Below are 72,089 nucleotides of genomic sequence, written 5' to 3'. Positions count from 1 at the left end.
GTTCCACATTAATACGACAATTTTGGAAAAAGGGGCCATTAACATAAAGCGCATACTTAACTTTTGAACAGTTGAGTCTGTCCGGGCGGTCTGGTTCCTGTCTTGGGTCAGCATCTGCAAGTAAAAAAAAAAGTGCACATTAGTTCCACATTAATACGACAATTTTGGAAAAAGGGGCCATTAACATAAAGCGCATACTTAACTTTTGAACTGTTGAGTCTGTCCGGGCGGTCTGGTTCCTGTCTTGGGTCAGCATCTGCAAGTAAAAAAAAAAGTGCACATTAGTTCCACATTAATACAACAATTTTGGAAAAAGGGGCCATTAACATAAAGCGCATACTTAACTTTTGAACTGTTGAGTCTGTCCGGGTGGTCTGGTTCCTGTCTTGGGTCAGCATCTGCAAGTAAAAAAAAAAGTGCACATTAGTTCCACATTAATACGACAATTTTGGAAAAAGGGGCCATTAACATAAAGCGCATACTTAACTTTTGAACTGTTGAGTCTGGTTCCTGTCTTGGGTCAGCATCTGCAAGTAAAAAAAAAAGTGCACATTAGTTCCACATTAATACGACAATTTTGGAAAAAGGGGCCATTAACATAAAGCGCATACTTAACTTTTGAACTGTTGAGTCTGTCCGGGCGGTCTGGTTCCTGTCTTAGGTCAGCATCTGCAAGTAAAAAAAAAGTGCACATTAGTTCCACATTAATACGACAATTTTGGAAAAAGGGGCCATTAACATAAAGCGCATACTTAACTTTTGAACTGTTGAGTCTGTCCGGGCGGTCTGGTTCCTGTCTTGGGTCAGCATCTGCAAGTAAAAAAAAAAGTGCACATTAGTTCCACATTAATACAACAATTTTGGAAAAAGGGGCCATTAACATAAAGCGCATACTTAACTTTTGAACTGTTGAGTCTGTCTGGGCGGTCTGGTTCCTGTCTTGGGTCAGCATCTGCAAGTAAAAAAAAAAGTGCACATTAGTTCCACATTAATACGACAATTTTGGAAAAAGGGGCCATTAACATAAAGCGCATACTTAACTTTTGAACTGTTGAGTCTGTCCGGGCGGTCTGTTTCCTGTCTTGGGTCAGCATCTGCAAGTAAAAAAAAAAGTGCACATTAGTTCCACATTAATACGACAATTTTGGAAAAAAGGGGCCATTAACATAAAGCGCATACTTAACTTTTGAACTGTTGAGTCTGTCCGGGCGGTCTGTTTCCTGTCTTGGGTCAGCATCTGCAAGTAAAAAAAAAGTGCACATTAGTTCCACATTAATACGACAATTTTGGAAAAAAGGGGCCATTAACATAAAGCGCACACTTAACTTTTGAACTGTTGAGTCTGTCCGGGCGGTCTGGTTCCTGTCTTGGGTCAGCATCTGCAAGTAAAAAAAAAGTGCACATTAGTTCCACATTAATACGACAATTTTGGAAAAAGGGGCCATTAACATAAAGCGCATACTTATCTTTTGAACTGTTGAGTCTGTCCGGGGTGGTCTGGTTCCTGTCTTGGGTCAGCATCTGCAAGTAAAAAAAAAAGTGCACATTAGTTCCACATTAATACGACAATTTTGGAAAAAGGGGCCATTAATATAAAGCGCATACTTAACTTTTGAACTGTTGAGTCTGTCCGGGCGGTCTGGTTCCTGTCTTTGGTCAGCATCTGCAAGTAAAAAAAAAAGTGCACATTAGTTCCACATTAATACGACAATTTTGGAAAAAGGGGCCATTAACATAAAGCGCATACTTAACTTTTGAACTGTTGAGTCTGTCCGGGCGGTCTGGTTCCTGTCTTGGGTCAGCATCTGCAAGTAAAAAAAAAAGTGCACATTAGTTCCACATTAATACGACAATTTTGGAAAAAGGGGCCATTAACATAAAGCGCATACTTAACTTTTGAACTGTTGAGTCTGGTTCCTGTCTTGGGTCAGCATCTGCAAGTAAAAAAAAAAGTGCACATTAGTTCCACATTAATACGACAATTTTGGAAAAAGGGGCCATTAACATAAAGCGCATACTTATCTTTTGAACTGTTGAGTCTGTCTGGGCGGTCTGGTTCCTGTCTTGGGTCAGCATCTGCAAGTAAAAAAAAAAGTGCACATTAGTTCCACATTAATACGACAATTTTGGAAAAAGGGGCCATTAACATAAAGCGCATACTTAACTTTTGAACTGTTGAGTCTGCCCGGGCGGTCTGTTTCCTGTCTTGGGTCAGCATCTGCAAGTAAAAAAAAAAGTGCACATTAGTTCCACATTAATACGACAATTTTGGAAAAAGGGGCCATTAACATAAAGCGCATACTTAACTTTTGAACTGTTGAGTCTGGTTCCTGTCTTGGGTCAGCATCTGCAAGTAAAAAAAAAAGTGCACATTAGTTCCACATTAATACGACAATTTTGGAAAAAGGGGCCATTAACATAAAGCGCATACTTAACTTTTGAACTGTTGAGTCTGTCCGGGCGGTCTGGTTCCTGTCTTGGGTCAGCATCTGCAAGTAAAAAAAAAGTGCACATTAGTTCCACATTAATACGACAATTTTGGAAAAAAGGGGCCATTAACATAAAGCGCATACTTAACTTTTGAACTGTTGAGTCTGTCCGGGCGCTCTGGTTCCTGTCTTGGGTCAGCATCTGCAAGTAAAAAAAAAAGTGCACATTAGTTCCACATTAATACGACAATTTTGGAAAAAAGGGGCCATTAACATAAAGCGCATACTTAACTTTTGAACTGTTGAGTCTGTCCGGGCGGTCTGTTTCCTGTCTTGGGTCAGCATCTGCAAGTAAAAAAAAAAGTGCACATTAGTTCCACATTAATACGACAATTTTGGAAAAAGGGGCCATTAACATAAAGCGCATACTTAACTTTTGAACTGTTGAGTCTGTCCGGGCGGTCTGGTTCCTGTCTTAGTTCCACATTAAAAATCTAAAAATGTTTAGATTCAGCATATCAAAGAACTCCAAGAATTCAACTTTTATTGAACTCAAACTAAGTTTAGTTTTGGACACTTAAGACCTTAATGTAGACCAAATTGAAAACAGCCCAAAATTAAGAATCTAAGTAAAAGCTTCGACTCGAATAATTTAATTTTTAATGAAATCAAACAAAATTTAATTTTGGACCAACTTGAAAACTGGGTCCATAATAAAAAATCTAAAAAATGTTCCAAGAATTCAACTTTTATTGAAATCAAACTAAGTTTAGTTTTGGACACTTAAGACCTTAATGTAGACCAAATTGAAAACGGGACCCAAAATTAAAAATTTAAGTAAAAGCTTTGACTCAAATAATTTATTTTTTGATGAAATCAAACATAGTTTAATTTTGACCCTTTGAACCTCATGTGGACCAATTTAAAACGGGGCCCAAATTCCAAAAAATTTAATATACAATTAGATTCAGCATATTAAAGAACCCAAAGAATTCAAGAATAAAACCCCATTGAAATTAGTCAAGAACCAAGAAATTTATACAAAATATTAGAAAAATATTGTTTTTTGGCCCCTATAATTCCTAAACAGTTTGGGCCCTAACACCAATATTTAATCCCAACCTTCCATTTTTGGTATGGAACCTTGTGGTTCAATTTCAGAAAGATCTGTACACTTACACACAAGTTATTGTCTGGAAACTTAAGTGTCTTTGGAAAACACAGACGGCTACAATGTTATAGCAAAATTTGTTTGCTGTCATATATAACAATCTGTCAAAAACAATTACTGTAAGAGCGCTAACGCAGCCATTTTCCATAAATTTGTAATTTTCAAGGGGTATAACTCTCTTCAAAAAAATTTGAGATCTCTGATGATTTGTGATTAGGATATTTTGACAAATCACCATCAAATTTTAACCAACTTGACACTTACTCATTAGTATGTAGTAGCAGAAAATGAATGCTTGACAACTGAGTTAAAGAACATTTCTACCCTCTATATAAGGGAACAGCAAGTCTCATAAACTACATAAAATTCAAAAACTGAAGTGAGATGAAAATTATCATGAAAGTCAGTGAAGTTGAAAATTAAGTAAAAATGATGTTTAAGAATGAAACATATTACTGAGGCCAAATTAAAATCTGTGTGGTTCCAGTTACCCTACCTATTTTACATTTTAGTCTTAATAAGAGCCTATCCTAAAGATTTAATGGGGGGATTTTTTATTAAGTCAAAATAAGTTGCTCCCATAGACTCAATATAAAATTTAAAAAAACATCCCTACCTATCTACAACAGTCAGGGGTGTTACTTAAACAAGTAACTTTTTTTAGTTACTTATATCTATAGGTAATTTTTGTTTTTAAAAAATATAAAATTACTTAATAGAAAAAAATTTAGGACTAAATGTAGTTTTCATGAATTTTTACATCATTTTATATCATAAATTTAAGAATTTGTAAGATTTGAGAGGAGAATAGACATAAAGGGTTACTTTAAAAATAATGACAAAAATGTTACTTGAATAAGTGATTTTGTACATCTTTAAAAGAATTAGTAATAACACTTATTTAAGGAACATATATGTAATTGTTTTGGGCTACAAATTATAAATAACTTCAAGTCTTAATCAAATCATAAGTTTCTATCTATTTATATCTGTTTACCTTCAAGATTTTGAAGGAAAACGATTTTAATAGTCCCAATTAATAAGAGCTCCCAAGAGACCAATTTTTGACCAAGAAGCGTAGATATCAAAGATAAGTGCGTCAGAAAAGCAATTAGTGTTTCAGAAGGATTAGATTTTATATTTCATGGGAAAAATAACCAGATAACTGTAAAAATTTGTTAAAACTAGTAAAATTTGTATAATTTGTCACCTATAAAAATAATATTTAGAAAAGTTACTTATATAAGTAATTTTTAAAATAGCCTCGTTTTCAACATTACTTATATAGGTAATTTTAAAAGTTACTTGTCTAAGTAATGCACCTGACTGTACAATGTACCCTGCCTTTTGTTTAGATGTAACAAGTTGGGCTGAAGTCAGAATAAATAGCTGTGCCATGAGTGCATGATATGCCCTTCGTCTTGTGTAAAAAAGTTTTATGCAATAAGCAGGAATAGTTTCTGAGATACAGCACGACATGTGAAAAAAAGAAACTCGAACTCTAAAATAAAATTTTGAATCATCACCAAAAAGTATACAGATCTTTGGATTAGAATAATTAAGAAGTGTGTGAAACAATAATCAGAAATCATTTTTAGATACAGCGCAACATGTGAAAAAAACACACCCCTCTTTTAGTTCTAGAGTTCCGTTACTCAAAAAGTTTGAATCCTATTTTCACCAAACAGTATACAGATTGTTTGACCATCATAAGAAACAACTGTCTTCAGTTTCATGAAATTTGGACAAGCGATTCTCAAGTTACAGTGCGACATGTGGATGCTGGACAGACAAAAAATTCATACGTAATGGACAGACGGACAGAGGGAAGCCAGACATTTGTATTCCATTATATGTCACGTCGAAATTTTGACGTGCCTATAAAAAGTGGGGTATTCCTTGTTTAAGAGTGTACCAGTGTTTAGAAGAGGTATACAGGGACTTCCTTTTCCTATTAAAATTTATGGTATAAATTTACCTATGAGCATTTAAATACTTGAAGCATTTCAGGAACAACAACGCATGATTAAGGGACGACATCAAAAGTTCAATGAAGGATAAAAAACTTAATTCACATAGTTTTTTCACTGACCCCCACACACTCCCCCAACCCCCACTCTTAAGGCAGCAACCATTTGATTTTCTGGGGGGGGGGGGGGGGAGGCTATGGTTTTTTTTTGGAAAAAAAAGTTTGTTTCCAGTTTTAGGAGAAAAAAATAATTTGTTTTTGATTCTGAGAAAAAAAAATTGTTTGTTTCACCCTCAGCTGCCACTATATGTAATGCTAAAATTGAAAGAAAAAAATTGTTTTCGACTTGTCGCGAAAAAAATAGATTGTTTTTCGCCGCAGGCGAAAAAAAAAGTTTGTACAGAAAAAAAACCATAGCCCCCCCCCCCCCCCCCCCCCCCGAAAATCAAATGGTTGCTGCCTAACTTAATTTGGGAAAAATTGATTGACCAATAGGGATATATGTAAAATCGATTTTTAGATTGACATTACAAAACTTGAAGCCATGTTGACCCCCACCCCCAAACTATTTGATCATTGATCTTTTGATGTCCCTAACTGAAGCATTGCGTAAGTGACCATTTCTTGGAAATAGAGAGGGGTAGATATAAAAGAATTCAAAGAGAAAATAGAATATGTAAACATTGTAATTTAAATGCGGTTGAAGATGAAACCCACTTTTTCTGAAAATGTAAAATTAATAAATCTTTACGTAATCAGCTTGAAAAAGATATAAATAATATATGTCCAGAATACTTTAATTTGTCTGAAACAGATAAATTACAATTAATTCTATCTTCATTTGATATTATGCAGCTTACTGTTCCGTTCATTAAAAAGTCATTTGCACTGAGGGGAGTGGACACAACGCCTGCATAAATATTACTGTTTTACCACTTTATATATGATGTTTGATATGTTAATTTTTATATTGTGTATATTGTATTGTATTGTTTGTATATGCCTTCAACCCCCAGGGGTATAAATGTGCATTTCATTAATAAAAAAAAAAAAAAAATAAATAAAAAATAAATTGTTTTTTCTAGAACTAAAAAAAGCAAATATTTTATTTAGAAATCAATTGATCAAGCTACATGCTCCAGGTGTAACTGACCAGAACTGAATTATGTTCACTTCTATTGAAAAAAAATCTATTGGTTGAATTTAAATGTCTAAGTGATTAACTATCTTTTTGTCGTTTCATAATTGATGAAAGATCAACCTTCTTTCGAATATATAAAATTGTGCAACATCTTAAACTGTCTTTTAAAAATGTAAATAATTTAAAAAAAATTGACAACAGAGTGGTTGGGGGTACTGTGTTTAATATTAATCGGTTAACTTTCATCCTAGCAATTACCGGTCTACTCTACTCATTTGAATTTGTCAACTTTTATTGACATGAGAAATTTGGACTTGAAATGAATATGGTGGATCGAAGGTAACAATAAAAGACATTAATCTAACCATAAACAGAAGGGATATGAAAAGCCTGCTTAGCAAAATACAGGTTAAAGTCCCTAAATATACTTAAACTTCGTTCTTCTTCTTTTTGTGGTATCCAGTTATTCATCAGATTGTTTGGTGTTTACTAACTACTGCGCATGCGTATTAGGATAAAAAAAATATTTCTAAAAGAATAGTACCAGCAAAAAATAAATAAATCCTACTGTAACATGACATGTGGTTAAAACTATTTACATACCTACTAAGGTTTACTGTTCTATATTGTAGATAATTGTAGGTGTCAACTGTTCTCTAAAATATTTAGTGTAGCGGAAAATTAACGTGGGAGGGGGAGGAGGAGGCGGTCACATTTGGAAGCAGATAATTCCATTGGGTAATTGTTAAAGGAAAAAAGGAATAATTCTAACAGTAATTTTATGGCACTGCGACAATATGGTGACGTGCATATTTCAAACTAGAAAACTAAAGGCCTTATTCATGTCTGAGACTACTATAACACATTATAGTCATCTCAGTTTATTAGTACATTATGAATTTAGTTTTTTTTTTTAAGTCTGCGTTGTTGTAATAAAGGATGGCCATTTAAGAGTTTTTAGCATACCTGTCGCACTCCGGGTCATCTCAAGTTTATTGTATTGTTCACAAGTATGAGGGTCCAAACCAAGCCACATACTCTAGTTTTGGTCGAACATGATGTACAAGTGTCGTAAGTAGGTATTCCTGAGACTTAATGACGTCCTTTCTGTTTGGGATAGATGTTTTGGTATTTCTTTTAACAAAGTCTATGCTTTTGTTTGCATTTGCAATAACATTTTTAGTGTGTTGATCAAGTCCATTTTAAATCAGGTTGAAGAGTAATATCAAGATATTATGATGAAGAGATGATTTTATACAGTATGACTGCGACGAATGTAATTATGTTTGACGGTAGCTTTCTTGTTTGAGGCAGAGAGAACAGTATATTGTCAGGATGAAAAGCCATCAGCCAGTCTTCTGCTATCAATGGTTGAATCATATACAGTATAGTCTTCGTGTGTTTTAGAGCTTTTTCCTAAAGCATGTAGTTTAAATGTTTGATTGGCTTGTTTGCTTTGTTTGAATAAACTTTTTTCTCAAGCATCAAATAACATGAAACAAGCTGCAGCCCCACCTATATATTGAGTGCAATGTAAATCTTAATTATAATGCTTGATCAAACAGTTATACAAACAAATTAAGCAAGTTCATATTAAAACTTTTAAACTACCTGTTTAAACTAAACCTATATATATATATACATATATAAACGTTCGCGTGTAAAAATCAAATTACGCCGTTAGTTACAGCTAGGTCATTTTTATGGTACCGGCGAAGAAAAAATAAGACGATTGAAAATATAAGGAAGTTCCAATCATGACTTATAGTAAATTAAATAACCATTTACCCACGTGCATTTACCCGACAAATACAATGCTACTACCAATAAATAGATAGCCGGCCTTTATTAACAACGAATCGGGAAATTAAGGACGAACTATAAAACAGGACTTAACTAAAACTTTAAACTGGGACTAAATATTGAGCCATAGGCTATAACTTATGTCAAAATTAGTTTGTCAATAGTCTAGGTCGACTCGTGTATTCAAATAAGAGGGGGGAAATTACACACGGCTTCCGTAAGACAGGTAACGGTCAAGGATTTGGAAAACGGTCCTCGGACAATCCAATTTTGAGATTGAAGTGTACATGTGATACAGATACTTGTTAAAAGAGTTTGCAGATGCGGACTAAAAAGTGGAGTCATATTGCCCGTCCCGTTTTTATTGTTGGGAAAAATGGTTGATTATTCAGAGAATCACTGTCAAAGCATGACTGGACCGGGCCTCCTTTTAAGCAGTCAGTAGGCTGTCAACGTATATTTGTTCCACCTAACAGAAGTTCCACTGGAAACTTTGTTATAAACGATGTTATAATACCTATTCCTCTTGGAAAAAAATATTCTATACCATTTATTCCATTAGGAACATATACTGTAATATGTATTCCTGTGGAAATAATATTTCAGAACTTTTTTTCCTTTTGGAACTTTTATTATTAAGGAACTTCTATTCCGTGACAGTCGTCGTCTCTTCGTCTGAAGACACATTTAGTTTCCAGACAATAACTTTAGTTTTAGTGAATGGATTTTTATAAATTTTAAACAGAAGGTTCAATACCACTAAAGGAAGGTTGGGATTGATTTTGGGGTCGTATAAAGCTGTACCCTGCGGAGCATTTGGTTGTAATATGTGCAACAATCAAATATCAACCCACACCAAACTGAATGTAATTGAAAGACATCTAGAGGTCAATATACAGTCTCCAACAGAAGACAAAAAAAATTATATTCAAGTATATGTAAATATTTAAGTTTTATTTTTTAGTTTTAGGTTCCACCTAGCTACCATTTTAGAAAACAGGGATTTCATTGCTAGTCTATTAGAGGGATATTTGATTTTCATTGGTTGTACATGTAAATATGGAATCTAATTTTATCATGAAGTCGGATTTGAATATTACTTGGGGAATGAAGTTGTCAGTAAAGACCGAATGTCAGTTTTTGTCTTATATATGTACTTTAAAATTTTAGTCTTACATGTATATAATTATGTGTAAAATTTATATCACTGATTCAGTGGCAATGGTAAATAGACACTGACAAGTCTTAGAATTTTTTTTATAGTTCTGAATGTTTGTTCATCAGTTGACTAAAATTAGGTGGAGGTGTGTTCTTATTTTCAACACTGAGAGGGGCACTCCACCTATATCAATTTTTGCATGAAGCAAATTGATAGTTGCTAGATACTGAATGATTATACCACAAGAAAGTTTTAACCTGAGCATATATACTTAAAATACGATAAAAAAAAATCATGTCTTTTTCAGGACTTCTGATCCAACCATGTAGTATGGCATGTTATTGAGATATGGTTTGGGTCGATGGATGTTCGTGAGGGACCTGTAGTACAAAGTATATCACTGGATTTAGCTCTCTGTCTAAGTGTATTATTAAAGTACTTTGCTTTGAGCTCAGTTCATTGTTATACAATTCATTCTTTGTGAAACAAAGATTTGACAGACAACACTCATTTACAAGGATTTGTCAAAGAAGTATCACCTCTATGTACAATGTAGGTAATAGGGAGATAAAAGCATTCTATTTCGATTGTTCATTGATCAAAGTTAAATTTTTTTTTACTAATGATACTGATGATCCACCACAAAATAATAGAACCATACAAATAGTAAGCAAATACATATAAAAAAGATGTGGTATGATTGCCAATGAGACAATTCTCCACAAGAGACCAAAATGACACAGAAATTAACAACTACAGATCACCATATGGCCATTAGCAATGAACAAAGACAATACCCCATTATCAGCTATAAAAGGCCCCGAAATGACAATGTAAAACAATTCAAACGAGAAAACTAACGGCCTTATTTATGTACAAAAAAATAAACAAAAAAGCGAATATGTAACACACAAGCAAATAACAACTGAATTACAGGCTCCTTATATCATGTTATCAAATCTATTTATCATCTCCCATTTAGAAAAAATACCACATGAAAAAATGAACCTATTATGTGTTGCTCTTCTAGCTCCAAAATGAATCCAAAATCAAAGATGTGGAATATATTCGATCATAATCATTTGGTAACTAATGTAGTTACTGTCTCTTCCATGCCCGTCTTGAACATAAAAACTAAATATTAAATAAACAATATTCCTAATGTTCAGGTTGGTTGTCATCGTGCAACGCCGTTAATAACACGATATAGGAAAACATAGAACTCCCTTTTGTCATAGTTAAGACACTGTCAAACATCCAAACATACTATCCACATTCATCTGTGTCCACACTTGTTTAGAATATTAAAATTCTATTTAGGTATTTGCCAAACCTCAGGTAAACAGAGTGAACGTCTTCTGTTATACATGCCTCATCCGACAAGCTAATCCATTTTGACTGAGTTAGTTTTGAATTATATGACAGTGAATAGTACACCAAGTTTTAAGATCAGACGTTTTCTTTTTAAATACAAATGTAGAAGACAATACAATCTTATCATATCAATACAGTTACATAGCTATGTTGAGGGAACAACATGGGAACGAGATAACTATCTTGCGGAAACGACAAAACATCTTGAGGGAACAACATATTTGTTCTTTCAATCATAGCTGCATTTTGCCGCCGTAGTTTATATAGCTCGATTGCAGTCAATCAAAATCTCTGCTTTAGCTTTTCAGACCTTTGTTGAATTTGAAAATGTCAATAAATAATAAATAGACGGAACATATCTTATTGAAAGCAAACGATATGTCTACTCTATGCAGGACTGAATTTGTGCTGAAGCTTAACTTAAACGGTACCACTAATAGTCGATAACCACTCTGACTGATTTACTACAATTGATGATTCTGAAAACTGAACATGATTTGTTTAATAAATGATCAGTCTTTTAAGATATACGCACGTCGGGAGACGTATTGTAATGCTTCTTTTCCGTCGCTTTAAAAACAACCGAGGACATATCATCAAGCAATCTTGTTGTGAATCTGTGCCAAAAATTGCACCAGTAACAGGATTAAGAGGACGACCATTTGATATTTCCCGGGGGAGGATTGTATTCTTTATTTTAACTTCTTCCTTTTTTCGCAGCGCAATCTAATTTTCGACATCTTTTTACATCTAGCATAGATACGGCGTTGTTCTGTAATGTCCCCTGTAATATTGAGAACAGACGCTTTTCTTTGAAATGGACCCTGGTTATAGCTAGCCCACTACCTACAAAGCTGAAAGGGACTGTAGATTTGCACTCCGTCCGTCTGTCTGTCCGTCCGTTATCAGTCCTCTTAATCAGTTTCACGATTTCCACCCATTATTTTTTAATGTATAGATTTGATATTTGGTACATAGTTTTATCCTGACCAATTATTACAGATCAAGTAATTTAGTTTGTTAATATAATGTTAAAAGATTTGTTTAAATCGAAAACTTAAAATCTTACTCAAAAACGCAAATGGAATTGAATATGCATGAAGAAACATATAAATGTAAAAAAAATCTGCTGTTCCTTGCGGGCTAGAGTGCTCAAAAAGGATTCAGAATAAGATGAACAATTGAATAAATATTCCGTTGTAACAAAACATGTGTTCCGGTGTGACATTTGTTCCGCCGGAGCTAATAGTAAATATGTTCCACCGGAATCTATTTCACAAAATCTGCTGTTCCTTGCGGGCTAGAGTGCTCAAAAAGAATTCAGAATAAGATGAACAATTGAATAAATTTTCCGTTGTAACAAAAAATGTGTTCCGGTGTGACATTTGTTCCGCCGGAGCTAATAGGAAATATGTTCCACCGGAATTTATTTCACAGAAAATATGTTCCAGCACTAAAATTTGTTCCGGACCTAATTTTATGATTTAAAAAAATGAGAAATAAGTTCCGAAATAAAAATCATAGCTCTGTGAATTTTGTTCCGATTAATATTAATAGTTTTTAAAAAGTAAAATGAATTCCTGTGATATTATTTTTAAACAAACATATACTTATTTTAAAAAATCCATGAACAAGTTCCACTCAAACCTATTTTCACAGAAATTTTGAGAATCGGAAAATTAGTACCTTTGCTTACTTCCAACAAAATTGAACCATACTGGTGCTAGAAGCGAATTATTTCATTTTTCAACTTTCATCAATGTTTGGGTAAAAATCATACTTTTTGTTTTGTTTTTATCTTGTAAAGCTAGTGACCTTTAAATGCATTTCCCAAAATCTTAAAAATGTTGATTACGCGGACGTCGGAGAAGACATCACATGAACATGTATATTTATACAGTTCTTCTCCGTTATAGATTTATTTGTATCCGCAAAGTACCAAAGTATGGTAGCCAGAAAAAGAAAACAAGTTTTTCTATTTCATACTTTGTATAACTTAAATTTGCAATAAAAAATTACATTACTTTGTGAGAAACTATATAATTCCAGCTGGACCCCTATAATGGTTTACTTTTACATACATGTATTGTTACTTGGATGGAGAGTTGTCTCATTTGCATTTGACTCATACCACATCTTTTGATATCTACATGTATGGGCGTTTTTCAATAAAAACGTGATTTCTTGTCCCAGACACTTTTAAAAAAATGTGTTTGATCTTTACAAGTAATCTTTTGTGCAGTCAGTACATTGAATTAGATTTAACATTGTTATGCAAAGAAACATTATACTATTTTTAGCGGGATTAATAAGATATTGATTCCTGAATGGTTCAAAATAACCAAAATGGCATGTCCCTAGACCACCTGTTCAACATTCATACTCTAAAATATTGTAAAATAAAAGTAGAAATAAATGTTATTTTTACTTAGTATAAGTTCTTTAATTATTCAAAGGTATGTTTAGAGCCAACATATCTTAACAAACAGCTTTTGACAAAGGATTCTTTTTTTTTATTTTAGAAGGTGTGTCCCTGACAAAATGTCCACTACGAAACGAAGTCATTAAATTTTGCTAATAAACAGTTTTATAAAATCAATCATTGTCAATGCTTGCAAGAGATATAAACATTAGGGTCTTACAAAAGAAGTGGTGCTTATAACGGCAGTTTAATTGTTGGCAAACAAAATTCAGCACATCAAATGGACCAGAGTGATATCGTATTTTTGTTAATGTCCACTACAAAACGGGTCAAATCTCCTTCGGTATCTGGTTTTAAAATTATGATAAAAAATATGAGTGTACAGCTTAGTACGCGCTTTGATTAAAAGAATCATTCTTGTTACTATTGCAATATAGGGATTGTGGGGGAAAATAAAACATGTGAATATGTCCACTAGAGAAGTTGGTTTTCCATTTTTTTAAGTCTGAAAGTTACACTTTTATTGAAAAACGCCTGTATACCGCGTTTAGAGGGCTATTTTCACGGGGTGTAAATTTTTGCTTATTTTCGAGGATAGAACAAAATCGCCAAATTAAATTTCGACTATATAAAAGTGCACATGAAAAGGTATAGATACAAGTTTTGAATCCGCCAAAATAATACCCGCCAAAATATATTGTATACCTTATTCAATGAAAGTCGCAAATTTTTACACCCACGAAAATAACCCGCTATACGGTAAACTACCGTTGCACATATACATTATATAACCATTGAAATATGTTACATGTATGAATTATACCCTTATTTCATCAATCAGATTTTTATGATACAAAATATATCTATATCCCTGCTGGTATTTTTTTTAGTAATGAAAATATTAATTCGTTGATTTGAAACTTGAAATGAGATAGGTTTTGCAATAACAAAAGCTCAAATTTTAAATTTTGATACCATTATTTTTTCACACTCTTGAAACAGGAATGATTAATCAATCGTTTTGTTCAAGACCTGCGAAAATATATATTTATAAATGCCTGTTAAAATTTATTGATTTGATCTTTTACAATACATTTTGAAGAAATCTTATTCTTTTACAATACATTTTGAAGAAATCTAGAAATAAGATTTCTTCAAAATGTATTGTAAAAGATCAAATCAATAAATTTTAACAGGCATTTATAAATATATATTTTAGCATATTTAATGATATAATCCATATTCCAATAATTATAATCTTGTAATGGGTTTTGTTCATTGTTGAAGCCTATATGATGACATGTGCACATGTATGTTTATTTCTACGTCATTTGGTCTGTTGTGGAGAGTGGTCTCAATTGGTAATCATAATCATATATTTTATATCTTCAAGAATGACGATGGTGTATGTTCAGGAGCAAGTAACCAATTGATCAATAACTGTTTCAAGATTTTCTCATGAACTTTGATTTGATTTAGAAATAATATTATATTTACAAAGTTTAAATTCTCTTTAAACTGTCAGCACAATATTCTTTTAAAAATTATCAATATATGCAAAGTTTGCAGCAGAGTGGTACTTGCTCCTTGAACACTAAAAGTTGTAATTTTCCATATTTTTAGGAAACACATTTTTCACTAGTCCTGGTGACAAACGACTTCAATCCTGAAAAATATGAAGTACTCTGTAAGATTTTATGCAGGAAATCCAGCATCTATGTTAGAGCTATACTTACATGGTTTAACAAGGGGATCATGTGCAACTAATGAAAATGGTCGATTTTCTGTTAGAGATTTTGATGTAAAAAGAGCCTATTTCAATTCAAAAATAAAAGGTATAGTGCATATATATACATTTTTATAGTTCATTTGTATTTTAATTTTTAAACAGGATGATCTTGCAAATAATTATTATTTTAGATCAGTGTGCCTTACAATTTTACGGACGCCTTCACGAGTTGGTTGACCGTTTTGGAATAACCGTTTCACCGATGATATCGGATATGTTCCTTACGTCGTAACTTCAATTCCCTTCCCTTGAATGTAACCTACCGAATTAGACTATTTACTGGAAATGTTATAACATGAGCAACACAACGGGTGCCACATGTGGAGCAGAATCTGCTTACCCTTCCGGAGCAGCTGAGATTGGTGGGGTTCGTGTTGCTTATTCTTTAGTTTTCTATGCTGTGTCATGTGTACTATTGTTTGTCTGTTTGTCTTTTTCATTTTTAGCCATGGCGTTGTCAGTTTGTTTTCGATTTATGAGTTTGAATGTCCGTCTGGTATCTTTCGTCCCTCTTCTTTAACAAAGAAGAGTGGAAATTGGAATATTTTATGAAGCAGATAGATATAAGTTTATAATATTATTACACAGGTTAGTAGTTAAAATGTATTTTGGAAATACTTTAATTTTTTTTAATTGAGTAAATATTATTTTTGCAATAATTGAGATGCAATTGTTTTGTTTTGTCATCTGAAAAACTATCATACAATTTTAGTGTATGATAAATTTGGAAGGGTAGATTTTAAGTTTTTGTATGCATCTTTTATTAAATTTCTCATACATAGAACGACTAATGCACCTTGAACATCCACCTGAAACTTGAAAAATGCTTGTTTTGGGCCCCTAATTCCTAAACAGTTGGGACCATCATCCCCAAAATCGATCTCAAACTTCCTTTTGTACACAGCTACTTTTGCATAGGTACTATTTCTGTACCAACAATCTGTAGTACGGAAAATTTACTTTTAATATTCAGTACAGTTTTGTTACCTTAAAATTATTGTAATATTTAGGTACATGTATTTTACAGTACTTGATTTGTACTTGAAATCGTAATACTACAGAATTTTGGTTACACCGTTACATTTTCAGCAGTTTGTCTATTTCAAATCTCTAAATATTTGATTTTCAAACATGGAATATTGCGATCACTGTTGGTATTATTTCTGTACCAAAATTTTTAGTACAAATCAAATACTATAGTGTTATTTACTGGCTGTTTCTGTATTGGCACTGGTATAGATTCAAGGTTTGCTGTATTGGCCTCGAGACCCGTAGGGTCGAGGGCCAATACAGCTGACCGAGAATCTATACCAGTGCCAATACAGAAACAGCCAGTTCATAACACTTTTATTAAATGATTATAAGAGAATTAAAAACCGATAGTGAACGTCCCGTATTAGCCCATGGGCCAATACAGCTTTTTTCCCGCTTTTTTCCGTATTGGCCCTCGTTTTTTCCGTTTCAAAACTTTAAGACATTACAAAACATTGCACATCATTTAACCTGTTTATTTTATGACTTTAATTTAAAAATATTATACAAATGTTTTTATGCATAACGATACTTCCAGAGTTAAGTAATGGCGTAATAAAATTGAAAACCGGAAGTGAACGTCCTGTATTAGCCCTAGGGCTAATACGGCTTTTTTCCCGCTTTTTTCTGTATTGGCCCTGTTCGAAGAGCAATATTAAATCTTGATTTATATCGACAGTGAAACGTTTTTAGTATTGCACATGCTGATTTATCTGTATTAGGGCTTATTTGCTCATATCATTTAATAATTTAAAATACAGGTACCTAAATCACCACGTATAACCTAACTCGAATAATTCAGCGCCCTCTATCGGTCAGTGTCCTCTCATGTAGCGATCGATAGTGAGTCGGAATATAACGACTGGATTATTCGGGTTACGTAGTATGAAATTCAAAACAGTGTAGCTATGGCCATTGATTGACACATTAAAATCATCCATTGACTGGGACAATTTACGTGAACGTTTGTCTGTAACGACCACTGTTCACGACGTACCTACGATAGACATTTAAACTGTGGGGTCACCAAAGGTTTCTTAACGCCTTTAATTATAAAATAATTCGAAAAATTAATCAGGAATAACCTTTGTGTTTTGATTTATATAATTGATATAAATCAAAATATCGTGTTATTTCTGATTAATTTTTCGAATTACTTTATTAAGGTGTTGAGAACCTTTGGTGACCCCATAGTTTAAGTATCTTTAAAAAGTACATAGTGAGCATTGGTCGTTACATACAAACGTTCACCTAAATTGTCCCAGTCAATGGATGATTTTAATGTGTCAATCAATGGCCACAGCTACACTGTTTTGAATTTCATACTATAACCCCGATACAGATGAAACCGGACGTTAACGCGTTCGAATCGAACACACCATGTAACACTGAGTTCAGACAGTAAGGAATTATTACTTTTAAAAAGAATCCCATATCTACTCTTCGGATATTTTGCTCCAATATATTCTTTGCCATAATACTTATTCGTTACTAAAAGGTTTTTAAATTTAAATATGTGACATTTTTATATACAAACATAAAAAAACGCACGACGATATCGATGATAAAACGTGCTTTGTATTTTTAAATATTCAAAACTTAATGTTTCTCGTACCTCATAGTTTTTAAAACATACATTTTTGAAAATTTCATGGTTTAAAATTAACAAACTTATAAAGTGCGTATGTTTATTTTGTATCTAGAAACAAAAAAAAAACACGTTTTTCAAGTGTGTATTTTCATGTTGTGTACGCTTCGTTGTCATTGCACCTTTTTATACTGTACGCTTCGTTGACACAATATAGCGTTTGTCAGTGAACTTTGCATGTTTTAAATCATGCTTTGACATCATTATAACCAATATCCATGTTTGAAAAAAAATATTTACCACTATAACATGCAGACAGCAACCCATAATATCCGTTGAATTGTCGAAACACTCTTGGAGATATTTTGTACATGCAAAACAATCCTTAGGTATACGAAAGTGTCAATAAATAGGTAGGGAAATACAATAACTCGACAGGTGCAACTATGGCTAAGCATATATATACACGTTCACGTCCAATTTCTAATTTGATAGTATTTTTGAACGTGCTTACCATACGACAGCCAATGTACGGTTAGGGGGTGGGTTGGCTGCCCACTAACATGTTTAATCCCGCCATATTCTGTGTGTGCCTGTCCGAAACCAGTAGCGTGTAATTCAGTGGTTATACATATATTTTTGTTCACTATTTTGTTCTTAAATTAGGCCGTTATTTTTCTCGTATAAATTGTTTAACATTTGTCATTTCAGTGACTATGTGGTATGGGCTTTGTTCATTGCCGAAGGCCGTACGGTGATCTATAGCTGTTTATTTTTTGTGTCGTTTGGTCTTTTGCGGAAAGTTTTTTCAAAACAACATCTTCTTTTTGATATAGACAGTAATCATGTCTGCCGGTTAGAACAGGTTGGCCTTTTCATGCCCTGCTGCTGAGAACAGGTTTTTTGTTTAAATAAAGTATGTGTCTAGTACATGATCGCTTATTTAACTGTTAAAGATACAGTCTAGAACCCGTGTCTATAATTTTTCAATTCAATTCAAAGTTTTATTGCCGTATAAACTATACAGTTTGTGACATATATAAACAACAACAAAAACAAATAAAGACAATAACTAAGTAACTCAATATATATACACAAATTCAGGTAAATATTAAAGGGTCCCCTGTCCTCAGTTCCATTGACTTTTTTATAAAGGATCCTAGTTTATTCACTTGTGTTGGTGTTGATGGGTTAAGTATATATATAACTTTGTCATTGTCAGTGAGATTAGCAAATGAATTACTTTCTCTGGTAATGCAATTAAAATATGTTAATCTAATATTTGAATTATGAGAACAATTTATTAAGAAATGTTTCTCATCATCTAGAACTTTGCGTTTTTTGCAAAGTCTCTCTTCGCGAGGAATTTTAAAATGCCTTCCTTTTTCAATTAATAATGAATGGTCACTGATTCTAAGTTTTGTAATTAATTTTCTAAATTCAAAGTTTGGGTTAGAGAGGTAAGGTTTGATCAATAGATTTGGCTCAAGTCCTTTATAAAAATTTAATTTACTTTTATCATCAATAGATTTCAACTTATCCATCAACAGGTTGTTGTAATATGAGTTTATTTGGGGTTTAATATAGCTTTTAATATTTTTTAATTGTTTTAAATTATTACAGGTTTTTAGTCTATCTATATCAATGTTAGATTCAGAAAGAATATCTTTTGCAAAAGTGAACCATGAATAGAAGCCTATAATAGCATCTATTTTATACGGTATAGAACAGGGTAAACATTTTCTGAGCTTGTCTAGACAAAGGGTAAACATTTTCTGAGCTTGTCTAGACAAAGGGTAAACATTTTCTGAGCTTGTCTAGACAAAGGGTAAACATTTTCTGAGCTTGTCTAGACACAAGGTATGTTTTTCGATATTTCTTTAGAACAGGGTATGTTTTGCAAGGTTTTCTTGTTATAACAGGCTTTCGGCACAGTTATACCCGAAAGTAGAGTCAGTAACCCCCTCCCCCGGGTTGGGGTCATAGATTATTTAGAGTTACATTAAGGCTAAATAATATGTGTATACAATGAACAAATAAATTATAGCCATCAATAGTAATACAGTTTGTTAAATGCGAAGATGTAAAGATAAAGAGATAGTTCTTAAAATTAACTGGTTTGCTTTCTTAAATTATGTTTTCTTGTTTGTTGAATTTTTAAGGTATAAAGATTATGCTTAATTTCTTCAAACATTACAGTCTTTCTTGTGTGGTGCCAAAATCTAAATTATTGGTAATTCTGGTTACTATAAGCACCTTAAAGTTTATACCCACTCATATGCACTCATTCAAATTTGACTTATTTCAGAGAAGATCAAAGGGACCATTTGTATATTCCCCAGTTACCATTGGCGTCATCGGTATATAATGTGGTTGAGCAAAGCATCAATCATCAACCTAACCTTAGACATTTACTTTGTTTCTTCTTTCATGTCTTAATTGTTATCAATAACAAATACGTTTTACAGTTGGTACTGAACAATTCTTGGACCCATTTTTTTGTTAATGACACGCGTATGTAATGGCTGATTGATGGTTGCGTAACGTTCACTTGCGAATATGTCATGCATGTTCAGGATAAGCACAGAGTAGCAACACATACTACATGTAGACTGCCACTGATTAAAATGAGGTATATTGAATAAGGACACAAATGTTGCCTTTCAACAGGTCATTATGGACCTCCCATAAAGTTTTTGCAAGAGTTCGTACAGTGTAGTTAGCATGGTGCTCTCGACACGAGACGTGACGAGACATTGGATCTTATATTCCCATTCGGACTGGACGTGAATGCGTACTTTTACATCCTACACAACTAAACGGGTGGCCAACTTGTGTCAGATATTACTGCCGGTCAGACCATATATAATAGTATATTTCCCAGTCAACCCTTACCAAATTCTTTCATTAAAAAAAAAACAAAAAAAAACTTTGCTACAATGTAGAAAGTTTTGCCATACCTGTTAAATCAAAACATCACTTAACATTATTACAATATATGCACACTTATGAGAGAACTCATAAGATCGTATATCCTCTCGATAGTTTTTACTTATATTTGGCATTGCACAAGTTCATGAGTTTTTTACGTCTTTACCTAAAACCGTTGGATATATACTGACTAATACTTAAGATACATGATTTAACTCTTAATTGTAATTTGTTTTGAAATAACTATCAGATACTACAATTGCTCCTTTGGCGATATTTTATGTATATGTTGTTTTGTGCCTTGTATCGACATTTCAAGTTGAGCCAATTGCAACTGTACATGTTTCTTTTTATCATGTGCTGTTACACTAGTGTACCAGGTTAATGAGAGGGTTAGGGCTCGAGCCTGTAGTGCATTGGTTACATAGATCTGCCATTTTTCTTTCTTTAAGACATAATTCATAAATATATATATATATAACAGTTAGCTTTTCTAGTTTTTTTTTCACATTTTATTTTATCGGGGCTGTTTTTAGCAGAATATATGGTATAGGTTTTCCTCATTATTAAATGTTGTACATTGGACTATAACAATTGCTTTATACACCCACTTCATATTTAAACTTTGATGGAACGTTCTCTCACTGGCCATCACACCACATCTACAAAGCTTTATATGCAAAAAATCAGTTGGCATGCCATCTAAGGCATTCGGCAAACTAAGTTCAACGAGCTCCTATGTCTGCTTTCGTCAAGGCGGATTTGGACCAAAATCAGCATTTGGAAAAGCCTCAAATTGTGAAAAGTAAGTAATGACTGTACTATTTATTTCCTCTGGAATATATTTATTATCTTTTGATTTCATGTGGAATAACGTTGAAAGTTGTTAATAAATCAAGAATTCAAAATTGATACTTTAAGCTGGAAGAGTATTAGTTAAGGATAAAAATAAGCTAAAGATATTGATAGGTCATGGAGCTCCTTTTTGAGATATTTGAAATTTATAAAATATGGCGGGAAAAGGCTGACACGGACTTTTACCTTATATTAGCATTGGTATTATTCATGTCTCAAATCAAAAGAAAAAAATCAAGAATCTGCTTAAATTTTGTCAAATGACCTTTTATGAGTTTTTATATGACCGCAAAAAAAATGTTGCGTCGTATAATCATTAATAATGCTATCATGTCGTCGTCGTCATCGTCCGAAGACACATTTAGTTTCTGGACAATAACTTTAGTTTTAGTGAATGGATCTTTATAAATTTTCACCAGCAGGTTCAATACCATTGAAAAAAGAATGTTAGGATTGATTTAGGGGGTTATGGTCCCAATAGTTTTTGGAATAAGGAGCCAAAAAGGGGGCCCAAAATAAGCATTTTTGTAGTTTTCAAACAATAACTTGTGTTTAAGTGTATGAATCTATCTGAAATTATGCCACACATTTTCATACCATGAAGGAATAGTTAGTATTGATTTTGGGGGTTATAGTCCCAATAGTTAAGAAATATGGGGCAAAAAAGGGGAAACACAAAGTTTTTCTGGTCAAAAGACAATTTAAAAGCAGCGTAAGGGAGGTAATTCAAAAACATTTAACATACACTGTTTGGTTTGTTCAGGTTTACCTCCCTAACACTACTTGTATATTATGTATAAAAAAATGTCAGGTTTTGGACTAGTAGTTTTCAATTTTTTTTCTCCAAATTTCTCGAATTTCATATTTTTTCAAAAGTTTGAACAAGAAGAAATCTTTAATTAAACAATAGTGTGCAATAGATTTGTATGATCTTGACATTTGTTTTGTGTAAGAAACCCATGTAGTGTCAAAATTTGATCACAATCCAAATTCAGAGCTGCATCAAGCTTGAATGTTTTGTCCATACTTGCCCCAACTGTTCAGGGTACGACCTCTGCGGTAATATCAGGCTGCACCCTGCGGAGCACCTGGTTAAGTCTTATGTTAAAAGATAAATAGGTGTTATGGGCAAACTATTTTACTTTGTATCGTATGGAAAAACACCAAGGAGTCCGAACATTTGACACTTAGTCCAAAACCTCACTAAAGTACATCCTTAGCGAATGAAAAAAATTGCATAATTTGCCAATTCCCAGACTCTTTCCAATTCTTTATTGTGCCTCCACCTAAATGTTCTCAAACTTAAACACAAGGTTTTAACCAGCAAAGTCAGATGAAGTTCAAATAATTAATTTTGATAACATAATATTTTTGGGATGCAGACTTGTACAAATATATCCCATAATTATTGTAAGTAAGATAGTCCAATCGTATCTTATCAAATCCTATTACAGTTTGTATAATGTCAGCCAGGGGTACTACTTGTACGAGTAAAGAGTCAAAAAGCGAGACAAAGGTATGCTGTTTTAGCGGCGTCAACAATGCATTAGTTTGTGATTATATTTTAGGTCTAGTTTATGGTGAACCACAAGTGGTAGGTCAATCATATTTGGTATGCAGTTATAGAAGCATTGGAGCATCTCATTTCCATGGAGATTATTTGGCCCTCAGTGGCGGATCCAGAAATTTTCATAAGTGGGGGCCCACTGACTGACCTAAGAGGTGGTCCGCTCCAGTCACGCTTCAGTGATTCCCTATGTAAGCAACCAAATTTTTTCCCAAAAGGGGGGGGGGGGCGGCCCCCTGCCCCCCTAAATCCGCCTCTGGCCCTGCCCCCTCAGTCATGGTCTATTGACATCAAAACTTGTGCTTATTTTACATGTATTAGTTTGTGATTAGGTCAGTTTATGGGGAACCACAAGTGGTAGGTCAATAATATTTGGTTAAAGGCATAACTTTACATCTCAAAACTTGAGAATTTTATGGAATTATAAAAAGAATTTACTTATAAAAGTAAATTTTTGAGAATATTAAGGGGAGATAATTCAAACATTAAACTTCTTCAAGTAAATAAAGATTACTTATACAAGTTGTACTCCTGACTGAATATGTTACACTATAACAACCTTTGAATATATTACACTATAACAACCTTTAGATGAGTATGCTAATTAGAAATGAAGAACCATTTTTTTCCAAAAGGAGACTTTTATAAAACTATAGTTGATAAATAATTTGGGTAATGGGTTGCTGAAGTGTCTTTTTGTGAATTTTGGTCCTCAATGCTCTTCAACTTCGTACTTTATTTGGCCTTTTTAACTTTTTTGGATTCAAGCGTCACTGGTGAGTCTTTTGTAGACGAAACGCGCGTCTGGCGTATATTAAATTTAGTTCTGGTATCTATGATGAGTTTATTTATTCTTTTCTGTAAATTTTCCTTGTTATACAGATACACATCACTTGTAACCTTGTGATTTTTTTTATTATGGCCCCGCAACAAAGTTGTCGGTGCCATATAGGTGACACGGTAGTATTTCCTGGCCCATAAGGGATAATGATAGCCTTTTTAGAATTTTCACCACTTTCTAACACTGCAAAAAATTCTACATTCACAGTTAACTGAAGTACTTTCATTTTACTATTCAGAAATGAATTTAAATATGTATCATGACCGTTTACTTTTTTGCTATTTTCAAAAACCTAAGGCCACTAGTACTTTTAGGTCTTTTATGGTGCAGTGAATACAAAATTAAAAAAAATTCTCAAAAATTCATTTTCATCTGTATGTAAAATTATTTCATGTTTTTCTACACCTGATTCATCCCTCAGTTTGGGAAAGTATGTTCAGTTGATGTCCAATCACACTGTTTAGATACATTTACCTAAGAAGGGTACACAAAAGAGCAAACCTAAATTCTGGAATGCAAATACTACCGTGCCACCTATAGTTTTACCCTTTTCCGTAATTCCGTCATTCCGCAAAAAACTATTATACAGAGTTTTTTTCTAAACGACTTCAGATATTGGGCTGATTTTTGGTATGTGAGTTAACCATGATAAGTTACAGATCGATTTTAAGTGTCGCTCCGCTCCACTAACTTTTGCCGAAATTACGGGCTTTAGATTTTGAAAAATTGTTGAAAATCACAGTTATTTAGACTTTTTTTCCAAACGCCTTCAGATATTGGGCTGATTTTTAATATGTGAGTTAATCATGATGAGTTACAGATAAAGTTAAAGTTTCGTTCCGCTCCACTAATTTGTGCCGAAATTACAGACTTTGGACTTTGAAAAATTGTTGAAAATCAGTTATTCAGACTTTTTTTTCTAAACGCCTTCAGATATTAGGCTGAATTTTTATATGTGAGTTTACCATGATGAGTTAAAGATCAAGCTTAAGTTCGTTCCGTTCCACTAATTTTTGCCGAAATTACGGGCTTTGGACTTTGAGAAATTGTTGAAAATCACAGTTATACATACTTTTTTTCCAAATGCCTTCAGATTGGGCTGTTTTTTGGTATTTGAGTTAACCATGATGAGTTACAGATCAAGTTTAAGTTTTGTTCCGCTACATTAATTTTTGCCGAAATTACGGGCTTTGGACTTTGAGAATTTGTTGAAATCACAGTTATACAGTCTCTTTTTCTAAACGCCTTCATGATATTGGACTGATTTTTGGTATGTGAGTTAACCATGATGAGTTACAGGTCAATCAAGTTTAAGCTTAGTTCTGCTCCGCTAATTTTTGCTGAAATTACGCCCTTTGGACTTTGATAAATTATTGAAAATCACAGTTATACAGATTTTTTTTCTATATGTATCCAGATTTTGATCTGATGTTTGATATGTGAGGCTACCATCATGTTTGTGTCCACATGTGTTTATATTGAAATTGCAGATTTTTCAACTTTTTGGGACGGGGCCATTCGTGTCGCATTGACACATCTAGTTAAAGAAAGAAGGAGCTTCATAGTTTATTTCAGAAATTCTGTATACAATACTGTAGGAATTTTTTGATAATTTGAATTACATATTAAAAAAATCACAAAACTGAATACAAAAAGGTTAAAAACTGGATCTGCAGTATAAGTTTCAAGAAAAATATGAACAAGAAAAAATAATTTTACCTGTAGTTTATATTTATGCTTGCGTCATTTAAAAATTTTATTCCATTTTCAGATATGGTAAAGCAAGTGTCGAAATGTACAAGGAAAACTTAGATAAACTATATCAGAGATTCAAAGAATGCCTTCCAGAAGAATGTTTAGTATTATGGAATGCTACTTTACCTAAAGTAAAGATGCTAAAGGAGGCTTTATTATTCCAGAGATTGAATTTTAAACTCGACATTAAGACTGGATGTTTTAGAGGCTAATTTTTATGCTCGACAGATAATATTTTCGAATGGATATGACTTTTTAGATCTTCATTACTATCTCCGTGGTCAGCTTCAACGCAGAATTGGTGACGGTATCCACTGGGACATAACAACTCATCGTAGAATCACAAATCTCATCCTGACTCATGCTGACTCATTTAGCAGAAGCATGATTACGAGATCAGCCATACCACACTCCATTCCAATTACCTTCATGTGTTCAAAAACCTTTTATGTTTAACCGTTAATATTGAACGTTGTCAAGATACATGTTGTGGTCAGTGTCTAAACTATTGACACGTTTCCAAAGTGTACAAAACATACACTTTTTTCAGACCCCCCACCCTCCCTCATAAAGTGTACATCAACCATTTTCAGATTTCAAGACAAGAATCAATCATGATTGTTCATAAAAAGAAGATCCTGTCTATTAAAGTTTAGTTTATAATACAGAAATTTGCATTGGAAATAACATGAAACATATCTGACTATTTATTTGATGACATCAATGAGTGAACCCTGTGGAAATGAAAAAAATCCGGAAATAAAAAAAAAGCTTTCTGTGAAAATGTTTTTTACACTTTGGAAAATGGTTGACAATTATTGATGACCCCTTACTTGAAATTCATTTGTAACAGTATAGGTAAGTAAGTGGCCAGTTTGATCATTTATTGTTCACTTCTTATTATGTTATAATTGCAATTGTACATATATTTGTTTTCTTATATAAAGTTAATTAAAGTTACTTGTTGAATATTTACTTAAAATTATGGCTAGCCATTTGTCTTTCTACCATTAGATTCCACTGAGATAGCTTTCAGACTTGATATCCTTTAAGCTCACCTGACCGAGCTTTTGTCATTACTTGGCCTCTGCATCCATCGTCATTGTCAGACATCGTTTTTTCAAAAAAATATTTTCCTCTGAAACTACAAGGCCAAATTCCACCAAACATAATCACAACCTTTATTATGGTATCTAGTTATTAAATATGTCCGATGACCCCATTTGCCAATGACTGACATGGGTGAAAAAAGACCATAAGGAAAAATGCAGGTTTGGTTTGGTTTTTTTTTTTTTGAAAACTGCTATGAATGGAGAAATCTGTCTGTGGCAAAAATGTTCAGAATGATTTGATCACATTGTCTTTTTATTTCAAAACTGTCGGACATCTTCTTATATGAGTTATTGCCCTTGACACATATAACCAATTTTTTTTTGGGTCATGTTTGCTCAATATCTGAAAAACTAAAATAAAAAGAGAGAAACTTTATATACCAAAAATGATCAACTGACAAGATCTACAAACAAGTCCAATGAATTGAAATCTGTAGATAATTGGAGTTATTGCCTGTTTAAGATGATTTTTAGTGATTTTGAGATAGTGATGCGGCCGCGGTGTTAGCTAACTTCTTAAAAGCTTTATATTTTAGAAGGTGGAAGACCTGGATGATTCATTCTTTGTATATAGATGCCTCATATTACGAAGTTTCTGTCAGTCATATGTCAAATATCCTTGACCTCATGTTCATGGTTCAGTGACTACTTGAAAAAAAAGTTAAGATTTTTTTGTAATGTTAAATTTCTCTTATTATAAGTAATAGGATAACTATAGTTGGTATGTGCATACCTTGCAAGATCCTCATGCCTGCTAGACAGTTTTCACTTAACATCGACCTCATTTTATTGATCAGTAAACAAGGTTAAGTTTTGGTGGTCAAGTCCATACCTTGACCTCGTTTTCATGGTTCAGTGGTCAAGTTGAGATTTTGTGTTTTGGTCTTATTCTCATACTGTATGCAATAGGTCTGCTATATTTGGTGTATGGCAAGGTCTATATGTCTAGCTGGCAGGTGTCATCTGACCTTGACCTCAGTTTCATGGTTGAGTAGTCGGAGTTAAGTTTTTGAGTTTTGTTCTTTTTTTTTCTAATACTATATGCAATTATAGGTAAACTATATTTGGTTTATGGAAATATTTTATGGTCTATACAGGTTTTATTTGACCTTGACCTCATTTCACGGTTCATTGCTCAGTGTAAAGTTTTTATGTTTTGGTCTGTTTCTTAAACCATAAGCAATAGGTCAACTATATTTGTTGTATGGAAGAATTAATAGCTGTACATGTCTGCCAGGCATGGTTAATTTGTCAATGTTTAATTTTCTTGGTTAATGTGAAGTTTATATGACTATAGTTTAATAAAGCTTTATATTTAGGGTCATCAACAAAATATCAATGATTAGTAAAGAAGGCGAGACATTTCAGCGTATGCACTCTTGATAGCAATTGTTTTGCAGAAGGGGGGGGGGGCACATACCCCCCCCCCTTTTCTGGGAAAAAAATGGTTGCTTATATAGGGAATCACTGAAGCATGACCGGAGTGGGCCATCTCTTAGGCAGTCAATGGGCCCCACTTATGGAAATTTCTGGATGCCACTGTTTTGCGTTTTTACCTTATATTTGAAAAACTCCTGGTAGTATACACAGCTACTTTTACATAGGTACTATTTATGTACCACAAATCTGTAGTACTTGAAATCTACTTTTAATATTAAGTACTATTGTGTTACTTACGAATTATTGTAATATTTAAGTAAATGTACCTGTATTTTACAGTACTTGATTTGTACTTGAAATTTAAGTACTACAGATTTTTGGTTGCACGGTTACATTTTCATCATTTTGAACGTTTGCCTTTTTCAAATCTCATGAAGTTATGATGTTCAAACATGGAATACTGTGTTCATTGTTGGTATCATTTTTGTACCAATATTTTGAGTACAAATCAAGTACTGGAAAAGAAAAGTACCTAAATATAACAATAATTTTAAAGTAAAAAAATAATACTAAATATTACAAGTAAATTTCCAGTACTACAGATTTTAAGTACAGAAATAGTACCTATGCAAAAGTAGCTGTATAGACAGATACATATTCAAAGACAATATCTACAAATAAGTTACCAGTCTTGAAATCGTCTGATGGCCACTTATTGGAGTTATTGCCCTTTGATAATGAAGTCTCATTTCTGACTCATATCTAAATAGACTGGAAAACGGAAAACAGAAATAAGGAAAAAATATCTGCAAGACTTGACCTATGAATGATCTATATTCTATGGACAAATGCTCCATTTTTGATATTTTGGGGTTAAGTTTTCTTGTTACGCAAACAGGATAATGCGGATCACTGACAGCATAACTAGGCATCTTTACTTCTATAATATGGTCTACATCGGTCGTATATATATGGTGTATGGTAGTTGCACATTTATCTGTTACTCGTGTCGGTTTATGTACAATTTGTTGTAAACCATACAAATCAATACAGTCCTTCCATTTTTGATTTCCGATAACTGTATGATTTATATGTGAAAAGTTTATATTAAAATCTCCTAAGAGTATAATTTCTTTATACTTGCAATAGATCATTATTATTACTTTTACTGGCAATAGATCATTACTATAGTATCAACGATGTCCTTAAAAAATTGGGAGTTATTCTCCTTTGTCCTAACAGTGCAATATTTTACGTCCACTGATGAATTAAAGAAATCCTCAACCCGGCTTCAGTTCATACAAGCACTTTGTTTTTGTCTTGCAGGCGAGACATAGGGATTGCTTTTCTGGCATTTAACAGTGGCGGATCCAGAACTTTTCCTAAGGGGGGCCCTCTGACTGACCTAAGGGGGGGGGGGGGGCCTCTCCAGTCATGCTTCAGTGATTCCCTATATAATCAACCAAATTTTTCCCACGAAAGGGAGGCCCGGGCACCCCAGCCCCCCCCCCCCCCCCCCCCCCTGGATCCGCCTATGGGCAAGGACTGGGCAGAGGCATCAATAATTGTTAAGTTTTCTGTTGAATTAGTTTGTTAGGAACTACTTGCAATAGATCATTACTATTTGATATGCAGTTGCATTTCTATTAGTACACATCTGTTAAACGACTATTTTGATGCTCTGACTGTCCCCCATAGTCATGGTTTAGTAACTTTGAATTAATGAACAATTTCCAATGTTAAGTATTCTGCCTAAGTTGGTTTAATTGACACTACTTGACTGTGATAAATCAATGAAATTTTGTTTCAGTTGCATTACTATCAGTAAATATCAGTCTGATGACTGTTTTGATGCCATGACCCCGATGACATGGTCTAATGACTTTGAATGACAATTTTTAATGTTAACTGGAGTTAGGGGACGACCATTTGATGTTCTAGTGGGGGGGGGGGGGGCAGGAGGATTTTAAAAATTAATAACTCAGCCTAAATAATCAGAAATAAATGGAATGTTCTGTGGTAGTTTGAAAATAAATTACCCGACTTGCAATGTATTGAAAATAAATAACTCAGCAGGTCTAATCGAAAGTATGAGATGGCACCAGATTCTTTATAAATTCATCTTTTTTCAAAAAAAAAAAAAAAAACGCCTTCAGCAAACACTACCCAAATTGTTTAATAATAAAAGTATAAATATTATTTAAATATACTTGAAATGTCTGTAAATTGGCTTCATTTAACTTGAGGTATGTTTTCTCAGCAACACTTACCTCACTTTTATTTAACAGGGCCGTAACTACAAATGCCTCATGTAGAAAATTTCAAAACCAAACGCTTGTCTCCATATCAAATTGTTTTCACGTCGAGTGCCTTGCAAGAAGCGAGTTCTGTTCTCCCTAAGACTTAGCCCCTGATTTTTCGGGATCAATGTTTCTTATTTATTTGTCTTTTGTTCATTTATTGCCCTTCTGTATTCTGGCAGTGTTGCATTCCTTTTGTAATTTAGTATTTTTGTTATTTTACTTTATCATGAGTTTAAAAAACGGAAGCCCCAGACTTCAAGTATGTGAATTACATTTTTGCTTTATCATGCATATTGGTCTATTGATGTTGTCCCTAAAAACTTAAGTCTTACACTGAATGAATACATTTTGCTTTGAGACCAAAAATAAGAAAGGGTCTGGGGAACACCCAAAAAGCATCATTTCTTCTTAAGCTTCTTGTGCCTTCAGTGGCTCCATAACCCTTAAAAAAATGTTCCTCGCTCCGCGAATTTAAAAATTGTATGTTTTCGAATATTATAAATATAGTTGTGAAAATAAATAATCAGTCCCTTACTTTAATGAAAATGAAAAATCTTGCTTCAATAGTGCAGAAAATAGATAACATGACTCTTAGTTTACAAAAATAAATAACCGATCCAAAACAAATCCTCCTGCCCCCTCCCCCCCCAACAGAATATCAAATATGGTCGTCCCCTTAGTTTGATAGGACCTACTTTTGGGATATTTAGTGGCTGCCAGTTTTTATTCGTGGAAGAAGCCGTAGTGCCATGACAGAACAATGATAATTTGTATGAAGTTGCATTACTGTAATACTATTTGAGTACTTCTTAGTTTGTCTACTGTTTCTAGGCCCAGCGGTAAATGTTTTATGGTAACGTCGCACAAAGCAATCCCGACGTTCAGATGGGAATATGATGTTTTGCTCGACCTCAAGTGGGATAGTTTCAACCAATCAAATGTGGATTTCGCTGTCAAAATCAATATTTTGATAGCGTCTTTACACTGTAGGACGCTACCTGATGTAATACATTGTATAGTTTTACTGTGCGCGTATTGCTGTGTGTTTGTTTTTTCTACATTTGGCTAGAGATAGGGGTAGTAGATCTATGAAAAACACATGTTAAGCCATACGCATATTTGCTCCTGTCCTAAACAGGAGCTTTTGACATAAGTACACATTTTTGTTTTGGGGCCAGCTTAAGCACCCCTCCGGGAGCGGGATTTTTAGATGTATTGAAGACCCATAATGATTGGTGGCCTTCGCCTGTTTTCTGCTCTTTGGTCGGGTTGTTGTCTCTTTGAAACATTCTCCATCTCCATTATCATATTCAAAGTAAAACAAACACAAACCATTTCCAAAAAAAAACCATGTTTAAAGTATGAAAGTAAAACTAAATTTATTTGTTGAAATTAAAGAAATACAATATTAAATAAGTATTCACCTTAAAAAATAGTTATTCGTTAAACTTTTTAAAAATTGTTTGATATCGTAAAGTTTATACGGAAACGGCAGGTTTGATTGGTCTGGGTTCAGCTTCTTTGGCAGGTTTTCTTCTCTTTTCTTTTTTAGGCGGAGGGATAGCTCCTTCTACTCCATTTCCTCTCTTTAATTTGTTTTCGGTTTTTCTGATTTTTTGTTTAAGTCGATTATCCCTTCTTTCTTTTGCTGCCTGCCTTCTTCTTTCCGATTCTTTAGCCATTTTTCCTAAATACAACAAAAGAAAAATTGTATTGTATTGTATTGTATTACGAGAGGACAAGGCTTCGTACATTTATCTATTCGAACAAAACAGCAGTTAAAGTACCAAATCCGTATATTCAGCTAAATCCCTAGTCGTTTGATTGTTCGGGTTGTTGTTGTTCGACTTTGTGTTTGTTTGTTTGTTGTATGTTTTTATCTAACAATTTAAAAAAAGAAGAAAATGTGTTAAGATTTCCAATGAGACAACATTTCACAAGGAACCAAATGACACAGAAATTTAAAACAATTATAGATAAGCGTACGACCTTTAACAATGAGCAAAGCAAAGTAGTTTGTGTGCTCCATCTAATTTTGAATATATTTGGCTTCCATAACTCGGTCGCATTACAACATACGTTAATAAACATAATATCAATCTTTAAAGTCACTGAATTAACTATGATGTGTACATTAAAATGATTTTGCGAATCAGTTTTAGAATTACCTTTATCAGCCAAGGCATCCATGCGTCGAATCTCGACCATAAGTCTCTTATCTGCATTATCATATATACTTTCGATTTCTAAAAGAGAAAAACAAAATATAATGTTGTTAAAAATTCGTTTTCTACATAAATGCAATATATATATATATTTGCTGTTCCCTTTAAAGTCCTAAATAAGAAACCAGTAATACATTAAAAGAATAAAAAATACAGTAGATTTTATATACTTATCTACGAACTATGTTTCTTAATAGTGTCTTCATGAACATAGCTGCATGTGTGATGCATAATATGCTTCACAACTCAAATTCAATCTTCCAGTTAATTCCCAAATTCACATTTCCAGTTAATTCCCAAATTCACATTTCCAGTTAATTCCCAAATTCACATTTCCAGTCATTTCTCAATATCAGCTTCGGAGTTCTCAATAGTTCTCGTTAGTTCTCAAATTTAAATTTCAAGTTATTTTTTTTTTAATCTGAAAGATTACCTTTTGTCGTACTAGCCCTGGATTTGTCAGCGAGTCTTTTTCTTGGTGAGACATTAGATACAGAGATAGCTGGAAGTCGCCTTGGTTTTGTCATCTCATTTTCTGTTAATGTCTCTACAATAAATCTCAAACCACCTGAACGTTCTGAAATAATTCCAACTCTCTGTAACTCCTGCAATATTTCTGGTGATGGTCGAGACTCGGTTTCGATTTTGTTTATTATCTCGAACGAATTTGTAGCAACACCTATTTTGTTTTTACGTATTGTTCCACAGCAATTGAGCTTGGCAAATGATGCTCCCATTTTTCCTTTTAGTTTTGTTTTACTCTGATTCCGAACTAAGGTTTCCAAGTCGTAATTGTGACGTTTTAGGTCATTGTTTGTGATTTAACGTCATGTGTCAATTCGTTGCAATGCAGTACAGTGCATACAGCTCTATAGCAGATATGCATGCTATTAGATTAATTACTAAAGATACTTTGTATCTTGTGTATCTAAAAACAATATGACAATTTCATATCTGAGAAACCAGCTACAGGGAATTTGTAAAATCAGGGATTTTGTAAAATCACTCGACTAATTTTGTAAAATACCTGAAATTGTTAGGGATTTTACAAAAACACTGAAAATAGAGCTAGAGATTTTGTAAAATCCCTGATTACAATAAAGTATTACATGCTATTAGAAATGTGTTTTTCTTAATATAAAATAGACTACATGAATAATCACTAATGATTTGGAAATATATTTATTTAATAAACACTATGAGCCTGAACTAGTGTATAATGATAATGACTAAAAGGCATATAAACGGATATTTAGACTACTCTGAATTTGCTTATTTTTGCATGACTAGTTTAGATGACATCCCTACCACTATTAGCTATTGATATGTGAATTTTCTTAACTATGCTGTACATGTCTTCAAGACAAACATAGTATTTTTAAAACATCTTCATCTGATGAATACCGTTTTAACATTTTTTTTTCAAATCTCCACATTGAAGAACTTCATATTATCATTTATCAACAAAATATTTACTTTATTTGGATTAAGAGGGTTGAGAAAGTTTAGAAACTTATTCAAAGTTATGCCACTTTGTGATACATGTGTCTGATATATGACCAAAGTAGGTAAAACTTTGTTTATTTTTGCTTGGTTAGAACCTATTCATAAACATGCAAGTACAAAACAAAGTATTATTACCAATATTTTCTGTTGTCTTTTTTTACTATTATTTTGTGAATATAAATGTTATTTTGTAGGGAGCAAATTAATAATACAACACTTATTTGCTTTTTATATATCAATTTTCATGCAGCATTAAGATGATCTTGCTCTGATATGCATGTAATATTTGCCACTGGATCACATTCCCTAACCCACTCAAATTCTTATACATTACATATGTTTTGTTTCTCCTCTAATGACAGCAATCAACCTAATGTTCCATTTTTATATTTGATTTTAAAATTTTGATATAATTGGTTTTATTTTCTACAGTAATTATACAGAAAAACTACAATAGACAGTAACTTTCTTTCAAACAAGGTAGTGATAAGAGCTTGTTTTGGCTTGATTCTGTGACTGATTGACAAAATATTCCAAAATATTTATCATATTTTCCCTGGTTCCATATGTTGCACTTTAATTTTACCTCAATTATTTGAAGTAACTTTTGTGTGTATGTTTGCTCTTGATTTCAAGACATTTGTGCCTATAATATGTCAGTTGTTTTGTGCATGCAAACCGCTCACTTAATATTGAAATAAAGAATAGATTAACCTCAAACTTATTGTGTGTTACTGTTGTAGTCTTTTTCCACAGAAATTCGTAATAAAAGTGAATGAATGTATTTTACAAATTCCCTGAATTTAATCGATGAATCTGTAATAAAGATCTTAATTATTTCAGGGATTTTGTAAAATCACTAGTCAAAATCAGGGATTTTGTAAAATCACAAGTCAAAATCAGGGATTTTATAAAATCCCGAAGCAGTTCAGTGATTTTACAAATACCCTGAAATTTCAGTGATTTTACAAAATCCCTGATTTCACAAATTCCCTGAAATTTCAGTGATTTTACAAAAAAGCTGTCTCTTTAATTGAATTTGTAAGTCTGATGTACGCCGTTTCCGACTTTTTAGAGTATAAATACAAATTATAGAAACGCAGGATTGAATGAAAAACGGCACATTTTTGTGACACTTTTAGTCAATTTAGTTTAAAAATTTACATAATGCGCCATGTGTTTTACTTATAGAGGATGCATATATATTCTCAGATATTTTTATTGCATAATTTTTAAGAATGACAGAATGTTGAACTTGGTCTTTTCAAATGTATAGTTTGCAAGGTTTGTCCGCAAATACGCACACAACCCACACGTTTACATCATTTGAAATATATTTTATTTTATTATCAATCGCTTTTACAACTGACGGAGTGTTCTAATAGTAATTTTTTATGGATGCATTAAGACACAACTATTGTATTGTGTCGTCCTGAACATGCCTGAAGTATTTGCCACTGGACATTTTACAACCTCTAATCAGACAAACTTCTATGCATATCAGTAAACTTTGAATCAATTTATCTAAAAACAAGGATGGTAATATGTGTCTCTACACATGCACGGACTCACTATAAAATCCGGGATATTGTTAGTTTTTAGTCTTTCTCCGTATATAAGAGATCATAACGCGCGGGGTATTTTTATGAGGTCGTTTTCTGAATTTTTCGTTTCTGTTCTCCAACTTAAGTTAACTTTGCTTTTACCAAATGTTATAAAATTAATACGTAATGCTTTATAATGTTTCATGTTTATGTAAGAGGGGGCATCGTCAGTGTCCCATGGACACATTACGCATTTATTCCAAGCTCTAACGTATTATTTCTTTTTGTAATGCATTATAATCGGAATAACATTACTGTGGTTGAAGAGTAGCCACAATCAATTTTGATTTGACGGTCGCAAATTTCCGTTTTACTGTCTCCCCTACGCGTGGACAGTAAAATTGCATTTGCGAACATCAAATCGCCAATTGACGGTGGGGATTCCTCAACTACAGTTACGTTACTCCTGTAAACTTCATTGAACTGATTTTAATTTTTTGAAAGTATGTGGAAGATTTTCATATTATAGGTCTACGTAACTGCATTTCTTATTTTAAATATCAACAATACATATACGGCTGGTCATTTGTATTCCGATGCCATCGTCTGTTTCGTCTTTCATCATGTATAGGAGCATGTAGTTTGTTTGTTTGGTCAAAGACCCTAAATCTGAACATCATGTGTAACAATTGGACAAATCATACCAGTAATCTATCTTCTCCTGCAAGGCTTTCCCCTGCTTAGTCATAAATATTTGATCATATTTGAATAACATTTGTTGATGTCTAGATTTAAATGAATGAAATAAACACGGCTGCTGTAAATGACTTTACTATAGTCAAAACTGATGTCTTTTCATCCAATTGCTGCATACAAACAATTTATCAAACATGGGCAATGAAGCAATTTTCATTACTTTTAATGGCATTTTGAATGCTTTTCTAAGATTTAAAACATTACAGTTTGAAGCACTGAAAGAATATAAGTGTTTCCTTCAAAATCAGAGTCTTGTACATGTATTAATACACAAGTATGACCAAAGTTAAACACCTCCCTTTCCGACTGATAGTTGTCGGCATAAAAGTTAAGGGACGACATCAAAAGTTTAATGTTGGATAAAAAAAAACTTAATTCACATAGTTTGTTCACTGACCCTCCCCGTCCCCCTCTTAACTTAATTTGGGAAAATTGATTAACCGATATGGATATATGTAAAATCGATGTCAAATTAACAAAACTTGCAGCAACTTTTATCCCCCCACCCCCAATTTTGAATTAAGTTTTTTATGCCCCACCTACGATAGTAGAGGGGCATTATGTTTTCTGGTCTGTGCGTCTGTCCGTCCGTCTGTCCCGCTTCAGGTTAAAGTTTTTGGTCAAGGTAGTTTTTGATGAAGTTTAAGTCCAATCGACTTCAAACTTAGTACACATGTCCCCTATGATATGATCTTTCTAATTTTAATGCCAAATTAGAGTTTTTACCCCAATTTCACGGTCCACTGAACATGGAAAATGATAGTGCGAGTGGGGCATTCGTGTACTGAGGACACATTCTTGTTTTATCCTATATTGATCTTTTGATGTCATCCCTAAGTAAATCACTGTTTTCTCTCATTGATTATGGTCAATCCCAAAGTGGTACAAGACAAAATGATTCTTTTTAAAAAGATGCTATTTAAGATGACTTTCTTCTTTGCAGATCAACAAAAAAAATATTTTTGTGTTTTACAGAAATGACAAGATGAACACATATAACGGCCATTTCCGTAAAAACGAGTTCGGAGACATACCAATTTTATTAGCTCATTACAATGCAAATAGTTAATTCCTTAAGTTCACAGTTTTTTTTACAAAAACGGTGGACCCGGAAAAGGGATATTTTTTTTATACTTATTTTAACTGTCAGTTGGCTCATTTCAGGGATTAATATCATAAATACATTTTTTCTTCTTCCTTGTTTAGTTTTTTTTATTATCTTGAAAAGAGGAAGAAGATACGGAGTGGGCAATTGAAAATCTTTTAAGTGAAAGAAAACAAACATCATTGCTCAATAAAAAAAAACAAAAAATGATTAAACAGACGACGAAACACTACACAGAAAACTAAAGATTGACTGAGCAGCACATGTACAAATCAGGGTAATCTCTGGTGCTCTAAAATGTTAAGCAGTTCCAACTCTCCTATTTATATATAGCTAACGTCACCAACTGTGCTACTAATCCTCAGACAGTATATAGAATATAATAGACGGACAGAAACTATGTACAAAACAAAAATGATCAGTAATCCGAAGGTAGAAATTTTTCCTATGATAGAATTCATCAATCGTCTCTTCAGTCATAGAAATTATTGCCCTTTAAAGTTTAAGCGACCATTTTACACATTTTGTCTCGCCCTCGACAATTGTCGCTGTATGCGTATGTATCACTATCTGGAGGCGGCATAAACAATTTGTATAAAGCATATAGTGTTAAGCATTTGCTTTATACAAATATTCCAATTATATTTCATAAGGTAGAAGACCTGCATGGATGCTTCATATCTTGTATGTAGATATCTTATGTTACGAAGTTTTCGTCAATTCATTGTCCTTGATCAATATTTGGTGTATGGGTTCCCGCTTGCAAATTGGAAACCTTCAAATGTCTACATCTCCGTCAGAAAGAGTTCACCCGACCTCGACCTCATTTCATGGATCTGTGATGACGGTTAGAATTACGTGATTATGTCCTTTTCTCAAATACCATAGCAGTAGGTGAACTAAATATGGTGTATGGTATGATTGTTATGGGTACATGTCTGTCTGTCAGGTATCATCTGACCTTGATTTGATTATCAATGTTCATTGGACAATGCTAAGTTTCTGTCTCTTTTTCAAGTTCTACTATAAGCAATCGGTCAACTATATTTGATGTATGCATGGAATGATAATAAGATGCACTAGTCTGTCTGTCTAGTCAGTACCATATGACCTTTACTTCATTATCAAGGTTCCTTGGTCAATTTTAAGTTTTTGTACTTGTGTCTGTTTTTTCAAGTACTATAGTATAAGCAATACTAGATCAACTATATTTAGTGTATGAAATGATTGTAAGGCATAATCTGACCTAATTTTCATGGTTCAATTGTCAAATGTTAAGTTTTTGTGTTTTTGATTGTTTTGTGATTAGCATACGCAATTGGTCAACTTTATTCGGTGTATAAAAGATTGAAGTGTGTCGATGTCTGTCTGACACGCGGTTTACTTGCCATTGACCTCATTTTCATAGATCACTAAACTTTAAGAGTCTGTAATATGCTTTCAGTAAAACATTGAATTCTTTAAGACTTTCAACAATGGTCAGTAATTTAATCAGGCGAGACATTTCAGCGTATGTACTCTTGTTTGATTTTGGTTGTAACCTTCAAAACTATTTTAGCTTAAAAGAAACGGTAAAGACACAAATATGTCAATTCCCTAAGTGGACTTCTTAATTTACTCCTGCAGTTTTCATCCCAAATCCACAACACTTCACACAAAGATTGCAAACATGTTGAAGTGCATCGATATCTGCCTTAATGAATTATATGAGGAATTTCCCTCCAATATCCGTGGGAACCAAGTTATTATTCATGCCAATTTACAAAAGAAGGTACACATTCTGTATAATCAATTACTACAACCAAAGTTTGCAACCTTGAAACGAAAATTGCAGACGTATTGGAGTTTGTGTGCAAATGATTCTGACAAACCAATTCATGCTGTCCAGAATGAAATAAATTAAAGTGTCACATGGTGGTTAGGTCAAGGGTTGGTTGATTAGTGTCAGTATAACGTCCTTTGCTCTTACTTGTAATGCCGGTGCTAGTAAATTGCAATTTTAAAGTCTTTAGTTTGATGACTTTTAAAAACGTGCGTTTACCAGAACAGCAAGACGGTATTCATATTTATGGAGTTAGTCGGCCCGAAATTCGTAGTTTGAATGAAATGGACGTCTGAACTCAGTGGCGGATCCAGCCAGATTTAAAAAGGGGGTCCCAACCCAGGACAAATGGGGGCGGGGGGGGGGGGGTGGTGTTCAAACTATATGTCCCCATTCAAATGCATTGGTCGGCCCAAAAAAAGGGGGTTCCAAGCCACAGACCCCCTGGATCCGCCAATGGAACTACAAAACAGTCATACGCTATTCATCATATTATATAAATTCGAATGCAATTTGCAACTAGGCTAACCAGGGTAGTCATTGAAAACATTGAAGGTACTGTAACATCTCTGAACGAATGTTGCCAATATATAGGTAGCCTTAACCAACAATCGATTTAATAATAAATGAAGCAATATATAATTTAGATATACATTTTAATGAACATGCTTAATTCAAAGCAATATAATTATGAACATTTACAGATGAATAGTACAAATGTTTTGAAAGATCATTATACAGTAATCCTTGATGCTGCTACTTTTATTACTAATATAACTAGTTTTAGCTTGATTGATACACACACAACCGATAATATATGCAAGTTCGGTTACAGCATCTGATAACATTTCCTGGTTTTATCACATACAAAACGATTATTGTTTTTAATGTTTGAACTGACATAATTATTTATTTGCGAAGTATTGAATTTTGATTCAATGTTACCGCGCTGTATGATATTCTAGCATATAATTGATTTTCATAAACATAAAATATAATTGCAATTGGAATAAAACAAATAATTCAATCAGAATCGTTAAAATCGCCAGCGACATATAAAAATAAGGTTCTGATTTTTTACTCTTAAAAAAATATATACAAGCGCAATGTACAGCATCATAAAAATTACTTAAAAAAACTACTTTTAAATTCAAAATTTAGTCATACAGAATTTACTAAGTTCAGAATAACTACTGAAAGATGCGGAAGACGATCAGGCCAATCGCAAACACAAATATGTCGTTTATTGACTTTGTTGTAATAATAGAGCTACTATGTGCAATACCAAAAGTTTGGATAAATAAATGAAAACACGAAGAGCGTGAAAACGAAAAGGGTGATATAATTTATTTGAGCTTAAATCAACTTGATGTAATATATAACTTGCGTTCACATAAATATTTTTTTTACAACGCAGTGGCATTTGGTATGTGAATTGGCCAAACTTATAATCAAATATAGATGTCAGTATACACTACATTATCGCAAATATATTATAGACCTCTCAATTTGTTTGTTTTTAAATATTTCTCTGCCAATCCCCATTTTTGAGGTCATTAAAGGTTACTGTGGTTTGTTTATTTTCGTGAGTATCAATTCAGCTTACTGAACCTGTAGAAAGAGTGTCAGTAGATTCAAAAGCTAAGGCTAAGGCATACCTAAAGCTGCTTCAATCGAAAGATGTAATTTGCTTCTTAATGCTTTTGATGGATGTATTAGAACCCTTGCGAAAGCTGTCATTGCAGCTTCAAGACAAACATTGTCTTATTAGTAGACAGTTCTCATTTTTAACATATACAATTGATGCATTGAGAAAATATCAAACAAGGTACTGATCTTTTTTTAAATTTCTAGATTCTACATTAAGTTAAACATTGGCACCAAAGTCAATATATTTTTTTAATGTTCACCAGCAAATATGTCTCGACTCAAGTTTAGTGATTATTATGTTTTACACTACAGGTGTATCATAGCCTATCAATTAATTAGCCTTAAGTATAATGATTATAATAGAATTAAAGTTTTCAATTTGCTCCAGCAGACTACAATTTAAAATAAAATTTTCGTGGAGTGAAGAAATGTTGCATTTTCAAGGATATTTGATTTCGTGGTTTGTCGAAGTCTCTATACAACCCAATAGCAAATTTTTGATTCGTTGAACATTTTAAATTCGTGGTTAACCTGTTTCAACGAAAACCACGAAAATTGGTATCCCACGAATAATAATGAATCCACAGTATAATGAATCTGATGCGTGTATTGATGAGGAAATCGGATACTTTTGTTTTTTCCGATAAACTCATAACTTTTAAATGGTCTTCTTTTATGAGATACATACAATGCAATAATAATTTTAAAACAAACAGGGTGGAAAATTCATATGATTACAAAGGTTTTTAATCAAATTATATATATTTTGAAAGTTCATAGTGAATTCTGATTTCTTCATATTATAAACAGCAAACAATCTACGGTAGATTCTCATTTATATTTTATTTGCTTTTAAAAAGTATCCAATAGTATTTGAAAACTAGTTATATTTTTGTAATGAACTGTTTCTTCAGAAATTGCTTAAATTCTATAATTGAGTTGTTTGTCTAATTTTCCCCTTATTTTAAGGGTTTCAAAATTTGTCTGATGTCATGTATGGAAACAAAGTAATCATCAAGTTATTCCGTTTAGCATTGTTAATGAATTATCATATTTTATAAGATAATTGTTATTGTTTAAAATTGATAATTTATACATTATTTTCATTTTTATTGGTTTGATATTTGTATTTGAAAAACATCATTAGCCCAAATTTAAACTTTACTCCCAAATGTTTTGACCTTATGTAATGGTCACACTTGCGCCCTCGCAATCTCAGTGCTAATTTTGTACCTCAGCACAGAAACATATCACAGTTAATAAGAAAGTGTTTTTTTCTAGATACTTTCATCTTCAAACTTGTTCAGTTTCCAATGCTATTTCGGATTTACCGGATGTGCCATTCTCTTCTGGAGGTTCAAGCACCCATCTTTTCGGGTTCACATTGTATATATCATTATTTCTTTTATTCATTCTACAAAAAATAAAAAATAAAATATATGTTTGACTTAAAACGAATAAGAAAATTAAAAGAAGTTGGCAATCTTTAGAACATAACAACAATTAAAAAGAAAGACACTGCAAAAGAGATCCATAGAGGGGGCGGTGTATCTAAGTGTATATAAAAGAGGGACGAAAGATACCAGAGGGAATGTCAAACTCATAAATTGAAAATAAACTGACAACGCCATGGCTAAAAATGAAAAAAGTAAAACAGACAAACAATGGTACACATGACACAACATATAAAACTAAAGAATAGGCAACACGAACCCTACCAAAGGCTGGGGGGATCTCAGGTTCTCCTGAAGGGTAAACAGATCCTGCTCCACATGTGGCACCCGTCGTGTTGCTGATGCTATAACAAATCCGATAAATATTCTAATTCGGTAGACCACATTCATAAGTGTCGCCTGATAGGCAGGTCTAATTTACAGCGACGGTCAATCGTAGGTGTTTGAATAGCCTGTTCTGGTTCACTAACATACTACTTACTTGAGTCCTCATTTACATTGTGGTAGGTACACAGTATCTGTGATATTGCACTTCAAATATTATGTAGTACCAGTGGAGAGATAATTGAAAGTATGGGTACTAGTATGCGGTATGTTATAGTGTAATGTCCTGTACCAAGTCAGGAATGTGACAGTTGTTATCAAATACAAGTAGTCAGTTTCTATGTATGTTGGCGTTCGTTTTTATAGCAATTAAGCGTTTCTGTTGTTTCGTTGTTTTTCTCTTTTAGTTAATGTTTTTTCGCTAGGTTTTGCTTTGGAATTGTTTTTAGCTTAATCGATTAATAACTATTGAACAGCAGTATTCTGTTGCCTTTATTTATTTATCTTTCATTAGTCAAGTAGATGCCTTTATGTAAGTTACGAACAACTAGACACTATACATTATAAAAAGCCGACAAAGAAAGGTAGTATTCGACTAACGGAAGCTACATTTTATTGAGTAGTCTGGGAAGAAGTCTATGGCACTAGACACAGTGCATGTGATGTTGCAACTATATCACAGAAGCTGGGGTTCGAACAATTTAGGTCGATGTACATCAACCAATATGTTTTTTTGGCTATAAAGATTAAAAATTTGTATATGATACAAGACAACTTTTTTCATGTTTCCTCAAGTATGCGTAGTACTATACAAATACAGTCTTTGTATGAGGTCGATACAAGGATATATTGACCTGAAAGAAGTATATTGACTGAGGATGAAGTCCGAGGTCGATATACTTCTTTGGGTCGATATATCCTGTATTGACCTCATACAAAGGCTATATTTGATATATTATTAATTTCCGACCATGTTTGTATCAAAATCGTCATTTAGGTTTGTTGGAACTTTATAGATATTACATTGTCTCCTTGACAATAACAACATATTATACAATTACTGTCTTTTGATGAGGTAAATATGCGGTTTTATTGACTTTTGAAAAAATGATATTCACTGAGGCCGACGGCCGAAGTGAATATCAGTTTTTTCAAAAGTCAATAAAACCCCATATTTACCGAAACAAAGGACAGTAATTGTTTTATTCCATAGTCCGAGAGAAGAAATTGTATCTAATGACAAACATATACCAATTTTTTTTTTTTTTTACATGAAACATTTTACCATAACGTTGCATGTAAAAGCGCGTGACGTTTAGCGCGGTGAATAACACTTTCTCAGGTGAATATGCTTTTTTATTCAAAATCCAATTCATATAGAGAAACCTACTAAAATAATACCAATATGGAATAATAGTTATTTCATTTACTTTTTTTTTGACATCTTATGTATTTGAAGATTTTTTTTTCGTCAAATAATCGATCACAGATAACATTTGTTTCAAAACGTTAAACAATATCCTGAAATTCATTACATGACGTCACAAAGTATATCGGGTTTTAGATATTCTAAAAATAACCGTGCAATTTGCTTTTTGCCGGTCAATATGCTTTTTGCTATCCGCCGTTTTCTCTCTACCTTCGAAAATATAGTTTAACATGTGACTATCTTTAAACGAATCAAATTTGATAAAATATACGAATTAATAATATTGTCTAATATATATATAGATGCCGATGTTAGATACAAATACTTCAATAATTTCCAACCTAGGAAAATCTTTGTATAACAGATACACGTGATCATAATTTTCTCCCAATTTTACTCACCTTCTTCTTCTACTGTATATAATGTAAGAAACTACGGCAACCACTACACAAGCTCCTAAAACTCCCCCAACTATTCCAGGCCAGTATTTCATTGGTCCACTATTTGTTTCTTTTATCGTTGTATTTATATCGGGTATGTCGGTAGAATGCGTCGGAGGACTGCTTACTACACCTGGACCACTTGGTATTCCAGTTTTGTTCATATCCTTTGTAGAAACATGAATTGTCAACGAGTTTGTCGGCGTTGATGACATAAATGTTTTTATTGACTCAGTAGTTGATTTACTGGTACTTTCTGAGATTTGTTTTGTCGATGGTATGTTTGTCGATGACCTTATAGACGTGTGTTTTTCATTTGTCGTGACACTGTTTAATGACGTATGATGTTCCATAATATCACTTGTTACTTTTGAATTTGTATTTTGTGAAGCGTAAGACACGGATGAAGCTTGATTAGTAGTTGAGATGTCTGCATGTGTAGTTTCTGGAATTACTGAAGAAGTTTCTTTGGTCGGTATATCTGTTGTAATTGTTGGGCTTGTGTCATCGGTTGGTTTTGTTGTCGTAACCGAGTCTGTTAGTTGACTTAATTGTGTTGTAATTTTATTTGCCTGTGTTGTTTCTTCAATATTCATTTGCGTAGTTATATCTTGTGTTACTTGTTCTGTTGTATCGGTCATTTGAGTTGTGCAATTCAGAAACTCTCCCATATTTGGAACTTCAAAACGCCCACATTCGTATGGCCTTGATGTTGTTTGTAACACTATATCGGTTGTGTTATCTTGATTGTTTGGTTGCAGGATATCAAGGCATTCCGTTTCGTTTTGGTGTAATACACAGTCCCTACTAAAGCATCCATTGTCATTTTCCTTTGTCTTCAGACATTCATAACGAAATATCATACTCAATCTAGAATAGAAAAAAAAAAATCACAACACACATAACTTAAACTTGCCATCCTAATTTAATCATATTTGTCACATTTCATCTTGTATTTCGTCTACATAAAAATTTAGAATGGAAATGGGGAATGTGTCAAAGAGACAACAACACGACCCAAGAGCAGAAAACAACCGAAGGCCACCAATGGGTCTTCAAAACAACGAGAAATCCCTGCACCCGGAAGCGTGCTTCAGTTGGTTCTTAAACCAAAATGTGTACTAGTTCAGCGATAATGGGCGTCAAACTAATCTCCGAAATATATATAAAGAACCAAATAAAAACCAACTAAAATTAAAAATCATACAAGACTAACAAATGCCAAAGGCTACTGACTTGGGACATGCAAAAAATGCGGCGGGGTTAAACATGTTATTTTGAGATCTCAACCGGCATCCAATACCTCTAGCCAATGTTTAAAAAAAAACACACAGTCATACAGAGAGTAAAACTCAGTTTAAAAGATATCATAAAACCCCAAAATGACAATGATACATAAAATAACAAAGGACTACTAGCATTCACTGACATGTCACCTTTAGACCTCAATTAAACTGATTGAAAGATTATATATGTCTTAATCATATAAATATCAAGCACAACCCCCCCCCCCCCCCCCCCCCCCCCGTTAAGGGTTGAGTATCAAACCATCATAAAATATATGAGAAGAACATAAACCGTATCATGCCAACAACTGGTTTTAGAATAAATGTGTTTATTTTCTGATCCAAAAGTGAATTTCTTTAACAACTTGCATAGGTTCGAGGTTAGTTCGGGGAGCATACTATTTCTAGCGCTTCCATAAATGAAATTCATATTGTGAACTATATATATGTTTTTTTCTTCTTTCTAAAATATTTACAAAACATACCACATCTTGTATTCATATTGTTTCGTGTTATGCTATTGTCTAATCTGTGGTTACCTCTTATTAATTGTAGAAAATAAGATAGTTAGCTTTGCTAACGTGTGTATGTTGCATTTTTATATGATTAACCAATATTTCTTGTTTTCTGTTAGAACTCACAAAATTTTATATCACACTCTAAACTTCACTGTGACTGCTTTGTAATAATTTGTCTGTCAACTTTCTCTATAACACAGACACACAACTTCGATTTAAAGATTAGTTTTTTTTTTAAATTGATAAACTGTGCCTTTCTTGAAGGTGCATTGTTTCATTTATTGTCAGTTGCCCAAAACAAATTGTTCTAACTGTTTACTAGTTATTAGTATTGTTTGACCCATACCTGCTTGTTGGCCGCTGATTTAATCTGACCGTATTTAATTACTCCGTTTGTGAAAAAAGAAGATTAGTTTTTGTTCTTTTGTAGAACTTGGATATTCTTTGGTGAAGTATATCAAAACTCGAATAGACCTGGTGCTATTATAACTAGACAAACGGTGTTAATGTCTGTCAATAATTGAAGTCATTTGTTGATTTCTGCAGGTTAAATTTGTTGTTTTTTAACGTTTGATTTCATTCAGCCTACGTATTGTCATTGCTTTATTCATTTGCGAAAGATATCTTTTAAGAGACTTATGAAGGTGGTTATGAATATGCCTTATAATATAATTTTTTATTTCTTTCAAATACATTTACCAATGTGATACTCTAACGGCAAAGTACTTACAAAGAAAATGAATGAGATCTAGTTCCAGTAGCGTTTTTATGATGATACTGCCAAGATGGATTTTGAATATTTAAGGCAACTGTAAATTTGTCTACAATTTGTTGTCCTCCATCGCCTTTGTCGTCATGAAAAACTGTGATCGTAATATTGACCTCATACTGTTGAAAAGAAAGTATTTCGGAGATAATTAAAAATTATGATATTGATTGACATAGATTTTCAACAATAGTCTTATCCTAGAAAACACACGTTTATTTCAAGGCAATCTGGATTTCGTTTCAGTATTCCAAGTTAAGATGCTAACATAAAATATCATTGATGCAGTCATGTTCTTTATCCTTACTTTTACAAAAGGAAATGCAGAAAACGTCAAAAACACTTAGCTTTTTTACCCCCAATCATAGTTCCCACCACGGATTTTTTTTTATGTCAGTATGAATGTTATACAACATTAAAACTATTGTGCCTTCCATCTGTTTTGATTCGAGAACAACTGAAGACGAAACGTGATTCTGATTAACTGAATTATAACTAAATTATAATAAGCCTGATATCTTTGGCGATTTTTTACAACCACTTGGACAATATTCCGAATCCATTGCTGGTGATTTTTTCATCCCACAGGATAACTCGCTAACTTAAAAGTCCAGAGTCTGGTACTTACTCTAACATAAGCGAGGTTCTTTGAAGACTTTTTTCGGTTAGTCCTTTTGTACATTAACGTTGTATCATTAATGGACTGTCAGAACCTGGGTAAGGGTAAGTTTTATAACTTATGTTGAAAACCCTAAAGTTCCAAAAGATAATTTTGTTCAATCTTAGAGAAAAATTTCAAAATACGTCCGAGTTCTTGAATTTTAGCAAGATACGTGGATTATAGAAAGATCTTATAAACAATTTAGAAAAGGCTGGTCCTCAATGCTCTTCAACTTTGTACTTAAATTTGCATTGTTAACATTTTTTTTATTCGAACTAAACGATGAGCCTAACTGTGATACAAGTGAGAGGTTCAGCTAGCTATAAAACCAGGTTCAATCCACCATTTTCTACCATCGAAAATGCATGTACCAAGTCAAGAATATGGCAGTTGTTATCCATTCGTTTGATGTGTTTTATCTTTTGATTTTGCCATTTGATTAAGGACTTTCCGTTTTGAATTTTCCTCGAAATCAAATATTTTTGTTATTTAATTTTTTTTTGTAGTCGAACACGCATCTGGAATACAATATGTTATCCTGGTATCCATGATGAATTTATTTATTTACATAAATGCAGCTATCATTGTGAAAAAAACGAACAATTGTTAATTATATTCACGTTACAAAGAGTTTGAAATTTTTAAAATCCTACACACAATTTTTAATATAACCGAAATTCATTTTGGTAATTTGTCTCACGTTTCTACATTCACATTTTGTAAACTCGAAAATCTCATTATATTAATTTCAACTCACCGGCCACGTACCAAACGTGAACATTAGTGGGTTGATAATTTCAGGATCTTTGTTGTTACTCAACTGAAAATGCTCAGCGGCACTGCTTTCTATTGGTTTTGAGGAGAGTTTAAGGCTTTGTTTTTCACTGATAAAAATAAAACGTTTGTTAATATATTTTCCATTATTAAACTAGGCAAATCTTTCTGGTCAATGAATAGAATAATATGATCTCTTACGTAAATTACTCTTTAAATTAAAATGTATGTCCTGCTTAGGAAAAATCTCTACAAAACGTTTTAAAAATTAAACATAATCATTTACATAAACATAATCATTTATTAATCATCTGGCAGGACACTCTGCAGTGGAACTCTAATCATTTAACACAAAAATCATAACACAAACAATAAAAATATTCAAATGACCAAAACAATATATTGGAACTGAACTATACTATATGGATAAAAACAAGTTATGAATATTCATCAATGAAAATCTACATACAATAAAAATACATTGAGGAAGAAGTTGAAAAGTTGCTAAATAATAAATACATTAATGGCATCAGGACCAGACGACATACCAAACATAATATCAAAATAATTCTCAAAACAGCTATCACCTGGACTTGCATTTATATCCTAAGAAATGCTGAATACAAACTCCTCAAGTGTCTTAAAACGAGAGATAAACACGCACCCGAAAACTACAGACCAGGATAATTAACATATGTACCATGTAAGCTGACAGAACAAATTATCTGTAGACATATGCTTAAAAATCTAGTGAACCTCAGGGCACGGTTTCAGGTCGGGCTATTTATGTGAAATCCAACTGCTTGTCACTCTATTACTTTATTAAATCCTTTGACACAGGGAAACAAACTGATGTAGCTATCATTGACTTCTTCAAAGCAATAGACACCATGCCACACAACAAATTGCCATTTGGCTCCGTAGTTCCACAATGTTCTCTCCTTTTGCCACATTAACGATCTACCAGATGCAGTTAAATCATTGGTCAGACGTTTGGAATATGACAGCCTTCTGTAAAGGAACATAAAAACATAACATGACCACACACACCTACAGTCAGATCTACAAAACCTAGAAATTTGAGCTAAAGACTGGGGAATGCGTTTTAATGGAAAAAAGGGCTATATTTCGAGCATAAAGAACAAAAAAACAGAACATATACAGCCTTAAAGAACATATACTACAACAGGTTCAGCATAATCCATATAGGCTTGCAAAAGAGGAGCGTAAAATACCAGAGGGACATCGCAAATGGCAGAAGACCTGAATGGACTACACACATCTCAAATAAGCCAAGAAAGCCAATTCTACTTTGGTTTTTGAAGAAGATCTACGTTTGTGCTTAAAATATTGCAAAAAGACCGCATGTTTATCGTTTGTATAAGAACTGTATAGAAAGGATGTAACCAGATTCATAACAGGCCATTACAGGTCTAAAGAAGAGGGGTCGGTCACTAAAACACTAGCCGAGTTAGAGCTGGACAATCTTCAGTCAACGGATGATATTTCTATACAAAGTGGTTGAGGATTTGGTCCCAGCTATTAATCATAATGATTGTCTGGTTAAAAGTAAACATAAGGGGAAAATTAAACCGAAAACATTTGATAGCTTTAAAAGTGACAATATAGCGAAAATTCAGGTATGAACAATACGAAGGCAATAGACACTATTCCATACAACACGGATCCATATACTAATTCTTTCTTTGTCACGAGCATGATACATATGAACCATGCAACTGGAAGACAGTATTGGTTGCGCAAATGCCGTTGAGAGCTTCAAGGCAGCTCTCCAAAACATTCAAAAGGTGTCTCTCTGTCCTGTTGCATAAAATCCAGAATTGGTACAGATACAGAAACATTTTAACATGAATATTATAAACTTAAAAGGAAGTTCTTACATTGATTTACCCTGCACAGTGACGTTGAATATTAGGTGACATGTGGCATTACATGGTGGTTTCGTGCCATCACAACAATTTCCGCTCATGTCAGTGTTGTTTGGATTCAAATATCCCAGAAACCCGATATATAATTTGCTGTCGGAAGAAGCAATGGTTATCTAAAAAAGAGAAATAAAGAAAATTAATAATAATTATGAATGTGCAGTATAATAATGGCACTAAACAAGCAAAAACGGTCTATTAAATCAGGTAAGCCAACACGTTTTAAGAGATGATAAAACAAAGATGACAACTTATATATGCATTGAAGACTATTAAGATAATTTCAGATAAACATTTTTCTCTGTCAAGTATCGACAGCATTGATAACAAAATCCACGAGAATTGGTATTTCACGAATAATAATGAATCCGCAGTATATTATTCTGTTTTGTTCAATTATAAATCAATAACTTTCCATCATTTCAATAGAAACTAAGGTTCCAAAATTTATATAAAAGTTGATCGTAATGTACTGTAACTGCTCATTTAGGCCGGTTTTTTTCTGAATTTGCAATGTGTTTTATTCTAATCATTCGTAAAACTGATTAACTAAGAAAATCGTCAAAAACAAAATAAAATCTGCCGTCATACATTTCTTTAATTTTTTTTTCGATTTAAAAATTAAAAAAATGATTTCTTCAAAACGTGACCGAAAGTTAAATGATACTTTTTCCAAAGAATATTGAAATTTTATTTACCGATGTACTTTTTTCTCAAATAAAGGCAACAGTAGTATACCGCTGTTCAAAGTCATAAATCGATTGAGATAAAACAAATCCTGGTTATGAAATAAAACCGAGTGAAACACATCAACCATAAGAGGAAAACAACGGAACAATAGAAACACTTAAGTTCAACAAAAAGAAACGCCTTAAACAACTGTCATATCACTTACTTGGTACAGGAAATTTTAAGAAAAGATGGTGGGTTGAACCTTGTTTTATGGCTTGCCAAAAACTCCACGCTTATATGGCAAACAATATCGTTAAAATCGCAACACTACCTGACAAAAATGCAGCACAAACCGAAAGCAAGAACTCTCATCATAGAGAAACGCACAGGAAGACACAACAGAAACATCATAAATACATAGGCCATATTCGTGAATAGGTCACATTCGGTGCTTAAGAGACAGACGACATAAATGTAAAACCACAAACTAAGATATGGTAAAACTGTCATTATTAAAGACACAGACACATCGCAATGACCAATTCGTGTTGGTGTGCAAAATATTTACGGAGTGTAATTTTTTATCTTTCTTCCACCCAACTCTGTTGGAACAGTTTCTGCGTAAGGATCACAATCCTATATATGAATTGGATCTTTGATGTTTTTTTTCAATCGCTGGGTGGATGCCATTGCTGGTGGACGTTTTGTTTGCTGAAGGTATCACCATCCCAGTAGTCAACACTAGCACTTTTGTGTTGACTTGCAATTTTCTGTTTATTAAATATTGAAAATTCGAAACACTTACTTTTGTACTACTATGTATAGATTCCCGTAGACAAATTTTTGCATTTGATTTGGCTTACAACTGTTCAATCAAAGCTACACTTATAATTCTTTTTTAGGAGAAATGCGCGCCACGTGTACCAAATTATAAGCCTGGTATCTTTGAAGAGCTTTTATGTCAATTAAATGGTTAAGCAACTGCTTTTTAACTGTATAGTATATAAACAGGTGAATATATCATTTGTTATAATATAAATATAGGAAAACTATATATGATATTCAAGATCATTGCTAGGTGACTGTATTCATGTTCTTTTTTTCTTCTTATATAAGCACCGGTAACGAACTTTTTAAATCAGATGTCTCGTCTTTACATCGAAGAAATGCAATAAAGTTGAAAGACTTGTGCCTAGAACAATCGAAATAAAAAAAAATATCTTTATACGAACTCTAGTATAAAACTCATCAATTAATCACATACAGATGAAAAATTAATGTAATATGTGTTCCTTACTGGATAAAGGGTTTAGAATATTGTTCCAACAGGAACAGATGATATGACATTGTTTATACCAAATTCCAGGGGAACTTCTGCATGGCGGAACAAATATACGTTGACAATATCACTGACAATTTTCCAACATAGAAATATTGTCTTTAGTTGAAAATAACAATTCAAAAGTATGCGTCTGTTCGGGTAAATAAAAGGAAGAAAAATTCATTTAATCTGTTTAAAACGAATCCCCTTAACCTGCAGCTCAACTGACTGGTAATGAAACTATCATATAATAACTCCTTTTCATTGTTATTTATATATATGAAGATGTGGTATGAGTGCCAATAAGACAACTCTCCATCAAAGTAACAATTTATAAAATTAAACCAATATAGGTCAATGTACGGCCTTCAACACGGAGCCTTGGCTCATACCGAACAACAAGCTATAAAGGACCCCAAAAATTACTAGTTTTAAACCATTCAAACGGGAAAAACAATGTTTACATTATAGATAATAAATCTGAAACGTTTCTTGTCGACTTATATTCAATATAGTGTCTCAAGGAGAAATTCCAAATATTGGTGGGTTCTATTTTGTCACCAGTTTATCAAGTGCAATATGTTTGTAATGTTTTGTTTGACTTTAAACGGACAACATTGATGTAGAAGACTTCATCCTGTTTTAATTTCCTCGTAAAAGAAAGAGGGATATATCTATGAGTCAACGTCTCTAACGTTATATTCACATTAAACTTAATTATCGTGTGAAAGAATAATTCAAAAGATTCAAATTAAAAATGTCTCACATATTTATTCTTATTATTAAACAATTTTATCAGATCGTATGTATGGTTATCTAAAGATAAAACGAAAGGAAAGTTTAAATATCACCAACATGTACTCGTCGTTCGGGTAATCAGTATGTTTCAACTCTACTTGGACGACCCTTCAGTGGAGATAATCGTTAGATATATTTTCATTGACTTGTCAGTCATATATGTACATGTCAACTGTTAGCAAGGAGGGACAATTAGAACATGATTGAACGTAATAAAAAATGATATGTTTTTTTTTCAGAGTAGCTAGGTTTTGGTTATGACATTTATCAATTTGGTGACCTATTCCTTGATTAATCGGTTGGTGAAACTGCTGGTAAACTAACTGTCCAAAATGGAAACACCAGCGCACAGTTGTAAACACTCCGGTGGTGTAGCCATGAAATAGCATCGATGCGGTCATTTGTTATAAAGAAACTGTGCACAAAATGTTAAAATTAGTTATCACTAAGGTTTTCTTTAACAATGCATAAATGATTTTTTTTATGTCTTTTTTTCAACCCTTAAACTTGTTAAATGCTTTGAAATGCCAACTGTTTTTAGTTCGAGCGCAGATGATTAGTCTTATATTAAGACGAGGATCATTTCTGATGAGCTTAACCCTTTAGCGTTCCTACCGGTCAATTTGACCGATAAGCAAAATTTGTGGCGGAGTAGTTTGCATGAAGTTTTGTATCGTTGACAATTTTTAACGTACATATGTGGTTGTGGGCTCAAATTGAAGATCAGTATACCACCAACTTGATTTTTGGTGTCTGAAACCAACAAAATGCAATGCATCATGTCAATTTGCCCTATATTGACAAGATTTTTTTTGGGGAAAACTGTTTTATTTCTATTTTTAAATAGAATATTTTCACAAAATGTCACAAGACAAATTGTTGCTGTTTTTTGTTTTAAAATGACAATTTTGATAACTGTGCCGTGATCATTTACAAGAATACTATCAAAACTGTAAGTAAAACTCATACACATACAAAAAATCTGATTCATAGAGTATCAACACTGAAACAAACTCAAATTACAAGGAATTTTCATGTTTTGTTTTGTCAGTTTTTATAGCAAAAGAGATGAGAACATCCAAAATGTGTTAAAAATTGTTAGCCAAGTCGAAATAGCAATAACAAATCTTTGTTTCTTTAGTGTCTGGTTATGAGGGTGTTGGATATCGTATCGCTAAGGTATAGAAATAGTGACATATAGACGAAAAAACGAACATTTCTGAATAACTTTCTTACAAATTTGCTTCAAAAAATAATAATTTTCAAAAAATAGCTTCTTAAGAAAACGAAGTTTGATTATGTTCTTCCAACATTAATTTCTAGTCTTACAGAGAAGGTGACTTATATGCTTAAATTTCATAAGTTTTCCAATGGTTTCTGTGGCTCAGTGGAAAGATGCACAGTCTAACACCCGGATAATCGCGGGTTCAAACCTCACTGCCGGAGGATGAAAAAATTAATTCCTATATTAAATGTAACTTAACTTAACTTTAATTTCAATTAAGACAACTGAAATACATGATTTACATCAAAAAGAAAAATCCCCCCCTTTTTCTCCCCTCTCTCTGTTTTTGTTACATTCTTAGCCTGGGCACTCAAAAATACCAGATTTTCATTCAATATTTACTCAAAATTCTATCCTAAAGGCTTATTCTGTAAGCAGTTATGAATAGAACATCTTTAACATAAACTTGGGCCATTTATTTGACTATGACAAAAATTCTCAAAAAAATCCACTATTTTTCGGTGTTTCGAGTCTTGATATTTCTACCAATCAGACAAGTTTTGCATCTTTCTGTATAAAGTTTTCACCGATAACGTTTCCGAAAGTCTTCTTGCATTAATTTAACACTAAAACTATGTTCTATTTTTGTCACTAAATGTCTGTAAAACCGCTTTTCCGCTTGAATTGTACATTTTTGTCACTTTAATTCAGCATGTCACGTGACTTTTGAGGGATATCACGTGACCAACGTAAGAAATTATTTTCCTTAAATCAAGTTTTCCTGAAACCTTGGTCAATTATCTATCAGATGAGTCTAACTTGTCCTTTGAGTGAGCTTTTTATCGAAATGTGCAATTGATTGAAAACAGATATCCTTTATTCGGGAAGAAAAAGTAAAAATCCTTGAATGTTAAAGGGTTAATGATTAGTCAGAGATGATTTTTATTTATCAAACCTAAAACAAATCCCTTTATTATTCAGATTTAAAAAAATGGAGCAATGTTTGGCCAACATGTTCAATGTCTGTCCAAAATATCAACTCTGTAACATGACTGGACAACTAAACTCATCATAGAAACTAGGATTGACATTTTGCAATTACACTAGACGCGCGTTTCGACTACAAAAGACTCATCATTGACGCTCGAATAAAAAAAAGGTTGAAAAGGCCAAACATAGTACGAAGTGGAGAGCATTGAGGACCAAATATTCCTATAAGTTTTGCCATAAGTGTCCACAGCTAATGTAATCTACTCCTGGGGTAGAAAAGCCTTAGCATTTCAAAAATTCAAAGTTTTGTAAACATTTGATATATAAATATGATCATATCAATGTTAGTTAAAGTCATAAGAAACGAGTGACCGGTGAAAAATAATGTTCTTCCAATTCTTGAACCAATGCGTACAAACATCATAAACTTAGTCTTCTGTGCACGAATTTATCATTTTTTTTCGTGTAAATTTCGTATAATCGTCAATTTTTTTTTAAATCGGTCAGTGTTATTGTGAAAATATGGCAGACAATTAAAGTTCGTGTTTTGAAGCCGAAGTTTAACGATTGTCACCTGTTTGTCAACAATCGACAAAAAATCAACAAAAAAGCATGGCAATTGAGCACGACGTGTTTAACATGTAAATTCAAATTATAGTTTATTTTAAGCACATCCATGCGTATTGCGATCACCGGATGTTTACGAGATGGGTCACACTGAGGTCACTTTGCATACGGAAAATATGTCGGGGGAATAGCTTCCTGGAAGGAAGCAATTAAAATAAAGTAAAAACTTCTTCTAAATATGAATAAATTAAAGAATTTTCTTCAGAAAAAAGTATATGTACATAAGTTTTATAATGAAAACTATCCATTGAGTTATAAAAAAACATATGCATTATTTTTTTTAATTTGAGGTTTCTTATGACTTTAATGTTAACACATGGCTGAGCACAGAGTATAAAGACAAATCAAGTGACATTGCAATTGGTAAATGGCTATCCCAATGTTTCAGGTTACCATTCCTTTCCCTAAATGAAATCGATGAGAGCTTAACGTTTGACATTGTCTGACACTCCGCTCCTTCTGATGACAAATGTCATACATTCTTAGACAACGTGCAAGTACACATTCCATAACGGTCAACTAATTCGCCAAATATAGAAGATGCGAAATCATAAGAAAGGAATATATTAGATGTGTTGCCTAAACATACTCGACAAGAACAGATTTATGATTTGAATGTATTCCGATTTTATGGATTTGAATGCTGCACATATATTTTTAATTCGTCATTTAAGTATAAACAAAATGCTTTTATCTTAGAATTTTACTTCTTGATTTTAACATGAGACAACAGTTTTATACATGTTATGATTGACAATTCATAACATATGTACAACTGGCTAACGGAAGAGGTCTTTAATGATAAATGAAAATAACATTACTGGGATGGAGAGTTGTCTCATTGGCACTCATTCCACATCTTCTTATATCATTTCACCTGTAATTTACCTGTTATTTACCTGTAAAAAAATATCGGCGCAAATGAAAAAAAAAATCGGCGCAAATGAAATGCAGATCGGCGCAAATGCAAAACGCCGCTTTTAAATACATAATAAAACAATAAAGCAATTCAAATGTCAAAGAGTCTGGACTGCAAATAACCTTTATATATTGTTTTGAATTGAAAAGCTGCTGGGAAATGAAAAAAAAATTCTGTTTACGTAAAGAGCATGCATCTTTATAAAGACTGAAAGTGTAGCAACATAACATTTTGAAACAATACATTGCAATTAATCATTTATTCAGTAGTTATAAAATTGTGTCATTTTCATTGAAGTAAAATTTGTAGATACCGTTGCTAAATAGAAACAGAAGCTTTTGTTCCTTGTTAGTATACACAGAGACATATTTATAGAATATGGTATTACATATGTCTCTGGTACAAATCATACCCATATCCAAACACGAAGTGTATATGTGACATTATTAAAGACTTGCTTTACACTTGTTCTGACCTTGAAAAAAAACCGGGTTGCGAGTTCATCATAAGGGGGTTCGCTGTGTTTGGTATATTTTTCCCTTTTATCCTTTTCGTTGAGCCTGCATCTTTTGTCGCAAAAGCAAAACATAGCTTACCAACCTTAATTCTGACGCCAGCAGCGTCAACAAATATTCACTTTGTTGTTAAAGGTTTCTTTTAATTTTTATAAGTTTCTTAAATTATCCTGAATTTCTACCAAACTTGAACAGAAGCTTGTTTATGATCAAAAGATACATTTCAAGAAGTAAATTTTGTAAAAATAAAATCAAGTTTCCTTGTATTTTACTTATAAATGGTCTTAGTTTTTATGCCGGTTAACATTACATTCACACTGTGGTTAAAGTTTTTTAAATTTGAGTAACTTTCTCAAAATATCCTGGATTTCTACCAAAATTGGACAGAAGCTTGTTTATGATCATAAGACAATATCCAGAAGTAAGGTTTGTAAAAAAAATATCCTTTTTTGGTGTACTACTTATAAATGGACTATTTTTTTTCAGTCAACATAATATGCACTCTGCAGTTAAAGTGTTTGAAACATTTATTAGATTTCATAAACCATCCTGAATTTTTACTAAATTTGGACAGAAGCTTCTTACGGAACTTGTCAAAATATAGTATCTAGAGGAAAATTTTAATATTTTTTTCCTTTTTTTGTTTAACCTGCGACTCACAGTAAAAGTAGGCGAGACACTGGGTTCTGTATTGAAGGTCAAATGAATATGTATTCAATTAGGTCCAATTATTAACTTGCAAGTGCACACTTCATCAGCCATGTTTCTCGGCGTATTTAGCAAAATAGAAACAGATAGGCTGATGAAAGTGAAATACAATTTCACAATATCATTTTCATTAATGATTTAACAACAACAAAAATCATATTTTTTTTTCATTTCGTAGCTAATGCAACTATAGCAAAAAGGTACATTTTAGGCTGATCACTTTTTTTAGAGTACTCACTGAATTTCTAGTTAGTATTACCATAACTTTTGATCAGTTAACCATATTACAACATTGTTTTAACAGTTAGTAAATAGGTGTAAAAATCAATTTTAAAATTAGTAATTACTGGTAATTACTGGACCGTTTTAGGAATTACTTGTATTTACTAAGTGCATCGGGAATTACATGTAATTCCTAAATTTTAGTAATTACGTTTAATTTCTAATTTCACCTATTAACTGTAACATATACATTGTATGGCATATGTTTTACCATTTAGTGTATGTTTTGTTTGTCGTTATAATCTATCCTACAGTGTACTCGTAATTTGGTGTTGCCTTGATATTACAGTATGAAACAAGAAGATAGGTGATGGTGTTTCTATTGTCAATTAGACAACAATCCATGCGCCATAGTCCAAATGACGTGCAATTTGTTAGAGGGCGAAAAGACAACAATCCAAACCCTAGCTAGAGTCCAAATGACGTTAAATTTGTGAGAGGGCGATAAGACAACAATCCATACCCTAGCTAGAATCCAAATGATGTTAAATTTGTGAGAGGGCGATAAAACAACAATCCAAACCCTAGCTAGAGTCCAAATGACGTTAAATTTGTGAGAGGGCGATAAGACAACAATCCATACCCTAGCTAGAATCCAAATGATGTTAAATTTGTGAGAGGGCGATAAGACAACAATCCATACCCTAGCAAGAATCCAAAAGATGTTAAATTTGTGAGAGGGCGATAAGACAACAATGCATATCCTAGCTAGAGTCCAAATGACGTTAAATATGTGAGAGGGCGATAAGACAACAATCCACACCCTAGCAAGAATCCAAATGATGTTAAAGGAGTAGGTCCGGTAAGACCCCTTTTTGGCCCAAAAATATAACAGTTTTACAAAATTGTTAAAATGTCAACTTTCAGTTATTAATTGGACAGTTGAATGCTTCTGCTAAATAAATATGGGCTGTTTTTGACAATACAATGCACATATATGGGGTTGTAGCACCATTAAGTCATGCTAAATTACTGAAATCTTCAAAATTCTATCATTTTAGTTAAATTTTAGACGGTTTCCTTGTAAAACGAAAGTGGCCGCATTCGTGTTCATCCTTAATATTGAAATGTAAGTTGTATTTTATGATAATACATAACATATATAAAGGTTGTGGATGAACACGGATGCGGCCACTTTCATTTTTGACAAAAACCATCTGAAAAGTGACGTTTTTTGGCATATTTGAGAGATTTTTCATACTTGAGCTTGAATCGGATCATTTTTAATGACTAAATCAGTTAAAATCTTTCACTTATACTAATTAAAGCAAGTGAAATAGACACTTAAGTCTTTAAAAAGTGGTCAAAATCTTTCGTCAGATGAAACTGAAATTTGAGGCCAAAATGAGTCCTTACCGGACCTACTCCTTTGTGAGAGGGCGATAAGACAACAATCCATATCCTAGCTAGAGTCCAAATGACGTTAAATTTGTGAGAGGGCGATAAGACAACAATCCATACCCTAGCTAAAATCCAAATGATGTAAAATTTGTGAGAGGGCGATAAGACAACAATCCATACCCTAGCTAGAATCCAAATGATGTTAAATTTGTGAGAGGGCGATAAGACAACAATCCATACCCTAGCAAGAATCCAAAAGATGTTAAATTTGTGAGAGGGCGATAAGACAACAATCCATATCCTAGCTAGAGTCCAAATGACGTTAAATTTGTGAGAGGGCGATAAGACACCAAGCCACACCCTAGCAAGAATCCAAATGATGTTAAATTTGTGAGAGGGCGATAAGACAACAATCCATATCCTAGCTAGAGTCCAAATGACGTTAAATTTGTGAGAGGGCGATAAGACAACAATCCACACCCTAGCTAGAGTCCAAATGACGTAGACTTTGTTAGAGGAAGATTGAAAACCATCCATACCTTTGTCAGAGTTTCAAATGACGTGGGTTTTGTTAATGAACGATTAGGCAACTATCCATACCCTAGCTAGAGTCCAAATGATTTGGATTTTGTTAATGGACGATTAGGCAACTATCCATTCCCTAGCTAGAGTGCAAATGACGTAGATTTTGTAAGAGGGCATTTAGACAAATGTCCATACCCTCGCTGGATTCTAAATGACGTCAATTTCGTTAGAGGGCGATTAAACAGCTATCTATATCCTAGCTAAAGTCCAAAATGACGTGGATTTCCACTGCTGGTGGACGTTTCGTCCCCGAGGGTATCACCAGCCCAGTAGTCAACACTTCGGTGTTGACATGAATATCAATAATGTGGTAGTTTTTATAAATTTCCTGTTAACAAAACTTTGAATTTTTCGAAAAACTAAGGATTTTCTTATCCCAGGCATAGATTACCCTAGCCGTATTTGACACAATTTTTTGGAATTTTGGATCCTCAATGCTCTTCAACTTTGCACTTGTTTGGCTTTATAAATATTTTGATATGAGCGTCACTGATGAGTCTTATGAAGACGAAACGCGCGTCTGGCGTACTAAATTATAATCCTGATACCTTTGATAACTATTGAAAGAGGGCGATTAGACAACTATTCATACCCTAGCTAGAGTCCAAATGACATGGATTTTGTTAGAGGGCGATATGATTATTGTAATTGTTGCTGTATTTTAAAAATTTCGCGTTGCTATTTTCGAAGAAAAAGAGAGAAAAAATAGTAGCAAGATTTGACTATAGAGGTTTTTTGAAAGATAATGTTAAAAATGTATATCGAAAATATTGGAAGGGGGTAAAAAACAATATGTTCGCAACTATAATTGTGAAGAAGTTGTACTAGCTGTACGTTAACATGGTTAAGTAAATAGGATAACACGTCAATGTTTTGCGTTGATAAAAGAATTTGCAGCGACCAGTGATAAAAATAAAACCAAATATTCCCCATCATATCTTAACTGTTTGTAATTAAGCTAATAAGACGTTCAAGACTTAACAAAAAATCGTAAATGTTGTTTTAAAGTCTTCAATCTTCCTATTTAGTAATAGCAGTCATTTATTATACATATCCCATTCGGAAGTAAATTAAACCTGCTTACTTTGAATTCCTTTTACAGACAGTCGACTTTATTTACTTACTTTAAACCTAATTAATCTCTATATTTATGAAGTTTTGAGTAACTGAAAAAGAAGTTTATCCGAAAATAAATACAGATAAATCGACTGACATACATAAGATATATAAGATAATGGGCGTCGCAATATCAAGGATTACATTTTGGATATTTTTTTCTCGTCATTTAATTTTGTAGGAATTTTAATCCTTATTTTTTTTGGTTCTGTATATCTTACGTAAGTGTTTGTCCTGTCTAATTATTATTAATTGAAATTCGAAAATAAAAGCATTTTACTTTCCGTGTATATGCATGTATAGTTGCTTATAACTGCTCCCATCCAATTTGTTTTAATTTGGTAGGTTTTTGTCTTGTTTGTATTCACATCACATATCCTTATTTTTACAAAGCTACTATTCACCGGCAACTCCTTTTTGGTCGGATTGCTATTCAACGTTTGCAATTCTTATACATAATTGGCTTTCAAATGTTCGGCTTTGTGCGTTCCTGATGAAGCTAAATTTAGAAAAGCGCATCGGACGAATGCTTTTGTTTCATTTTTTATTTCAGCTAAAGACAAAAAATGAAAACTATTCATTTCAAAGGCAATGGTAAAGCGTAGCAATTATTCTATGAATAAAATTTGAAAAAAAATCAAGAAAAAAGCATGCATTCCGTACACAAATAATAATAATAATGGGTAGTAGTAGGTATATGAATGGTATAACAAAGAAAAAATGCCATAATTTAAGAGATCAGGTTTGAAATATGGTATATGTGCTGAAAACCATTCCCGTTGAACAGTTTAACATTTAACAAGCAGGTAGAACAATAACAAATTGTCAATCTCATTGTCTTATTTGCTACCAAGTGCTTGTTTTCTTGAATTTTGTTTCTATAACTTTTTTTAAAACAAAGGAATTTTAAGCATCTTAATTAGTGTCTTTCCTTCAAAATTCTTCAATTCTGTATGTCTGAACCATAGTTTAAGTCTTATAAAATAAATGGTTGGTTATTTTAGTATATATTCATCTATTTTTTTTTATACCATTACCGCACATGACTTTCAAAGCAGTTATATAAGTTATTTAAGGTCGTTTAATTCAATCGTTTGAGAGAAATTGAAAATCCTCAGGGGATTTTGCTTTAATTTGTTGAATAAAAACAAGGGCAAACTCCGCGAATACTTCCTTGAATGAAGTAGTTTGTGCATTTTGTCCCTGTTAAAGAAATAAAGCAATAATAAACATGATCATGGGTAAATTTAGTGTTTTATCTCATGATAACCATAAGATTAATTATCTTGTTTGTTTATCATTGAGAAATTCGGGAAAAAAGACGGAAGAAGGTCGGTGGAAGGTGGAAGGGAGGGTGAAGTCTATATCTGATTAGACAAAACTTAATTACATTTTGGTCGAACACAATAACCGTTACAAAAATGTTTATAAGACATTCTTCGTTTTCAGGTCATAATAGTGGAGAATTAAAAAAAACAGTCAACATAAGGTGGTTTACCTATTCTCGAACTGATTAGAGTTCGAAAAGTACTGTAAAAAAAAAATAAATAAAAAAAAAAAAACTTAACTTAACTTGATTTGAGCCATGAGCACGTTCATTTTGTTTTGTTTTATCTCTTCTACATAAAAAAAAACTATACAAAGCACTTACCATGATATGTAACGGTTTTAATATTTGGTCAATTATTAAGAAAATAACTAATTTTATACAAATATTTGGAGTTTTATATATCATGGGTTTGAACATAAATGTGTTATTTTCTTACGCTGAAAGTTCTTTGTTGGACATTAGTCATGCTCATGTTTCTGATAATGCAAGAGCTATATATATATAACTCCTAATATATAATGTATTCCATTCGCTTGGATTTAAGTCTCAACGTGAAAACAGGCTATGTTAAATAGATCTTTACTTATAAACCGGCCATTGGCTTCCAGTTTGTTTGGGGTTTCAGCTTTCCAATTGGAGTTTAATCAAGAAAAGAGCGTCAGACGCAAAACAATTATAGGGCATTATTTTCCATGATGTACATGAAATACAATCACACGAAGCACTAGGGTACAATTAGTTATAATGCATTTTAAAAGAGCAGCACTTGCATTGTTTACAATGGAGCTCAAGATATAATTAGAAGTTGCAGGCTGTATCAGTACTGTAAATCATTTTTAGTTTATTAAGCCGATTGAAGACATGTTGTTAAAATGTTTGCTTGACAGGAATATACACAATGTTAAGCAACATATATCTAATAAGAACCAAGTTTGTTTAAATAAACATTAATATTCCACAGATAAGCGTTTTAACTTTATTAATTCTAGAAAATCGCAAAACTTTAAAATTAACGATTGTTGGTGCGTTGGCATATATGCAAAAAAACGTTAAAATATACTTACCAATGGAATTGTGAAAAATAAAATTCTCAATGCTGTTTTAATTATCATTGTGTGTTTTTAAATCAAAAGTAACTCTTTCGTCCACAGCTTTGACCGATGTTAAAACAACAAACTAGATGCACAAATATTTATATAACATATGAAAGGTAAGAGAAATTTTGAATCAATGTATCATACCAAGATGAATGTCCTTCCCTGGGAACTCTGGTATTTGTTTGTAGCCACTGGTTGCTTATCTGGTCGATATCGTCCTCAGCTTGAGAAACTTTCTATATCAACAATGACCTTTGGTATTTATCAAGTTTTAAGTTAATTAAATGTGTAAATTGTTTAAAAACAGAATTATTAAAATGAGTTGTGTTCCTAATCCTAGAAGATAAAATGACGATTTGGCCCATTTGGCTTTGTTGCAATTGGACAGGTAATGCGTTATTTCAGTGAATTATTTGAAATGTAAATTTCTTAATGGAGTGCTTTGTTGTACATTTCACGAGTATCTACGCCAAAGTTTACATTATTATTTTATCACAGGGCTTGAAGTTAAAGTTTCCTAATAACATAAACATTTGAAGTACACTGTGACATTATCGAACTTAAAGCCTTACACTTGTGGATAATACTTTAGAAAATAGTATATTTTTCAAGGAGACACACCAGAAATAAAAAGTAAAAAATAAACAACTTTTTCAATATCCTGGTTTTCCATGACATTTGGTCCGAGACCACCATTGTCGTCCCTTGATTTTCGTTGGTCCCTTGATTTTCGTTGTTCACAAATATAGTCCCTAGTGTTGACAGTGGGTTACTTGCCATTAATTTTTATACCCCTTCCAAATTTATTTCTCCATGTTCACTGCCTCAAATTGCAAGAAGGGGGTTGAAATTACACTGTAAAAAAATTTGGGTCCAGAATTTTAAAGGAAAGTAGTGATTTGGTCCAGCTGAAAAAGGTTGAAAATGAGCACTTCGGAAGCTGTCAAAAGATTTCAAGACGCCCTAAACATAAAATTGGCCATATTTTGAGTTAGAGGCGATGAAGTTTTCTATAAATTTGATATAATTTGTCCCAAAAGTAGTACAACACACTGTAAAAGTTTCTTTGAGAAAGCGCAGGTGGGATTTTTTTTATTTTCATTTATGTTCTAAAAGAAATGCACTACGAATTAATTGTGTTCTCGGACCATTTACTGGCGGTCAATGTATTTTACATTATGAAAAGGAGATTGGTTATGATTGCCAAAACGACAACTTTCCACCCAATACCAAAAGTGAGGTTATTTTAGCAACACCGTAGCGTACGACTTTCAACCATGAGCAAAACTAATCAGTCCCGTTCCGTAAAATAAGATATAAAGGACACAGAAGTGTCAAAAAGAAAACAAAATTGCTTTTTTTGTAAAACTTTTGAACTAAATATGACTAGAATGACTGACAGCACTTTGTTGTTGACATGACTATCAATTATATGGTCATTTTTAGAAATTTACTGTTTGCAAAAGTTTAAATTATTCGAAATACTATAGGATTTTCTTATTCCAGGCATATATTACCTTAGCCGTATTTGGCACAACTTTTTGGAATTTGGGTCCTCAAAGCTCTTCAACTTTATGCTTTCTAACAATTTTGATCTGAGCGTCACTGATGAGTCTTATGTAGACGAAACACGCGTCTGGTGTATCAAATTATAAGACTGGTACATTTGATAACTAGTATGGCTTAAATCATTTTTTGTTTTGTTTTAATGAAAGCTATTTAAATTAACGTGAACCCCAAATGTTCAAGTAATCAGTATAATTCTTACATATTCATTTTTAAACATTGTCGACAAATTATCATTCCACCAATATAAAATTGTCAGAATTTCTGTAAACAAGTGTTACATTACTTTCATGTAAATATAAGAATGAGAAGGTGTGGTATGGTTGACAAATGAGACAACACTCCACCAGAAACCATGTCATAAAAGTTTACAACTAAGTATTCGCAAATATGTTAATTATCTACTTGAAGCTTTACAGCAAAACAAAGACTTCTTACTTTCTGCAACCATGTTGGCTAAAGAATATATCACTTAATCTGTTCTTTGTAAGTTGTTGGCCCTTAATATTCAGCTTTGATCGTTCCCTAAATCTGCATTTGGAATAATAATATTAGAACTGATATAATTCTGAAAATAGCAGGCCAATACTTCCACATCAGTGTCAAAAGATTTTATACCAATGGAATCGTAATCTTTGTCAGCTACGTGTTTTGCATGAAGAAACATCTTTGTGTCGGCTTCTTCCTGTATGATTAGAAGCTCAATGCATTCTACACTTTTACTATTTCATTTTCAACATATATTTTGTGGCACATACTTCCATATGATACAAGTAAATAGTAAAGCGCTTCGGTCGTAACTTTCAACGTTATGTTTTCATTTTTATCGGTTGTATGACGATCATAATTATATTGCCTCGTATCAATGATTTTAGTTAATATTTTTTTGGTACGGTAGGAATACTGAATGCATGGTGTCTCAATTAAGGTTGTGCTAGTCTACAATGTGGGAGGTTTTTGATATATATATATGTCGTGTACAAGTTGCGATTTTGTACAGGTTATAACATGTACAAAAATATTGTACATGTTATAACTTGTATAATGCAAAAATACAAGTTATAACATGTACAAAAGTACCTCATACATGTTATAACCTGTACAAAATATTGCTTAAAAATGGTTTTAACTTGTACAAAATCGAAAAATAAGGATATTTTTCTATTATCGCAACAGATGATATTGACCTCAACAACATTTTCATAACTTTTTTTATTATTCCTTCATGTTAGTGTGTTTTTTCCTTTTTTGAGACAGTTAATGTCCAGGGGTCGGTATTACAAAGCATTCCTAAGACCTGTCATAAGATATATCTTAGGAAATGTCTTATGATCCTCTTATGACTATCTATGGACATATCTTTATTTGATGAATTATAATTGTGAGTGTCCACTTTGAAGGCAATAGTAAAATACTTTCATTCTAGTTGACATTAAAAGACATAAGAGGATAGCCAGAATAGATGTGTCTACAAATAAAATTGGGAATTGAAACGGGGTATGTGTCTAAAAGACAACAACCCGCCCATGAAGCAGACAACATCCAAAGGCCACAAATAAATGCTTTATATATATCTGAAACATCAAAATGACATTTGTCTCATGCAATGATCTTATAGTTTATAAACAAAAATTGAGTTATAAATTTACACAAGTCATGCTGAAGGCCAAAAATGTTGAAGAGTAGATCCAAAGATATTGATAATGAAGCGTGGTCCGATGAAAACTATTTCCTCTCTCTCTCTTGCTTTTACATGGTAAGCATATAAGACATTGTTTTAGTCTTTGCATGCTATAAAAACGAGAGGGAGGAGTATTTCCCAAAATTATTAGGAATCGTTCTTAAATTTTTTTGGAAGAATTAATTACTAGTATCTAATGTAATTGTCATTGAGGAATGCAAGCTTTTAGTAAATATTTTCACACTTATTTAAGCCATAATGAATATAAAACATACAATTACACGAAAACACATTTTGCCAACATAAATCATGAAACATATATTTCTGAAACTTTTTGATCATTGTCCTCTACAGAAAAAGACATGTTCTGGCCTATTTATTGTTGTTCTTTATGCATGTTATGCATTGGTGAATTTAAATGTATATTTTACTTCATTAAGATTTATTTTAAATTTTGTACAAGTTCAAACCATTTTTAAGCAAGATTTTGTACAGGTTATAACATGTATGAGGTACTTTTGTACATGTTATAACTTGTATTTTTGCGTTATACAAGTTATAACATGTACAATATTTTTGTACATGTTATAACCTGTACAAAATCGCAACTTGTACACGACATATATATAATATATATATCTTATTTCACTGAAATTAAGAGTACCTACTAAGATCAAATATTAGTAGATTGGAGCCAAGATACTGTTACAAGGTATCTATATAAACTCATCATAGATGGATACCGGGATATAAATTTTGCCGGTTTTTGCGCCAGACGCGCGTTTTGTCTACAATAGACTTATCAGTGACGCTCGATTCAAATCAATTTAAAAAGGCAAATAAAGTCAAATAAAATTAAAAAGGTCAAATAAATTAAACGCTTATATCAAACTTATAGCTCTGGTTTTGTATAAGTTGAAACCATTCATATCATATATAAACGTATACCATAAACATTATTTTCAGCATTCATATGTATGTAATAGTTGCCGCTGTACTACATTAAGCGCCCATCTATCTATTTGTAGTTCGGCATTTTGAAAATTGAAAATTCTTTTCAAATTAAAGTTTATATCAGGATACGGTTAATAAAATTGTTAGCGCTTCGACAAAACAACAACACCCCACTTTTTGAGTTAAATGGTTGCTCCCTTATAGACAACGTTTGGACTGGTTATCATATACATACGTACATGTAGCTCCATTATGGGTCCTAGATCAACCACTGTTTTTAAATAGTAAATAAAAGGAAAGCGATTTTTTTGTATTAAGGGACATTATTGTTCCGTATTTGCATTTTGTTATTTGAACATGTTTAAGTTATCGTACGACAATCGACTTTTAGCAAAAAAGAAGAACACTGGTACATCCAGTCAGAAAAAAGTAAAATCACAAAAATACTGAACTTAGAGGAAAATCAATTCGGACAGTCCATAATCACATGGCAAAATCAAATAAAAAAACACATAAAAAACGAATGGGCAAGAACTGTCATATTCCTGACTTGGTACAGGCATTTTCAAATGTAGAAAACGCAGAATGGGTTGTGTAAAGAGAAGCCACAGTGTCAGTTGCATGATGGATTTTTTCATTTTTGGCCATACACCAATGTTGCTCTCGAAAAACCAGTACTATGTAAAACGCTGAATTTTAAGTAAAGAATTCAACTACGGAACGGCTTAAACTGAAATTTGAAAGCTAAGAAAAATAAGAACCGAAAAAAGTTGAAGAGGTGTTTGGCCAAAGTGAAGTTAAAACAAAATCCATCTATAAGGGCTACTTTGTCCGAGGGAGTTGAAACCTAAGTTTCTTCGTAATTTGTACGTGAACAACCTATTTTAAATTATCGATTTTTTTGTTGCCAGTGACGTATATTTCATAAATGTTCAGGAACAAATTAGCCATTAATACAACAGGGAGAACCAATGAAAGGAATGAAACCAAACATTGCATGAATATTCCTTATGAGGTGCTGACCAAGTGTTGTTACTTTGTAGCCTATCCATCATCCAAGATGGCCGTCAGCAGGGGACTTAGTTTAACATAGGACCCCGGGCTTTGGGAAATGCATACACATGACTTCTTTTGGAGAACCACCAAATCGAATGCAACCAAACATGGCATGCATATTCCTTATGAGGTGCTGACCAAGTGTTGTCACTTTGTAGCCGATCCATCATCCAAGATGGCCGCTAGCGAAGGACTTAGTTAAACATAGGACCCTTTGGGAAATACATACAAATGTCTTCTTTTAGAGAACCACTGAATGGAATAAAACCAAACATAGCATAAATGTACTTATGAGGTGCTGGCCAAGTGTTGTTACTTTGTAGCCGATCCATTATCCAAGATGGCCACCAGCTGGGGACTTAGTTTAACATAGGACCTTACCGGAAATGCATACAACTGATTTCTTTTAGAGAACCACTGAATAGAATGAAACCAAACATGGCATTAATATTTCTCATGAGGTGCTTACAAAGTGTTGTTACTTTGAAGCCGATCCATCTTCCAAGATTACCGCCAGCAGGGTACTTAGTTTAACACAAGACCCTATGGGAAATGCATACCAATGACTGACTTCTTTTAGAGAACCAATGAATGGAATGAAACCAAACATTGCATGAATATTCCTTATGAGGTGCTGACCAAGTGTTGTTACTTTGTAGCCGATCCATCATCCAAGATGGCCGTCAGCAGGGGACTTTAAACATAGGACCATTTGGGAAATACATACAAATGTCTTCTTTTAGAGAACCACTGAATGGAATGAAACAAAACCTAGCATGAATGTTTCTTATCTGGTGCTGACCAAATATTGTTACTTTGTAGCCAAATTTTATCTTTTTTTATATGACTTCAAAAACCCAAGTAGAGTCAGGTGAGCGATACAGGCTCTTGAGAGCCTCTAGTTTTACTTTGTTCTGGATTTAATACTTAGGATACCACTGGTTTTAGCAATGAGAAAATTTTGCACCATACATATAGAACACAACTACCATATGAATGTGTCGGTCCTTAGTAAGAAGCCTATAAAACAGGGCTTGTAATTTTTTGGTGTATATCTTGATTGTCCGTTTGTACATTGATGTGGCCATTAGTTTTCTTGTATATATTGTTTAACATTTGTCATTTCATGGCAATTTCTAACTGATTTATGTATAGTTTGTATCTGATTGTAAAAATGTTGTATGGTAAGCTTTATTTCTTTTTCATCATTTTGTCTAGAGCTGGTGTCTGATTACCAATCATACCTCCCTTTTTGTTTCTTTTTTATGAATAATGACAACAGTTTGATTTTAATTTTTATGTATGTACATGTAACAATATAAAACAGTATATATACATGTATAATCTCATTCCATCATTCATATTGGTCATTGTTGGTATATATTTATCTTTAAGTTTAACAATGTACGGTGAAAGAGTTATCTTCTAACAGATACTTCATATTTTAGTTATTGTGAAACCACTGGTTCAAAGGAAAAGTTTCACTTATTGCCCAAAATGGCCTAAAATATAAACTTTACCATAAAACTCCAAAAGGTTCACAATTTGGTTTGTAAATGGGTCTGTTTCAAAAGTCTCTACGCCCAATAAATCAGTTCTTTTTATAAAAGTACATTTTATGATCCAAATTTGTCAAAATGTGATGATTTGGGGCAATTTTCAGACCTGAAAGCTTTAAGCCTTTAGGAATAAAGATTTGGCCGCCACCTACCATCCAAAATGTTTTTCCAAATCTGATATATATTATTCATCAATATAAAAACTTTTTGGATCTTGGATGGCAGCCAAGGGTAATTATGCCAAAAACAATTAAAGTTTTACCATAGTTATCTGTGGTATAATTTTCACAATTATTCAATGGTTTTGTTGTGTATGATTTTTCGAAAAGAAAAATAAAGATGGCACGACCTGAACGAGTCTGCCTGATTTTTTTAAGTGACATATGAACAACAGAGTCAGTGTGGGGCCACTAAGCTGAACTGCCCGCTTTGCACCATCCAATATAAATAAAAGCCTAGGGTGGGAATCGAACCCACATACACCAACTCTGTTGTCCCTTTATTTTTAAATGAACAAAAAATTGTCAAGAACAAATTAAAAAAAATTTGTAAGGGTTCCGTGGAACCCAGTGTCTCGCCTTCTTTTGCTGTAAGTCGCAGGCTTAACAAAAATGAGGAAAAAAAATCAATAAAAATATTCCTTTTGATACTATCTTTTGATTGTAAGAAGCTTCTGTCCAAGTTTGGTAAAAATCCAGGATAGTTTATGAATCTAATAAATGTTTTAAAATCTTTAACTGCAGACTGTATGTAATGTTAACTGGAAGAAAAACTAAGTCCATTTATAAGTAAAATACAGATACAAAATTTCCTTCTAGATACTAGCCTTTGATCATAAACAAGCTTCTGTCCAAGTTTGTTACAACTTTAAAATAGTAAAAGAAATTAAGTTATTATTTTTTTTAAATTTTACCACAGAG

General features: G+C 32.9%; 2 protein-coding genes across 2 annotated transcripts; both read right to left on the bottom strand.

Annotated features, from left to right (window-relative positions):
• Nucleotides 1-31,974: 31,974 nt before the first annotated feature.
• LOC139505726 (uncharacterized) lies at nt 31,975-33,632 on the bottom strand. The gene is made up of 3 exons (XM_071295204.1): nt 33,280-33,632; nt 32,790-32,867; nt 31,975-32,308 (listed from the first exon to the last, which is right to left on the bottom strand). Exons 1-3 carry the CDS (start codon nt 33,581-33,583, stop codon nt 32,100-32,102), a joined length of 591 nt encoding a protein of 196 aa, XP_071151305.1. The 5' UTR covers nt 33,584-33,632; the 3' UTR covers nt 31,975-32,099.
• Nucleotides 33,633-40,218: 6,586 nt separating this feature from the next.
• Nucleotides 40,219-64,453, bottom strand: LOC139505727 (uncharacterized). The gene is made up of 6 exons (XM_071295205.1): nt 64,321-64,453; nt 50,783-50,943; nt 48,865-48,991; nt 47,411-47,568; nt 44,838-45,746; nt 40,219-42,643 (listed from the first exon to the last, which is right to left on the bottom strand). The coding sequence occupies exons 1-6, from the start codon at nt 64,366-64,368 to the stop codon at nt 42,523-42,525; spliced, it is 1,524 nt and encodes a 507-aa protein (XP_071151306.1). The 5' UTR covers nt 64,369-64,453; the 3' UTR covers nt 40,219-42,522.
• Between the last annotated feature and the right edge of the window lie 7,636 nt (nt 64,454-72,089).

Source organism: Mytilus edulis, unplaced genomic scaffold (genome assembly GCF_963676685.1).
Source record: "Mytilus edulis unplaced genomic scaffold, xbMytEdul2.2 SCAFFOLD_152, whole genome shotgun sequence".
Classification (NCBI taxonomy): domain Eukaryota; kingdom Metazoa; phylum Mollusca; class Bivalvia; order Mytilida; family Mytilidae; genus Mytilus; species Mytilus edulis.
This window is presented reverse-complemented; position numbering and strand designations above follow the sequence as displayed.

Bases quoted from the DNA above. Each gene is read 5' to 3' on its own strand.
- LOC139505727 (XM_071295205.1), bottom strand. From the start codon at position 64,368: ATGATAATTAAAACAGCATTGAGAATTTTATTTTTCACAATTCCATTG. The intron at 48,992-50,782 runs GTAAGAACTTCC...TATTTTTATCAG, and splicing joins ACTGTGCAGGGTAAATCAAT to TGAAAAACAAAGCCTTAAAC. The intron at 45,747-47,410 runs GTAAGTACTTTG...TTTCTATTCTAG, and splicing joins AGATCTCATTCATTTTCTTT to ATTGAGTATGATATTTCGTT.
- LOC139505726 (XM_071295204.1), bottom strand. From the start codon at position 33,583: ATGGGAGCATCATTTGCCAAGCTCAATTGCTGTGGAACAATACGTAAA. The intron at 32,868-33,279 runs GTAATCTTTCAG...TTTCTCTTTTAG, and splicing joins CAGGGCTAGTACGACAAAAG to AAATCGAAAGTATATATGAT. The intron at 32,309-32,789 runs GTAATTCTAAAA...TGTTGTATTTAG, and splicing joins GGATGCCTTGGCTGATAAAG to GAAAAATGGCTAAAGAATCG.